Consider the following 72,089-nt stretch of genomic DNA (forward strand, 5'->3'; position numbering starts at 1 on the left):
TAAAAACCAATAATGGGGACAGTTGCGTGCTACTGCTGCTGAAAGAGACCTGAGATAAACGATTGGTTTGGGAGGGGTTATACAACACCTTTACTGCAAGCCTTGGTTATTGTGTAATTACAGGCAAATTATTGACTAATTTATAATTGCACCAGACTGATGGATAAATACACATATACAGAATGTGGTAACACTAATTTCTTAAAAGTTTGGAATTTGCTTCATGAGATAAGAAAATAAAGGGACCTGAACAAAACTTGTTTTCACCTAGTGCAGGATATAAAAACAGCACATCATTTAATGTATAATATAGCCTTTATTTTTTTTTCTAAACTCTTGGAAAGTTACATAACAACCGTGCTTTAATTATGACACCAAGTATAGACATTTAAAATGCATCTTAATTTATAAATATTTTACATTTGGTCCATAGAACAGGTTGCAATTTACTAAATAATACTGTACTCTTTTAAACAGGCTCTGTATATATTTTAGAATATGTATATATTACATATATATTTTTATATAGAGATAGATTTGCTTGGTGTTCAGAGAATTCCTTATTGCAAAAACATATATGATCATACAATAATTTTTCTTCTTTAGGGTAAATACTACAAAAAGATACAGCTATTCACAGTTTACACACAGTAGTTCTACAACACTATTTTTTGTGCTATATGAGATAATAGTTTGTACAGAGCTCTGCTAAAGAGCAGGTCTGCCAAACATCTGTCAAAATTGTTTACAATCAAACATTAAATACTGCATTTTTCTTAGAACAACATGGGACTTGATTACATTAAAGAGAAAGTTGGAATTTTTATCCTTTGTCTAATGAAAATCACAATTATCATGTGTATGTATGATGTATGGGGTTTTTTTCCCCCCTAAACCCTGAAAACTTACAAGACTTTTGCATTTAGGTATGAATTCAGCTATAGACATTTAGAATGTATCTTAGATTTCAGAATATTTTTACAGTTGACCTACTGTATGAAACAGTTTAGAAGTTACTAAACAATACTTTGTGATTTTATGACATAAGTTGAAATATATGTATATATATATTTTCTACAATTATGTGCTTGACATTCTGAGAATAATACCTTATTGCAAGAACATATGTTTGTCACCTTCAGACAAAAACAACAAAAAACCCAACGTTCACAGTTAGTTAATATGTTTTTCACATAGTAGTTCTACATAAATTGTGTGCTATCTAACATTGTACGTTGCACAAAAGTTTGCTGAAAAAGCATGTTTCATTGCACAGTTCTGTCACAGTCATTTACAATCAATCATCAAATACTGCATTTTCCATAACTCTTGCCATCCTACTTTTATAGCTGCCAAATAAGAAACACTGAATAGGGCCTGATCTTGCATTCTCTACACAGGAAGAACTTTTATTAGCTTCAGTGGGAGTTTCAGCTGTGTGGGAAATTCAGAGTAATGGAGCTTTTTGTATTATAGCAATAACCTTGTGCCATCATCATCACCACGAACAATATATATATCAATGAAAAAAATCAAGAAAATAAAAAAATTGTCTTCAAAGTGCTAGAGCGGTCCACAACCTATAATTTACTTGTTAGTTACAAACTGTGTTGAAAGACCTTTAAACAGACTGAATACCACAGTCCATGATCTAAAGCCCTAAATTAGAATTATAGGGAGATGGTTCAATATTTAAACTATTGTTTTGGTTTCTATTTTGGTGGCAATACGATATTCTTGTTAATGGTGTAATATAAACAGAAACACTACCTGGCTTCAACTATGACTAGTCTGTACTGCTTTAACCTGGGAATCTTAGTAAGAGCTCATAATAGTTTCATATTATTATGTATTTTGCTAAAACATTATAATGAAACATTGTGCTTCTACAATGTGTATCTGAAATTTATAAATATAAAAATAAAATGTTTTTAAAAGATACAGTATAGTTCACTATAAGACTATATTATGAGTTTGTGGAAGTAAATGCAGAAAGCTGAAGTGTAGATAATGTATTTAGCTAGTATGTAAGAAATTGTTTATACTGTATTTCTATAAATATTAATCGAACATGTATCAGGAATGGTTTATAACATACCTAAACTTAAGTTGCCTGAAAAATAATTATAAGAACCAAAAAAAGAATAGTGTTTGCTAATACGAATTTCAGGGGCGAACTTTTCATTGGAAATCTATCTGTGTACAAAATTATTTGTCTTTAAAAAACAGCTTTCAAATTTAATTGTACTTCCTGCAAAGTCAGAAATAACAGTCTTGGGATTCAGCTGTAAGAAATATTATCATTAAACTACTAAAAATCATCAGCACAAAACATCAAATTGTTATGCTAAAAGATAGATTAAAAATATCCTGCACCTTAGTTTACAAATTCCAAGATAGTTAACTCTTATTGTGAAAGGATAAAAACATTAACAGTCTGTGGATTGCCAGAAAACATAACACTTCCAACATCTGAGCCCCCCAAATGGTTTGATCGTACCCCCATCAATTCCATTATAGTGGTGATGGTCTTTTTTTTTTCTTTTGGCCACTAGAGGTAGGTAATTATATTCTCAGACATAAATTTGTGGTCATATTCAACCATTTTGTTTTTTGTTTTTCCAGAGTAGCATGTGTACCTTTCCAATACAGAAATTTAGATATATGCCTCTTTGTTTGCGGAGTTGCTTTGCTGGGCCTGGTCCGGACCATTTTCAGGATGAGTAATGTCTTCACTTGGCTGAATCATTACTTGGATGCGCTATTTAAAAAAAAAAAAGTGAGAAGAAGTCACTGAATATTTCTAAACATCTTTCTCTGGCCATTGCTGTTGAGAGAGACAATCCTGTCCATTCTACCTGCTAATGCAAAGGTTTAAATATCTATGCAGTCACATTTGCTAAACATCTTAGTAACGAACACCATTAAAAGTGAGTTTTTGGTCTCCTTAATCATGACAGGAATGGAAATTATTTGTAAATGGAATAAGGTGCATTAACACAAAAACTGAAGCACTCAGTTAAGGATCCTTCACTAAAGTGCTTTAGTGGAATTTGGCTTTATCAAGATGAAAAGGGTTTCTGCTACGCAAATCATACTTTTTTGGAAACAAATCTTGTTCCAATTCTTACATAAGATGCAGCCAGACATCAACGTACTTTGATGGTTTTGATTAGCTTTTGACATTGTGTTAAAGAAAACAATGTTTAATGTAGGTACGTGACAATGAAGATTTTATTCCCCCTGCCACAATGTATGGCTTTAGACCTAACAAAGCTTTAAACAATTTGTAACTTTAAACAATTTGGCTTACATTGTAGATGATTACTATACTTTTTTCCTCCCTTCATGTTTTTATTACTCATGACATATATAAAAAATAAGGTGTCAGATCCTCAGTCACTTCCTGTTGCTCACTTGAAATCATAATCCTGCACTGGTAATGTCAAAGGTCCTGAGTGAGAGTTCTTTAGCAAAAGCCTTGCAGGATTGAATCTGTGATCAGCAAGTAATTTTTAGAGCTGGTCAGAAAATGGAATTTCCATTCTGTGGGAAATCCCAACATTTAGACATTTGTTTTCATTCTGCAAAAAAGTGAAAAATAATCTTGACTAGAAAATGTTGACCCTCTACAGAAGTTCACTTAGAGTTTCGGAGAAAGGTTAACATAGTTATAACTTTATCTGCATTGTTTGCCTATCTATAGTTAGCAGTCACACTCTATATTCAGTTACTACTTATAGTTTATAAAGGGTTAATAAATGTTTTAAAAATAGCTAATCAAATGTTATAGATTGTTTGTTTGAGTCCAATTTATAACTACATACAGTCTACTGCTATTCTTTTAAACATCTATAATGTCATGTCTGTAATCATTTATCAATCCTTTCTAAATAGAATTTTAAGATAAAGGGTAACCAAGTTGGTGAACTTCTGTCATGGTATCATATAGCATGGCCGAAAAGCAGATCTGCTCCTAAGGTTCTATTTCCATGTACATATCCCAGTACTAATACTAATTAGGGAAGAGAGATTCCAAAAATATGACACACCACCATCACGGACTCAAAAAATAGAAAGTTTTTCATAGTCTTCCATGAAACATCAGTGAGGCTTTAAGGCTAAGTAAAGTCAAGTGTTTGGGCAGCAGATTTGAGCAATGTGTGAGTCATCACTAGTCAATTGAGCTTAGGGTCATCTGTCTTCTTGCAAGGATTGCTGTTTATAAACTGATTTAAGGAATATTCTAGAAAATCTGACATGAATCTGGTAAGTTTTGGCCCCTACAGTCATGAGGGGAGGAAACATATATTCCTGCAATTTTGCTGAAGAAATCTTTCTCTGAAACAAGAATCACAATGTGTCTCAGCACAGGAAGATGTAAAGTATGTGCTCAGATAAAATCTATTTGGTGATGACGTTAATAGTTATATAATGAAATATATAACATTTTGCCGTTCTATAGCAGCATCTGTCTAATGATCTCAAACAGCTTTAGAAACATTAATGGCATAAGCCTCTCAACACCTCTGTTAAACTGGAAGTGCAGTGGTTAAGAATACACTTGCAGAATGGAAAAAAAGACCTTTATTCAAGTTGTTTAATTGAAAGACTAAACAGTGGTAAAGCATAATTGTATACAGTGGTCCTGATTTGGGGGGCTATTTCCCTGCTGCCAGAATAACACTGTGGGGCACTGGGCAGACAAGCATAAATTAAAGCAGCCTCCAGGCTGCTCTAACTATGTCAGGGGCCAGAACAGCTCCAAGACTGGGAGAACAAAAAAATGGACTAAGGCTTCCTTTGCTGCCACCCCTGCCCCCGCACCTCCCATCCTACACCACAGCTTAACCACACCACTGGATCTGGGACAGTATGTATGGGGATACTTTTGGGTGGTCTCAAGACAGATTTCTCTCTCTCTCAGGTTCAGAGATTCAGGCCAAAAGGGACCATTATGATCATCTGATTTCCTTCATGGCACAAATGATGAAACCTCACCCAGTGATTTTTGCATCAAGCCCATAACTTCTGATTGAGCTATTGCATATCATTTAGAAAAGTCTCCCATCTTGAGTTAAAAACCTTCAAGTGACTGAGAATCCATCACATCCCTAGGTCTTCACTTTCCTCACTGCTGGAGGATTTTGGCAAGATCTTTCAGGGTGCAAATAATGATATTGCACAAAGCTTCTCTCCCTCCCCTAGGGAGGGGCCCACTTCAAGAGGCAGAGCTGTCACTCAGATCATGGCCTCGTGTGACATCACTATCCCAGGGAAGTTAGGAGCCTATATATCTTTTGAAGATCTAGGCCTTTCTAAATACACATTTATGATGTCACCTTCATACATGCTAAAGGAGCTGGGACGGGCAAAACCAAACACTTTGCATTGGCTTATATGTCGCCGTTCAGTGACTTGCTCAAGACAGCAGGAAGTTTGTGGCAAGCCAGGAACAGATCCCAGACCTCCTGGCGAGGGGTCCTGTGCAGCATGCACTGGCCTATCCTGTAGCCTTTGCTCATGAGAGTAGTCTCACAAAAATAATAGGGCTACAGCATGTGGACTCCAGTTACACCATGCGGGATTTCCAGTCTCATCAAGAGCAGGGATATAGGTAGGAGTGAGCAATTTTTAATTCCTTGTGGGAATCATTATCTGTATCAACTTCTGGGGTTTTTATGTTCTTCAGCAGCAGCCAAGTCCTTCATGCATTACACAGGGAGAATTCTTATTCAACCTCACTGGGAATTTCGCCTGAGGAGGGTCTGCAAGATAAGGCAGCAGAGCCCAGATTTTCCAGTCTGCTAAGGCCACTTTGTGCTATTACATCAGTGGGGCAGGAGGGAAGGAGGTGGTGGGTTGGGGTGGGCTGGGGGCTGAGTGAAGCTGAGCTCCACTGCTGTAAGGGCCGTTATGCCAGCACCACAAGTTAGAGCAGGATCCTGCTCTACATTGTGCTGAGGGCAGGCAGCCACAACCATCTCGCTGTAGCCCAGAGCAGGTTGGATGCAGTGGAGAATTTGGGCCCAGGTCTTCAGTAACGTCACAGCCAGAGCCTCAGATGGTATCCATTTGTCTAAAGCCACTAGAGTCAAGGGAGCTATACTGAATTGCTGCTGTGGATCTGGCCCCCCAGATCCCTAGAACTACGTCAGCCTTATCACTGACGTATTGTGCTGCAGCTGCCTACCGTGTTAGGAGTAAATTGCACTTATTGGGCTAACGCTCAGCCATTTTGTTTGCCATCCTCGTACTTCGTAGCTGGCAGGCTTTCAGAGCCGACATTGTTATGGTAGCAAGCTATGTTAATATCTGATGTTTTCAGAAAGCCTAAACTCTGGACAGGAAGAGTAATCATGGTTTCCACGTTCTTCCATTTGCCGCAAAAGGACTGAGCTAAGACAACTGATGCCAAAGCAACTAAGGTCACCAGTCGCATGTCAAGTATCACGGCATGTATAGCTTATAAAGTATAATTATGCACACATAAATAAAAAAGACTTACCTGTTTTAAGGAGCCTTTTAAGGTAAGAAACATGTATGCCATGTAACCTGGAATCAGCACCATAGACGAGAGAGCCATGAACCAGCCAACCCCTTGGCCCCATTTTGGGAAAACATAATTGCCCATCTTGAGAGGAGTCATTTGCACAGCACTGAAGATAAACACTCCCTGAAAAAAAAAATGGAAAAAAATAGTGAGACGTCTCTGTGACCTACAGTTGTCTCTGTGTTTTCCAAACCACTCTGCTGGACTTACTGGGCTCAATCCTGAGCCTGCCTCCACCCTCATGGAGAGGAGAGGAAAGCAAGGTCGGCAAAAAGTGTCCCCTTACTTCCTGCATGAGCTGCCCGCATCACCAGACCCTGCTTGGGGATGGGGGCCAGAAGCCACTGCTGCAAGGTGGAAGAACCTTGGCTCGGCCTTCTCCACCCCACCCTGTGCCAGCCAGCACTGCTGAGCCACTGCAGAAGGGGCAGTGAACCGAGGCAGGGGAACAGCTGGCATGAGTCACTTCTCCCGTAGAGGTAGGGAGAATTAGGAACTGCATTCTGGCTGAGTCCCATTTTTGGCCCTGCTCTGTGCTTAGTGGGGTTAGATTACAAAACTCCAGTCCACCCCTGTGAGATGCCAAGAAGCATTAGTTTGAGGAATGGGAGGCATTTAACTGCTTTAGACGTTTTACTGTAATACCCTGGAAAATGTTAAACAGTGTAACAGTTACTAAAAGAGATGTGAATCTGCGATGTCCATACTGGCTGCATTGGGCCAAAGTTTTACTTGTGATGACTACTAGCTCATGCCAGAAAACCAACAGCCACCTGTAGCAAGCTGATGCGGAAGTTGTCTGTCTTTGTTTAGTGTCCCTTCAAAAACCTCCCAGGCAGGGTCCAAAGATGCTCCATGACCAGAGACCATGTTCTGGCCTAGGGGTTCAGCTTTGGTCTGCATGTTTCTGTGCGTAAACTCCTTGACCTTTTAGCATCCTCAATGCATATTCCCTAGGCAGGTTCTCTCTACTCTTAGGAATAGATCCTGGAAGGTATGCATGTGTGGAACTTAGCCAGAAGACAAAACAATGCTTTTGCAGTATATATGATGATATAATTTAAGAGCAAGGTGTTCTTTCTCTCAAATTATATTAGGCCTTTTTCAAAGCACCTGTCAGAATTTGGCCTATAGGGTTTTAATTAAACACACTTGTTAAAAGAACAGAGCATCCTACAATTAAACAGCTTTGGCACATATTACAGCTGTCGGCCAGGTCAGCTATAACCATTCACTCAGGTCTAAAGCATGGCAGGTAGCATCTTAGTATACCTTCATTTTGGGGCTATGTTGACAGAAACTAACTGAAAAAGAACCAGAGCTTTGGGCCAGCTACTCGCTAGTATAAAATTTCATTGCTCCATTTAAGTTGATAGAGGTACACTGATTTATACCCACTGAGGATCTGGCCACTTATTGAAGCTATAATTGCACATACAAAGAAAACAGGTTAGATTTTTCACAAGTATGGCCAAATTTTGGTGTTTGTGCCTGCAGGGAACTGCTCATTCCCTCTTTTGAAAATTTGTCCCTAGTTCGTTCTTATTTCAGTTGCTATCTATTGTATGCATTGGATTTAGGGGATAGATATATTGCATGGGATTCTTGTCAAGATCTTACTCCTGTTCAGTTACAAGAACTGAGGCAAGAGAGCGCAGAGAGAAGAGATCGTGAGTGTGTGTGTGGCAGTTTGGGTGAATGTCCCAACTCAGAAATGTTTTGAAAGATACCATTTCAACATTTTGGCAATAGAAAGTTTGGGGTTTTTTGAGTTGCAATAACTTCATCTAACTTTCTTTTAATCCTCTGTTTGTTTAAACAGGTCAAAATCAAAGCAAAAACATGTCAATTGACCTGAATTGAATGCTTTTTTGGTTTAGTGGTTCACAACAGTGACATTTTGACTCTCCATCCTAATTTGGGATGAGAGAATTTTTGAAATCTCCACTTCTCACTGGACGGGAAAACAGTTTTCTGTCCAGTTCTAGCAGGAGCACAATCTACTGCCACTTGAGGCTAAAGTGGAGTTGTTGCAGATTTTTGTCTATATCACAGAGCAAAGCATGGAATGGAAGGCCAGTACCTCCATTCACCAGGTACAATAGAACTGACTTTTGTTGGTAAGCCAGAGAAAATTTTTCAATATACTGTGTGTGGAATACCATTTGCTTTGTACCACCCTAATGCCATCTTGTACTAATTGAACTTGCACTATCAAGTGATGTCCATATAATCCCCCATTCATTTTGTTGAAAAAAATACCTTTTGATATTTAATGTAGTCATTTTTCTATAAATTCACCAAACACAAAGTCCTTTCTTTCCTATCCTGCTGCAAGTGGCTAACACAGCATACCTCAGGGGCAATCTTGTTAACTGAATCAAGAAAGAAAGCAAAGCTCACTTTGCTCACAAGTTCAACCTTTATTTGCAAAGGCCACATGTAGAAAGTTTTACCAAAGAGGGAAATGTAAGCTGGCAGCTTTTAGATCACATTATCATCACCTGTGAACTCAACATGAATAATGGATTCCCAGAAATAAAGATTTTTACAATAAAAAGCAATTATGCTCCCCTCACTCCTTCCATTGCAATTTATACAGTTTCCCAAACAATGTTTCTTTAATAATTATTTTCAGAGAATTGAGAAGTGGGTCACCGCATTTGGGGAATGGGTGAGTGCAAGGAACACTCACAGTACTGTGTCAGTTCTCTTTAGTATTGTTGATTTGTTTGGATGTGGCCTTCAGCTATTACAAATGATTGCTCATTAATCCTTTAATGAGAAAGGCACAAACTTTAACTGTACACATGCCTTTATATATGATTCCAGAATCTGAATGCATGCATCTATATGTGTGCTGTGTCTTGCGCACAACCAAGAGCCAGTTTTGGATTCCCTCACTCACGGTGAGTGGTATCTAAGTAATCCCCCTGGTTTCAAATAGGACCACTGGTGAAGTAAGGTGTTTTTATTTCAATGTAAGGATAGCAGAATCTGCCTCTGAATATGTAATAAAGATCTTCTTTCTAAATAGGTTGTGTCCCTGTAGTGGTGGGGTCACCCGCTCCTGCCTGGAAGGGCTTAAAACAGCCCTGGGAGAGGGCTGGGGCAGGGGCAAAACCGGGCTGATTGGGAGGCAGCCTCAGCTGGGGCCATGTCCCAAACAGACCCAGCTGGCCCTATAAAAGCCAGGGAAGCCAGGAGCAGAAGGACTGTCTCTCCAGTCTGTTGAGAGGGAGGGGCCTGACTGGTGGGAGTATGCCAAGGTACCTGAGGTGGAGCAGGGCTGGGGGAAGGCTAGAGGAGCTGGGGAGCTCCAACCCGGAAACCCCCCAGGCTTCAGGCCTACTGGAAGGCCAAATTGGTACTGGGGTTGCAGAGGGCAGCCCAAGGGGTAGGCAGAGGCAGCAAGTCCAAACCCCCACTTGCCTATGATGAGTGGTGCTTACACTGCAGTCGGCCCCAGGGAACGGGGGCTAGGTGATGACTGGCCGTGGCCATAGACTGAGGCAAGGTGGGGGTAGAGGGTTGGGGGCCCCCAGAGAGGGGAGACCCAGAGCTGTGCAGGGTACTACAGGTGGCATCACCCTGGTGTGAAAGGGGGCACTGGGGACCAGGAGGGACTCGGGGCCCAGCGGCAAGCAGGACACCAGGCTGCAGAGGGCGCTCTGGAGGCTGGAACGCTAATTCCCCAGACAACCAGCAGGAGGTGCTGCAGGGGTGAGTCCCGCCCCGCCACACATGGTGGAGAATGCGGGCATAGTCGATCCGCCCCTGATACAAGGGGAAAGTGCAAGGACGGCAGGACTATTCCCCGGACATTAACAGTTGAAACAGGGGATGATGGATCCCGGATACACCAGGGTGTTCTATGGCGAGACACCGGGTACTATCCCCTGGTGTCAGCCCCCTGGAGGAAGGGGGCTGATGACCTGCGGGGGGCCGGGATACTCAGAACAGACTATGAGAGGTGCAATGGGCTCTCCAGCAACTGATGGCCCAGCTCGCGGAGGAACAGCGGGCCTTGGTAAAGCTCCTCTGGAAGGAGTTCAGGAGGAACTGCTGAGGGAGGAGGCCAGTGCCAGGGTCAGGAGGCCTGGCACGGAACAAAGGGCTTGTTATGGCTGTGCCAGGCATAGACATATAAGACAGGACGGTCCCTACTGGGTTGGGGGCAGGGTGCCTCATCCAGACATGGGACCGCGGCAAGTCCCTCAGGCAGTCCGCTGGGTGAGGGAACCCAGGCGGCTGTGGGCTGAGGGGGCACCTATGGCGGGAGTGCTCTGCCCCAAGGAATACAGCCCAGGGCAACCCAGGGAGGGCTGGCCCAGTGAGGGACAAACCAAAGAAGCCGGGGCCTGGGGCAGGAAAGGGGAGGCAAGCCTGCCGGGAACCGGGCCACACGAAGAAGAACTGCCCCCTTGGAGGAGGGCAAACTCAGCTAGAGGCGGACGAGAGAGTGACTGACCAGCCAGTGGGCCACCCACAAGAAGTAGCAAAGGTCGCAACCTGGATGGAAGGGACCCCACAGGAGGGCGGGACCCAGACCATCACCAGGGAGGTCTTCACTCAGGAAACCCAGACAGACTGGGCCAGGACCCAGGTGGGGGTAGAGTAGGTGGCAGCGGGAACCCAGACCTGAAGGAAGAGGGCCCTAACCTGCGTGCGTGACTGGAGGCTGCGGCGGAGGCCCGAGCCTGGGAGGCCTTGGAGAAAAAGTGTGCGAGCCTGGAGGGGTGACCCTGGAGGGCTAATTTTGGGGAGCCAAGGCCAAGAGGCCCCCCCCTACCCCCAGGTGTGGGGTTTTTTGGGGGGGTGTAGTGGGGTGGTCACCCACTCCTGCCTGGAAGGGCTTAAAACAGCCCTGGGAGGGGGCTGGGGCAGGGGAAAAGCTGGGCTGATTGAGAGGCAGCCGCAGCTGGGGCCATGCCCCAAACAGACCCAGCTGGCCCTATAAAAGGCAGGGAAGCCAGGAGCAGAAGGACTGTCTCTCTAGCGAGGGAGGGACCTGGCTGCTGGGAGCATGCCAAGGTACCTGAGGTGGAGCAGGGCTGGAGGGAGGCTAGAGGAACTGGGGAGCTCCAGCCCGGAAACCCCCAGGCTGGAGGCCTAGTGGAAGGCCAAATAGGTACTGCGGTTGCAGAGGGCAGCCCAGGGGGTAGCCAGAGGCAGCAGGTCCAAACCCCCCTTGCCTATGATGAGTGGTGCTTACACTGCAGTTGGCCCCAGGGGCTAGGTGATGGTGGGGGCTAGGTGATGACTGGCTGTGGCCACAGCCTGAGGCAAGGTGGGGGGTAGAGGATTCCCCGGGGAGGAGAGACCCAGATCTGTGCAGGGTACTGCAAGTGGCAGCACCCCAGTGTGAAAGGGGGCACTGGGATCCAGGGCCCAGCAGCAAGCGGGACACTACCTTGCAGAGGGTGCTCCGGAGGCTTGAACGCTAATTCCCTGGACGACCAGCAGGAGGCACCACAGTCCCATAACCTCCAATTTATACAAGAAAACCAGATAGCAACATGTTTGTACAACAGGCATGGACTCCAATAGCAAACCATTAGCCTCCCAATTTGTAGACTTATTTCTCCATCTAGGCCTTTGATCCAGCTTCTGTGCACATACAGCCAAACACTTTATATTAAAGAATGACGTTAACATGACGCTATGCTGAAGCTTAAACCCCTCAGCCGCCGGGAAATCCCATTTATTTGAAAAGTAACTTTAACTTCATCTTTTGTATTTATGCATTATGCAGTTGTTCACTACATGTTTACATAACATTGACCAATGTGAGCTAGAAGGCTTAAAAGTCTGATTTATATGTTTTTGTAATGAGTATAGTGACTTGTTATGAGCAAGCTAATGAAAAATCTTTTTGTAACTTGTAAAACTTTCAGTTTAATTGTTTTTATAACAATTGAAATTAAATGTAAATACATTTAAAATTAGTTTACTGTTTCTCCCTATTAAATATAATATATGATGCAATACAATTACATTTTTAGCTGTTATTAATAAAGTATTAGATAATTTTGTTAACATATTGGCCATAATCATAAACAAAAGTCATTAATTTGACCTGTAGAAAGGATTTTCTGAACTAAGTGAGACTGTTCCATCAAGTCTGCTTTTATCACTGGCTTCCATGCAGATTCACATTAGTATAACATCTAGCAGAATTTGGACCATTAACTTCAAATGGGACTTCCTGCATGATTCATGTGAAAATGATGTGACATTTGATTAACTATTTTTGCATCTCTACACATTCAACTCAAATTTTTAAATGTTCAGTAAGATACTCAAGCATGTGTCTGATTTTAAGCATGAGAGTAGTTTCAATAAAGTCACAAGCTTAACCTCGGATACATGCTTCCATATCTTGCTGAAATGGCGGTCTAGGCATTTATTAGAGCTGATCAGAAAACATTTCCTTCCCTTACCTATGAGAGACATCGATAGAAACAAAATTATTTAAGTCAAAACTCTCAGAAGAAATTTTAAACTTTTCATTAAAAGAAGAAAACTCCTAATGCTGAAAGCTTTTGTTTTTTAGCTTTTTGGGTTTCTAATGAAAAATTCCTAAGAAAGTGAACACTCTTTGTCTAAAATTTTCATTTTAGTCAAAACCCCAATTTTCCATTGACCAGCCCTACTGATCATGCCAAGAAAGGTGATGATCATACACTCATACACACACAAGTGGGCAATGTTTCAAGGTTTTTCTGCCTTATTTTCATGGGTTCAAATCTCAAATTTAACACTGCATCAACATTATCATTGCGTTGAGTGCCCACAGAGACAATGAGCTTGGAGATGGGAAGGTTGAGCGAGGAACAGAAAAATGGAGGGCTGAGACACTTCTGATGTAAGGAGACACAGCAATGTTCATTACATGTTTTCTCCTCAACGTAGCCCTCTATTTCCTCCAATTCGGTTTACTGAAACTCCTTCTAGTTAAAGAAATGCTGCAGTTTGCCTCTCTCTGTTTATGTATTTCTCTGAGAGAAATAAATATGGTTCATGCAGTTAAAGCTACATCTATAGTACATGATACACAAAAACTTGTCTGGATTTGTCAGCAAAGCAGATACCAGCAGCTGACGACACAATCTGGTGGCACAGTCAACAGAGTTCCATGAAGGAAGTGACTCCGGCTTGCAGCACTTACACATTCTGTTGTCTCTACTTGTAACGCCTGTGAAGGAATATAGTTTACAGGAAGTGGGCACTTTTGGGGCATTCTAGACTTGGAACAGGACAGCTGTATCATGTTTAACTTTACAGAATTTGCCATCTCCACCATCAAGCTACTCACCACTTCTGAAAGCATAAACCCTAGAATTCTGCAAGTCATTCGTTTCTTAGACCGATTCCAAAAGATTGGCATTCCAGGGGCCTGATTCTCCTGTCTGTCTCCTCTCTCTTACATTAGTCTTAACTGTCAGGATTTGCATAAATGTGCTAAGATAGCATGACTATATTCTAGCACATATTGAAGTCATTTATATCCTTCATATCACAGTATAACAATTTTGTTCCTTACTGCCACAATGATAGGAGTAAAGAAAGACCAGCAAAGTTTCCACCAGATGCAGGGTCTGTATCCCACCATCTCCTGGATGTTGTCATAAAATCTGTTAACGCCTAGAACATAGAAATAAAAAGAAGAAAGAAATTTTTGTCTGACAGATGATGAAAGCACAACTGGTCTGAGATAATAAAGACCCTTTTAATGCACATTCAGTAATGTGGTCAAGGAGCATTTCTCTCAAAGTCTATATAGACTATGGCAAAACTTTGCAGTTAACGGAACAGGAGAAAAAATGCATGCAAATGCCATGAAAAACAGGACTTTTATATATCGTTCTCATTGCACCACATTGAGAAAGGAGGCTATGGGTCAAATCAGTGATGTTGTACCCGTTGCTGCCAACAGTCAATTTAGCTCCATGAGTATGTTGAAAAGTTCCTTAACATCATTAGGTTGCAATGACAACACTATCATTCAGGTTAGCAAAAACTCTTCAAGCTTTGTTAGAATATAAGAAATTTAGTCTGAGATTTTCTAAAGAAGCCTTCATAATCCCAGCCTCAACTAGTAGGAGAGGGAATGAGAGGGTTCTTTAATGCCTTATACAGATGTATTAATTGCAAACAGCAGTTTTTGTTTACGTGTATGATCTACCACTATTCTGTCATCCTTCAAAAAGTGCAAACCTGCAGACCTGCACATTGTCCACATCTGGGATACCTAGTGTTACATTTCTTTCTTATTCATATGCTGGATTCATATGGTGCATTGTTCCTTTCCATCCAAACATGGTTTATTCCTATTAAAGACCTCATCCAAAGCTCATTACAAGCAATGGAAAGTCTCCCACTGACTTCTGCAGGTTTTTGATCAAGCCCACAATGCAAATCAAAGTTGCTAAATTGTTCCTGTCTGACACAGAAATGATGACTGTTGCCGTTCTGGCTTGGACATGAGGCATACGGTAGTCAGCAAAGCCCTTACATCAAGATTCATATATGGACATGACCATGCTTGGCATAAGCATGGAACTGGGGCCACAACCCAATATCAAGCTCGCAAACACCCCGGGCAGACTAGGGTGTACATTTTGTTGCCTTGCTTATGCACGGGCAGCAACTTTTTTTCGGCAAGGCTTTTAATCTTCAAAAGAAAAAAAATTGGGCCAATCTGTTCTGCATTCCTGTGTATCACTCCAGCAACGAAGAAGCAATTAGAGCTGGATCGGAAGAAAACTTCTTCATTCTAACACAGGATTACAAATAAATATGAAGACACATATGTAACACTTTCCTTCCCACAACTGCTGATATTATTCTCTGGGGTGTTTTAGAGAGTCATACACCATAGACCAAATTCTACACTAAGATGTGCATAACCTTCCGGGCCGTAAGGAGGTTGTACTCATGCAAATGAAAGCAAAATCTGGCCCCATATTTAGATAAACAGATTACTGAACAAAATGGGTCTTAATAAGTGAAACTGGCCCCTCTTTTTCACAAAATTTATAGTCTCACTACCCCATGCAGCATAAAGAGACGAACATATCACATACCATAGCACCAGGATATAGAGATACACTCAAAGAACACAAGAAACAATAGGCTCATTCCACTTGCAGAGTAGTAATCAAACAGCTTGAACACATAAATTCCACCCTATGAGATACAAGAAACAAATGACTGAAGTGAGCACATTTCACCTGATATTTGTTTTGAAGACAGGTTAAGATTTCTCATTAATATTTTTGTAGCTCTCTATTATTATTGGTTTATTTTTATTATGATTACTTTAAAATTGTAGTTTAATTTTCTGAAAAGCTATATAATGCTTAAGATTGTATTGATTGCCTTTTAAGAGATCAGTAGTTATTGAGAACTAGAATAATGTTAACCAATTAGCTTGCATATGTAAATTACAAACTCCTGATTGGCTATGCATTCAGTAATTTTTCTGAACTAATTTGCAACCAGTCAATTCATGATAATAATAATAATACATTTTTGTTTCATAGTGTTGTCACTTAAGGATTTCAAAGAGCCTTAGGAGCCTTGGGTGAGATTCCCAACTGCGGAAAATCAGCATAGCTCTATTGACTTCAATGTGCTAATCTTTTCACCTTGAGCAAATCTTCAGAGGGTAATGATAGTTTTTGTCCAGCTCCACTTTCTGCCCTCTTTAGTATATTTCCTTATAAATATATTAACCTTATAGCCACAGTGGAGGGCTTTTTCCATTCTTCAGCTTCTTAGTGAACTTGAACAAAATGATAAACATTGTAGGTAAGCTTTCAAAATAAAAATCCCTTTATATAAAACTTACCTGAGTAATATTGGACAGTCCTATCAGATAGGAAACAACGCACACAATAGCAATGAAGATTTCTCTTCGATTGCGTAATAACTTTGGAAATTCATCCACCAAAGCTGTTATGAATCCTTCCACAGTACAGAACTGCAAGTAGAGTTACAGGTTACACACAACACAATGAAGCTGCAGTGTTAGATTTAAAGCAACATTTTCAAAAGCATTCAGTGCTGCCCCATTGATGTCAATGGAAAATTCAGTAGGTGCAACCATAGGCCGATGCTGAACACTTCTGAAAATCCCTTTTACTGGTTATTAAAATCTATGCAAAAAAATTATCCTTTTGGCACAACTCTTACAAATTACCATATGCTCCATTATGATCAAGTGTTGTTTCTTTTGTGATGGAAGAAGAAGTGCATACAGCCTAAGCAAACAATTGTGCATGTGCTTGATTGGCATTTCTTACATGAAGAACATTAAATATATGCATAAAAGCTTGCCAGACTGGGCACCTCAACTGGAAGGTGAAAAACTCAGGGTTGGATCCTTATTTGGTGTATATCACTGTAGCTCCATTCAGTCAATGGAATAATGCCAATCTACACCAACTGAGGATCTGAAACCCCATGGGGAAACTTAAGAAAAATTACCAACAGAAAGTTATTTCCATGATGACAACTGAAATCATGCAAGCCTGCTGTATGTGCAGTTACAGTCATTTTTTGAAGTGAAATCATGACTTAGCCAATATTTGCAGTTCTTCTTATAGTGCATGAAATGTTTCATTAATAACTGATGGAGCAGTTAGACAGAAAAAAGAAGAAAGCCTGACAGCCTGTAGACATATCTTGTTTGTAATAATATTAGAGTATCTTCCTCAGCTGTTACAATAGCCTAGAGACAAGCTCTCTCAAGAATATTTTTGACCCAATTAATTTCACAGTAGTTCCCCAGAGTGAATGTTGTGGTTTATAGTTTTTCAATGAACTCCAGGCTTGACAAAGGAAATAGCGAAAATAAGAATCTTTGGTTTCTTTTCATATCTCTTGGCAAAATGCCTTGCTTTTCTTTTTTGTTTTTTAAACACTTCTTGGCAAGGGCTGCAATCAATCAGTTTGGCTATCAGAAAAACACAGAATTTTGTTCTAATTAATTAAAGACTATTGCAGTACTAGTCATATGTAAGCAGTCCCACAGGTTATGTACTATCAATGCCATATGATTTAGTAATCAAATGGAGAATTGTTGTTTGCAAAGGTCCCTTACGCTGCAACTGTGTGTATGGATCCCTGCATCGATGATGAACTTCAGAATGGCTTTATACAGGGCTCTTCATGCTCATGACCAGTGGCAGAATCATGGTCTACAAAGGTATTTTGTAAATTAATGGAATTTATAGAAAATGAAAATACTATCACTCCTTTGGCAATTAAAATATAAACCACCTAGTCCCTTTCTGTGATGGAAATATGTTCTTGAGGCTGTATGAAGTTTTCCAGTCTTTTTAAGCACTCCAACTCCAGAAAAGATTTTCGCCAAAGTGATTCTTTCGCATCTTGTTTTTCAGTGCGGCAGACTGGCAGAACAGCTAAGCTCTATACTGACTATTCATTCCCAGGTGAAATTCAATATTAAGGTTAACATGTATAAAGTTCTTCCTGGTTTAGGCCCCAGTATCTCAGAGACCTGCTTCCTTTCCACACGCTACCATGACAACTATGCTAGGCTGTCTCTCTTCTGTTTGTCCCTCAGGTGCCAGAAACAAGATTTCTCAGTAGTAGCCATTTGCCTCTTGAATTTGCACCTATGGGTTATACTTCCAATCCTGCAATTTACTACATTTAGAATGAGATGTAAGATGGCCTCTTGGTCCATGCCTTCTGCTAGTTGTAGGTTCTCGAGTCTCCTTGCACTTGGTCTACTAGCTAGACTTTTCCAGTTATCAATTTAGCTGTTAAGTCAGGCGCTGCGGGGAGTCATAGCGTATATGATTCCTTTGTCAGGAAATATTTGTTGTGTCTAAACCTTTAAACTGTGTCCAAATATTGCCACAGTGATGGACACCTCAGAAATGTTTATAATCAACAATATAAAATTGTTATTAATTAAGGGGGAGGCCCTTTTGTTTGCAGAGTACACATCCTGCATACTGTACCTACTTTTGTTGCAGCCGCTGACTCTGAGGTTTGGAACTAGCAGTTCCTGTGGAAAGGAAAGTGGCTCAGTACCAGTTGCTGGCCTTCAGAAAATCCCAAACCCTTAGGTCCCCTCCCACAGCTATCTACCCCATTCCACTAGAAGTGGTCCTGTACTCAATGATAGCTTACAGTGTGAAATGCACAGAAAGAGATACTGTGTGTCATTAGAAAGACAAGGTGAATCACCAATAAAAGATATTTACCTCACTCACCTTGCCTCTCCAATATCCTGGCGCCAACATGGCTACAACAACACTGCATGCTGTGTGTCATGTCATACATACGACAGAAAATAATTAGCCTTCCTTAGTAAGTATTTTAAAAGAATCAACAGTAAGCAACATTACCTGGCTGTCAATTCCAAGCATAAGCAACATGGAGAAGAACAGAATTGCCCACAATGGAGAGATAGGTAACTGTGTCACGGCTTCTGGATAAGCTAAAAATGCCAGTCCAGGACCTGGTAACAGAAACAAGAGATGGGTTATTAATTGTATATCTTTATTTTAGCTTTGATACAATGCAACAGGATGGTCAGGGTATTTGCACTCTATGGTACTTCTGTTTTAGGTTTGTTTGCCAGTCTGAAGACTAATGAGGTGCAACTTGGGGTGGGATAGCGAGATCAGGGAAATAATAGAGAGAAAATAGACTCCTCTATAGAGAAAGAAGTAAGTGGTACCTCAGGTTCAAACGTTTTAAATTAGATGTAATTCAAAATGCTGCTCCTAAAAGGCTGCCTTTATGAGTTTCGATACTGCAAATATGCTTGCCTCTCTGGGATTGAATTTGCATCTTCAGGCTCCTTGGTGAACTCTCTCTGCCTTGAACCTACACTCAAACAGCTGGTGATAGCTGCAACAGCCAGAACAGTCCTTAGGAAATGTGGAGACACTTCCCCTCTGATGTATGCAGAACAATAGATAAAAGAAATATAAAAGATAGCTCTGATGGAGATGCAGATTCACTTTCCAGTATTAAGAATCGGACCATTTGCTATTTCATGGAATGATTTCTATTGCAATATACATTACTCTAACATAAGAAGTGTCTTCTGACAGTCGTCAGGGCCAGATGCTTCAGAGAGAATGAACAGAACAGGGCAATTTTGAATGATCCATCCCGTCGTCCAGCACCAGCTTCTGGCAGTTGGAGGTTTAGGGGCACCCGGAGCACAAGGTTGCATTCCTGGCCATGTGGGTAATAGCCACTGATGGACCTATCCTATATGAATTTATCTAATTATTGTTTGAACTCAGTTCACAACATCCCCTGGCAACGAGTTTCACAGGATGACTTCGCACTATGTGAATAAGTACTTCCTTTTGTTAGTTTTAAACCTTCTGCCTATTAATTTTATCTAGTGATGACTAGTTCTTGTGTTATATGAAGGGGTAAGTAGCATTTTCCTATTCACTTTCTCCAAACCATTCATGATTTTATCAACCTCTACCATATTCCCTCTTAAACATCGCTTTTCTAAGATGAATAGTCTGAGTCTTTTTAACCTTTCCTCATGTGGAAGGTGTTCCATGCCCCTTATCATTTTCTTTGACCTTCTCTGTACCTTTTCCAATTCTAATATATCTTTTTTGAGAGGAAGCAACCAGAACTGCACACTGTATTCAAGGTGTGGGCATACCATGGATTTATATAGTGGCATTAAGATATTTTCTGTTTTATTATCTATTCCTTTCCTAACGGTTCCGAACATTCTGTTCGCTTTTTTGACTGCTGCTGTACATTGAGCAGATGTATTCAGGGAACTATCCACGATCACTCAAAGATCTTCTTGAGTGGTAACAGCTAATTTAGAACCCACAATTTTGTATTTCTAGTTGTGATAATTGTTTCCAATGTGCATTACTTTACATTTTTCAGCATTGAATTTCAGCTGCTCTTTTGTTGCCCAGTCACCTAGTTTAGGTAGATCCTTCTGTAATGTTTCACTTTCAGCTTTGGACTTAACTATCTTGAGTAATTTTGTGTCAACTGCAAATTTTGCCACGTCACTGTTCACTCCTTTGTCCAGATCATTTATGAATACGTAGAACAGCACTGGTCCCAGTATGCTTGGTCTTTTTACTATGAAACACAAGAAGTGGAAGGTGACGGGGGAAATGACCCTTATTAAAAAAGGAAAAAGAGTGTGTTTTTGTTGTCTCAGCACATTGGGAACTAGCTGTTCTTAGGCTGATGGAGAAACTCATAGTAGTCTAAAGTAATCATAGAAATAAAATTGGAGTGCCTCTTCCTCAAGTGGACATCCTAGTTATTAACTGTAAATTCAATATAATCCTTATTCAGTTTTCACAGAAAATAACTACATTTGTGATAACTGGCAGGGACATACTGTAGCTTTTCGAACAGCGAAGCAGCAAACATTAGATATCTGAATGTTATCATCTTCCAAGATGCTTACCTTCCAATGTCCTCATTGCATATACTTCGACCTTTGCTGATCAGCATTATTAAATATGATTGGAATGCCTCCCACATGGCAAAAATCCCAGAAAGAGAAATATGCCCTTGCTTTTGCTGTGTTCATGTGCATCAATCAAACACAAAGCAAAGGTTGTGATGGTAGTGTCTTTAAAACTCTCACTTCATACTACTTTTTACAAAATGAAACTGGAGCATTTAGAGAAAATGATGTCAGGAATAAATATATCAAGACTCAAAGAGCAAATATTTCAGATGGCAATTTGCAACCCTGTCAAAAAAGATGTGATGAATTATCAAGCCTACATGTTTAAAAAGAATATTAGAGGTGGACCCAACCCAATACAGCAGATCTGAATTGCTCCATAATTTTGGGTTGTGGATTCTGAACTAGGATCTGCATCCACATTTGGGGGTTGGTTCCTATCTCTGGACCAGACCAAAAATCCCAGCTTGAACTAATGCGCTTATAATTACTGTGTATGAAATCCACATGTGGACCCAAGCTCCTTTCTAATAATGATGATGCTCTATACCTAACAAAAGGGAGCAAATATTATTCATAGCTTAATCCAAATCACAGTCTGATTATATATATAAAGGAGGATATGAACCACATTTTTTCCAGTGTTGCTTCATGAGTTGAGGAGCAAAACAGAGTCTGCTTCCAAAATCAAATCCCAGCAGGAACATGGAACTGCCAAACCGGATCTGGCTATTGCACAGCATCTGTAGTGTAATTGTCAAATGAAATATACATAATATTCCAAAAGCCAGAGCCATAGCAAATATCATAAGATGCCTTTCCCAATTTATGTAGCCTATCTCCTGTTCGTAAAATCTAAGGAATGCCATCTGGCTGGTATTTTTCATTACTATTTGCATATTCTATTATACCAACAACACTGAGAGAAGTAGCATTACAGCACTATACAAACCAGAGAGTCATGTGCTCTCTGATTCTACAGAAAGGTTCTTTACAAGAGCAGCTGCTGATAATATTGACTAAAATCGAAGTCCAAAGACAGCCATATCATAGTTTCATGATACTGCATATTACTTTTTCAGAATCAAGGAGATGTGAAGCTCTGAATATGTGGAAGAAAAATTTTTTGACAAATAATACATGGTACCTGTTTTGGATTTTAAGGACTATATCAACATTAGAAGAGTTTACTTCAAGATTAGAAACCAACACAGCTCTCTGAACTAGTCCACTTCTGCCTTAACTCTCTCTCCACTGTCCAAACATCACTGGGTAAAGTAGTATTTTGGACAAAAAAAAAAAAAACCCAAACATAATTATGACACAAAACAAACATTACTAGCCCAGTCATAATCTCTTAGCAGATTAACTGTGATTTACTTAACATAGAGTCCTTTCTTTGTAAACTGGGCTGAAAGGAGGGGTGGGAGGGGGCTAAATACAGGAAGGTCATTTAATAATTTCCCTGTAAGTGTACTGCTGTCATAACTACTCTGTAATTGTGGGTCACTCTGGTATTTGTCTGATATTTTAAAAATGTAAGAACCAAACTGTAAAGAGAGAATGACCCACTCTGAAACATTCTTGCTGTTTCTGTTTCCTTTCTGCTCATCTCACATCGTAAGGAAGAGCCCACGAGATTTTGCCAAGAGTTGCTAAGTGCACCTGTAAGAATACATATAGTAGCAGATGCACACTACTATTTTTCAGCATGAAGCAGCTACAGCTGTTAGTTTATCAATCAAAACTTACTTTAATAAGTTAAAGTGACTAATTATCCTATATAATAAAATTGATGTAATATAGATATTGGACATATATGCATATTAGAGTCCACTGAACAAAAAGAATGGGCGAGCAGAAGTCAAAGAACATCATCGCTATTAGAGTTGTGCTCGTCTGGCTGCTTTTGCTTCCTAAAGGTATGAGAGAGCATTTTTGGTTTTAAGTCCTATGGATGTGTAACTTCCAAGTTTTGCTTTGAGATTGTTTGAATTCTTGAACCCATGTCTGTCAAAGCAAAGATCTCAGAAAGTGCACACACACAAAGGTGAATACTGTAGTCAATTTTAACAGCTGCAGCTACTCAATGAACTGCTTCACTATTTTTTTTAAACCTTCAAGAACCTGACAATTTCAAAGCAAAATTCACTTGATTTTGAGTCAAAACTATGGAAAAACTGACTCATGCAGTTTCAGTACAAACCCATGAACTGACCCAGGTTTATTCCATAGAGCATCCAAGTCCACTTGAAACTGACGACTACATTCTTACGATCCTCAAAGAACCTCTGAATTAACAGGGAGCTTGTGTGGCAAATTACTTATTACAAGAAAATTATTATTGAACTGGTGTTACGGCATACGCTCAGTACCACCTCTGAAGATACTACAGTTTGGACTAGGAGTGTGTGAATTGCAGTGTGCACCAAAATGCTGCAGAGTGTGAATGCTGTGAACATGAACTGTTTGAAGAGGAGTATGCTAATGCGAACTAGGAACCTTACAGTCACACCTGCAGTCTCCACATGCGGGAGTTAAAGTGCAGAGCTTTGTTGGACATGGCTTGTCACACCCCCATATTCCAAACTGTGGGGCACAGCAGACAAGCCCGAGGACTGCTCTTATTTTGCACTCGCAGTTTCTCTTTTCTATATCTCTGCATCAGAGATTTTTTCACACACACACACACACACACACTCACTAACCTCAAGCCAACCAAGTTTCATGAGGTTCCAGGTTTCCTTTCAAACATTTCACAGATATCTGAACAGTATGAGACAAAGCTGGTATTTCTGTTTAAAATAATTCAGTGCATATTAATTAGTATCCCCCCAAAAATAAAAAAATAAATAAAAAGCTAGATAGTAAACCATTTAACTTTGTATTAAAGTTTGATTTAGAAATGGTTTATAATGGGTTAATAAATGACTAATAGATTTTCTGAGCATGTTACAGACATGAATACTTTGTGTTACAGATCGCTATAAGCACATCAATAGAAGGTGTTAGTAATAAGCCATCTATTGACCTATTGGACTGTATGATGACTGATTAGCAATGTATTAAAACATCTATTAACCCTTTGTAAACTATTTATAAATGGAAGTTGACTGCACAGCTTAACACATTAAACTCTCTTACATTTCCTTGACTGTAGAAATGGTAGCCATTTGAACAAAGCCTGGAAATTCAGCTGGCTATCGTTTCCAGCTTCAATATTCTATATGTAATATCCATGCCAAATGGATCTGATCAGTGTTTTTCTTATCCCTCGTCTATAAAACCATTCTGTGATATTCCCAGAAGGGACAATTATAGGTGGAATAATCAGAACAGAAACAGTCTTCTCCTGTTATATTGTCTGAACTTCCTGCTGACACACCAACCCAGCCTCCTTTCAGGCTGCACTTAATAGAGTCATTGTTAGCTAGCAGCGGGAGTGCAGGAAAAGGATTATTGTGGACATCTTCGAACTCAGAGTCTGGTCTTCAGGTGCACTGAAAGCTGGTGTCTAACTTCACTCCTAAAACCCAGGTCTCTGGCATGGTAGCACCATGCCCTGCTTCTGGACCACTCTGATAGCTATTACCAGAGTCCCAGAGCACATCTGCATAAATCAAGTCATGCTCTGCCAATTTGTCTTCAGCACATTATTAGCATTTTGATATAAACCATTACCTCAGTGAGCAAATTTTACAGTTTTCTCTACTATTTGTAAATGGTAACTTTAAACTAGGGTGTTTCAAGTAATGGTCCAATAGGCTTAGTGAGAACAAGCAAAAATTCACATGGATTTTAGTGTGCAAAGGAGTTTCTCTTGCTATACCAAGCAGAAGGAAAGATATATTAACACTACGTGTGTGTGTCAGAGCTATGTTCATGTATTTAAAGATGACTTAGAAGATACTTCAAAGGGCTTTTCATAAAATGAGCTCTATGGACCCATGGTGTCAAATACAGTTATGGGGAGAGTTAAGGTCACTGGGCTCTGGATCTTTCTCCCCCTGGAACACCAAGTCCAATATCATGGTAAGTTCCAGTCCAAGACCATTTCTGTTGCCAGAATTACATGAACAGCAGTAAAGTCATTTTTCAGAGTAGCAGCCATGTTAGTCTGTATCCGCAAAAAGAAAAGGAGTACTTGTGGCACCTTAGAGACTAACAAATTTATTTTGAGCATAAGCTTTCGTGAGCTACAGCTCACTTCATCGGATGCAAATCATTGCAATCCTATAATGACAAGGATGTGAAGACCAGATGACCATCTTCAGTTTCTAAGATTCTCTGGAAGGATGCGGAAATAATACTGTGTTTGAAGAATTCTCGAAAAAAGACATTTACAAACTTTAAAATTCCACCAATTGACATAAAGGCCTAAAGGTCAGCAAACCTAAATTACAATGTAAAAGAGATTGCAAGACAATACGTTGTCTTAGGATAGCTAAAAATCTAAGGAAAGTGCATTTTATATAAGTATTTATTTACTAGTTTGCTATGGACAACCTAGGGTAATTACAATTAAGTTATTACAGTAAATCCATATTTAGAGACCTAAATAAAATTGGCCTGTTTTTTAAATGCACTTAGGAACTGCAGCTACCACTGAAATGAATGACAGCAGCCGGTGCTGAGCACCTCTGAATAATCAAGCTATTTATTTAGGCCTGGATTCACAAAGGGACTTTAAGCATTGCAATGCTCAGTGTCACAATTTTTAGGTGTCTAGAAAACACAGGAACAACACTGCAATTCACAAAGCCTGAGTTAGACACCTAGGCTCCCTATACAATACATTGGGGGAGAGACATTTAAGCATGGTAGGCGGGTAACTACCTAAGTTAGCCAGTGGGAGATGCTGATGACAGGGGTACGTCTTAAGCCCTGCCCCCCTCATGGAGATAGGCTGCCAAGAAGCACTTATCTCTGTTTGCAATCCATGAACTCCTCCCCTGTAGTCAGGTGGCTTAGGCCTGTAAGCAGTTTCTTGTGAAAGTGGGTCAGGTCCCTGCCACGCTCCACAGAGAACAGCCAGAGGAGGTGGGGGTGATGCTGCCCATCTTAGAACCTTTAGTATAGTATTAATAGGACTCACCTGAGATGTGGGAGACTAAAGTTGAGTTCCCTCCACTACCTGAGGGGGAGAAAGGATTTGAACAGAGGTCTCCCACACCCCTAACAGAATGTTCTAACCACTGAGCCATGGGGATCTTCTGATGGAAAGTCATTGGAGTTGCGGGGACTGGATCCTGGGTCTTCCAAGGTGGGTGCCCCAACCACCAGGCTTCAGAGTGATGCTCACACTCTCTCTAGCCCAAGGACAATTTAATTATTTATCCACAGTGGAACAGCTTCAACAGGAGAGTTTGAGGGAGCCCCTCCTAGCACAATGGGTAGAGCACTCACCTGAGAAAAAGACCCCTGTTCAAATCCTCTTGCCTCCTCAGACAGAGGGGGGAATTAAACCTGAGTCTCCCACATCCCAAGGCAGTGCTCTAACCACTGGGATAACAGTTATAAGCAGGATATGGCCACCACTACCTCTGGCCTGATTTTGAACAGGACCCGATCCAGTAGGTGGTGACTGAGCGTGAGTATTGGATCAGGCCCTGCACATAAGCGAGGCGGACAGATGCCTGTCTTCCCCTGCTCTGTGGATTGCTCTGGGACTTAGGCATGAGACAGACGACTCGATGCCTAGAGTGAGGCAGCAGTGCAGTTGCCCAAACACAGGAAGGAAGTTTTACTGCAAACACATAGGCACCAAGTGAGTTTAGAGATCTATACTGTTCATGGCAGCCTAGCAGGACTTTTGTGGACCACAGTGGAGCCTAAAATGTGGACTTAAGTGCCTACGGACCTTTGTGCTCTGAGCCTCAGGTGCCTTAGAATGCATTTAGGAGCCTAATGTTTGGCACCCAGGTTTGGAATCGTTGGCAACTGTTCACAGGCGCCACTGGAAAACTTTACTCAGTCACATAGAAATCAAGTGCACAACTCAAGAAGGTTATTTCTCACACCACTGACTTTCACAGCCATCACATGGGAACTTTACATGTCCTTACAGGTTTCTGGCTTATTCCTCTGTACTTATATTCTGCTTAAGACAATTAATGTTCTTGGGATTCAAGTTCTATTCATTAGAAGACCAGAAGGTATTTATAATTGGGTTATTCATAATAACATGGTAAGACATACTACTCTGGTGTCCCTCAACCAGTGACTTATAGTTATCAGCATGTTCCTCCTTGAGGTTACAGTTACTGTTTATCTGTATGGATATCTGGCATGGCAACTGAGTCATGGCAAGCATCAGCTCTAGTAAGCTAAGCTTTTTCACTTGAGGTCAAGTCAGTGAATTTCAAGCAAAATACAACAGATTCCTGCTAACCAGGATTCCCAGCTTATTATCCTAATAAAACAACTGTCCGGATAAGGGGCCCAATCCTGTTCCCGCTGCTAATAGAAGTTTTGCCATTGACTTGGAGAGGCACAGGGTCGTGTCCCTAGAAAATAAGTCAGTAAGGAAAAACTAATGACTGGATTGGAAAGTCTGACAATGAAATAATGAATGAATGAGTAAAAACAGACAAATGGAACTGATTGTCACTGCATTTTCGTCTGTATTTATTCTACTTTGGGAACCACCTCAGCAAAGGGTTGTTGCTCAGATTTTCACACCTGTTTAACACCCAGTTAAGCACCAGACTGCCTGAACGTGTCCCCATTTGTTAATACTGTCTCCTGTAAGTAGCAGTCCCTGTCATCCATTCTCCTTAGCACAAGCTGAATCCCTAGTAGGTGCCCTAAGAGCTGGGTTTGCTAGTAAGCGACTCAGTTAGGCAGTCATCCCATTCAATGTTAACTGCTTTAGGGGCCTATACTGGACTGCCTTGAGAGACTTGAAACAATTCATATTCATCTCTCTCTCTCTGTATAAGGTGCAACTGAGTTAACAAGGAGCTGAAGAGCCTAATGGGGAAATATTAAATATGTTGATAATCATTTGTGATCAAAAATTTGTCAATAATCAGTAACAAATTAATAAATAACCAATAATCAATAGAATTTTTCATTGCAATTACAAGTTCAATGAGTAACATTTCCTCAAGTTCAGATTTGTTCAACAACAACTGACTTGGGATAAGTCAGCTTTCATTGGATGTATTAATCAAACAGTTAGTAAGACAGCACATGCACAGAGAGGCACATAATTAATAAAAGCTATGGAAGAACATCCCTGTAGTTTTTCATACAGAATCATAGAATATTAGGGTTGGAAGAGACCTCAGGAGGTCATCTAGTCCAATCCCCTGCTCAAAGCAGGACCCAACTAAATCATCCCAGCCAGGGCTTTGTCAAGCCAGGCCTTAAAAACCTCAAAGGATGGAGATTCCACCACCTCCCTAGGTAGGCCATTCCAGTGCTTCACCACACCCCTAGTGAAACAGTGTTTCCTAATATCCAACCTAGACCTCCCCCACTGAAGCTTGAGACCATTGCTTCTTGTTCTGTCATTTGCCACCAGTGAGAACAACCTAGCTCCATCCTCTTTGGAACTCCCCTTCAGGTAGTTGAAGGCTGCTGTCAAATCCCCCCTCACTCTTCTCTTCTGCAGACTAAATAACCCCAATTCCCTCAGCCTCCCCTCATAAGTCATGTGCCTCAGCCTCCTAATAATTTTCACTGCCCTCCGTTGACTCTCTCCAATTTGTCCACATCCCTTCTGTAGTGGGAGGCGGGGAGCAAAACTGGATACAATACTCCAGGTGTGGCCTCACCAGTGCCGAATAGAGGGGAATAATCATTTCCCTCGATCCGCTGGCAATGCTCCTACTAATGCAGCCCAATATGCCGTTAGCCTTCCTGGCAACAAGGGGTCACTGCTGACTCATATCCAGCTTCTCATCCACTGTAATCCCCAGGTCCTTTTCTGCAGCATTGCTGCTTAGCCAGTCGGTCCCCAGCCTGTAGCAGTGCATGGGATTCTTCCTTCCTAAGTGCACGACTATGCACTTGTCCTTGTTGAATCTCATCAGATTTCTTTTGGCCCAATCCTCCAATTTGTCTAGGTCACTCTGGACCCTATCTCTACCCTCAAGTTTATCTACCTCTCCCCCCAGTTTAGTGTCATCTGCAAATTTGCTGAGGGTGCAATTAATCCCATCATCCAGATCATTAATAAAGATGAAGAAAACCAACCCCAGGATCAACCCCTGGGACATTCCGCTTGATACTGGTGCCAACTAGACATCGAGCTCTTGATCACTACCTGTTGAGCCTGACAATTGAGCCAGCTTTCTATCCACCTTATAGTCCATTCATCCAATCCATACTTGTTTAACTTGCTGGCAAGAATACTGTGGGACACTATCAAAAACTTTGCTAAAGTCAAGATATATCACATCCACTGCTTTCCCTATATCCACAGAGCCAGTTATCTCATCATAGACGGTAATCAGGTTGGTCAGGCATGACTTGCCCTTGGTGAATCCATGTTGACTGTTCTTGATCACCTTCCTCTCCTCCAAGTGCTTCAAAATGGATTCCCTGAGGACCTGCTCCATGATTTTGCTGAGGACTGAAGTGAGGCTGACCGGTCTTTCTTCCCTTTTTAAAATGTGGGCATTATATTTTCCTTTTTCCAATCATCCGGGACCTCCCCCAATCGCCACAAATTTTTAGAGATAATGGCCAATGGCTCTGCAATCACATCAGCCAACTTCCTCAGCACCCTTGCATGCATTAGCTCTGGACCAGCTTTTCTAAATAGTCCTTAACTGGTTCTTTCACCACTGAGGGCTGCTCACCTCCTCCCCATACCGTGTTGCCCGGTGCAGCAGTCTGGGAGCTGACCTTGTCTGTGAAGACCAAGGCAAAAAAAGCATTGAGTACTTCAGCTTTTTCCACATCATGTGTCACTAGGTTGCCTCCCCCATTCAGTAAGGGTCCCATACTTTCCCTGACCTTCTTCTTGTTGCTAACATACCTGTCAAAACCCTTCTTGTTACCCTTCACATCCCTTGCTAGCTGCAACTCCAATCATTCCTTGGCCTTCCTGCTTACACCACTGCATGCTTGAGCAATATTTTTATACTCCTCCCTAGTCATCTGCCCATATTTCCACGTATTGTAAGCTTCCTTTTTGAGTTTAAGCGCACCGAAGATTTCACTGTTAAGCCAAGTTGGTCGCCTGCCATATTTGCTATTCTTTCTGCACATCAGGATGGTTTGTTCCTGCACCCTCAATAAGGCTTCTTTAAAATACAGCCAGCTCTCCTGGACTCCTTTCCCTCTCATGTTAGCCTCCTACGGGATCCTGCCCATCAGTTCCCTAAGAGAGTCAAAGTCTGCTTTTCTGAAGTTCGGGGTCTGTATTTTGCTACTCTCCTTTCTTCCTTTTGTGAGGAACCTGAACTCAACCATCTCATCGTCACTGCTCCCTAGGTTGCCACCCACTTCTACTTCTCCTACCAATTCTTCCCGGTTGTAAGCAGCAGGTCAAGAGGAGCATGGCCCCTAGTTGGTTCCTCCAGCATTTGTACCAGGAAGTTGTCCCCAGCACTCTCCAAAAACTTCCTGGATTGTCTGTGCATTGCTGTATTGCTCTCCCAGCAGATGTCAGGGTGATTGAAGTCCCCCATTAGAACCAGGGCCTGTGATCTGGAAACTTCAGTTAGTTGTCCAAAGAAAGCCTCATCTACCTCATCCTTCTGAAACGGTGGTCTATAGCACACACCCACCATGACATCACTCTTGTTGTACTCGCCTCTAAACTTAACCCAAAGACTCTCAACAAGCTTTTCTCCAGTTTCATACTGGAGCTCTGAGCAATCATACCGCTCTCTTACATAGAATGCAACTCCTCCACTTTTCCTCCCATATCTGTCCTTCCTGAACAGTTTATATCCACAGCACACGTCCAGTCTGAAGGATGGTCTTTCTTCCGAATAATTTCTTGGGAGTAATTATATCCTTGTTGCCCTTCATTCTTTATTATTCTGGCCAGGGCCGTCGTTAGGCATATGCAGCATACGCCACTGCTAGGGCACCCAAAAATTTAGGGCACCCCTGGGTCTTAGTGTCCACCCACCCACCTGTTCCTATCCCTGTTCTGACCCTTCCTGCAGGCTCCCAACACAGCTGGCTGCTGCAGCCTGTTGAGTCTTCCTCCAGAGGGGATCTAGTACTTAAAAGTGAAAAAGCCTTCCAGCCTGCAAGACCTATTAACACAACATTGAAACTGTTAAAGGGCCATTCAAGTGGTAATGAAGCCCTTTAGCAGGCATTTGCCAACCCCCAGGTAGATACTGTCAGTTTCTTAATTTACTGACAAAAACAGTTGTGCATTACTGCAATATTTACTTTACTCAGAACATGTTAGTCTACAGGACCTTCGTTTAAAATTTGCTTTAAAAATATTTCATTAGTGTGTTGCTGAAGATTATAAAATCACATCTCTAAAAAATCCTTGCATAGATGTTTAGATGCACAATCTAAGTATTCATCTTTAGCCTTAAATGCTTGGACAGTCAGACATAGTTTTTAAAATAAATCCTTTAAAAGACCACCCTTATCTAAAATACACATAGGAGCCTGGGTTGCCGTCGGGCATAGGGGCACCGGTTTAATAATACTGCATAGGGCACCATAAATCCTAAGGATGACCCTGATTCTGGCCCCTGATGATTGCCTCTTTTGGTACACACAGGTTGTGCAAATGTTTGAAACAAAAATGGTGAAACCAGCCTGATTTTGTTGGAAACTCAAAGTAGGATTGTGGAAAACTTTCTCAATATCACAAGTTTTCTGAGTGAACCTGAGATGATTCATGGTTTAGCTCCAAACCAGGTGGAAACATGAATATTTCAACTAATCTTCACTTTTATTTTTAGTTCATTGAAATAAACTAAGCAAAATCTCAAAGGTATTTCCAAAGTTCCCTGTTCCATTGCAACTTTCCAACTGTATCAACACCTGCTAGTTAGTCCTTTCATATGGCCTTTACTGGATAATGTAATCCGTTATAAATCTTGGCGTTAGTACATTGTAAAATTACATTTCAAAATAGGTTAAGGGTTACTACACAATGAAATTCCATTCTTCATTAGACATCTTTATCTTAACTGCAAAGCAGCATGGGAGTCTTGCGCTCCAGCAAGCCCTATAATCTTTCTTGGACTATCTTAAATGTGAACAAATAATTAAATGGAATTATTGGATAAAATATATATTGCTGCAAACAGACTAATGGATGCCACTGAATTGCTTAAAGAAATAGGTTGCCTACCTGATGCTGCAACATCTTCAAGAGGCCTCTTTGTGACATTAGCCATGAATCCAACAATAGAGAAGATGACAAAGCCAGCAAACATACTTGTGCATGAATTTATGCAGCACACTATGATGGAATCCCTGAAACAAAGAAAGAGGTACATTAGACTAATAAACAAAGTAATAGTGATTACCTTCCAGGATTTCTATTATCCTCATTGAGAGATGGTCTTATGATTAAGGCACTTGACTGGGGACTCAGCACTTCTGGATTCAGTTTTTTGACATACTTTCTCTGTGACCTTGGACAAGTCACATAATTTCTCTGGGCCTCAATTCCCTATTAGTAAAATGGGGATATTACTACTTTGGTCTTTTCTATTTAGATTCTTTGATCTTAGGACCCAGAAATGTTTCTTGCTACGTATTTGTACAGCCCCCAGCACAGTGAGGCCCTGATCTCAGTAGGGATGTCTAAGTCCTACTATAATACATATAACAATACATTTACCTGTAAACATTGTTGTGGAAAGGGTTGTAACTTCCAAGAGCAATCAGTGAACCAAGACCCAAACCATAGGAGAAAAAAATCTGAGTGGCAGCATCGAGCCAGACCTAATTGGAGAAAGCAAATTTTTTTTACTATGTGTAGATGTACACTTTGGTGGCTGCTTAGGTACTTTGTTAATGGTGAGCAATTAGCATGGAACTTTGGTTTACAAGGATTAAATGTTTACCTCAGAATCAGAAAGCTTACTGAAGTTAGGAGTGATATAGAATAAAATGCCTTCCTTTGCCCCAGGCAGTGTCACTCCACGGAAGAACAGGATAACCAGCATGATGTATGGATAAGTAGCAGAGAAATATACCACCTAATAGAAAGAAACAAGGAATTGTAAGCATGGAGTTAGAATGGGCTCTTTGCATTAACTTTCAGTAGCTTTAGCTATTTGCTTCACAAAAATACAGTGATAGGAACCCAGATTTGCTTTTCAATCTGCAATACTAGGCAAGGGTCAAATTTGGTGGGGAAGTGACGGTATACTGCTCTTTATTCCCATACACCAGGTCCAGAATCCTCTACTTACCAAATGTAAATAACATCCCCCTCCAACTGCTCTGCCACCTGCTCTTAGGGCCAGAGGCTGGGGAGAGGTCAGGGTTGCCCCTGAGGCACTGGTTCACACTTCTCTTGTCCTCATTGCTGGCAGTGTGAGCACCAGCACTGACATGCAGAGCTCAGCCTGGAGGAGAGCACCATATGCCTCTGTTCTTCCCATCCCGTGAGCTCTATCCCTACATCAGGCAGAGGGGAGAGGTGGAAGACATTTGTTGCTGACAGAATTGCCCTGCAGTGGATCTTGACACCATCTGGCTTCCAAAAGCCCTGGGATAGATTGTTGGGAAGACAGGCCACAAAAATGGATTAGCTGCCTCCTTGGAAAGTATGAAAGGAGGAGGAGAAGGGAAATTCTGGATTGCAGCCATTTTCTTTGAACAAGCTAAATCCAACTATCAGCTTAACCTGAAAGTGGAGCGTGGCTCTTACTGACCAGTAAGAAGGCCTTCAGTTGGCCACATCAAAGTTTATGTGCGAAGTTCACTTAAGTGCAGTATGGTAACATCACTAGAGTGGAGTCTGAATCTGACAACTATACTATGGCTATGTCTTCACTACCGCTGGATCGATGCACCAGGGGTTGATTTAGCAGGTCTAGCGAACACCCGCTAAATTGATGGCAGAGCGCTCTCCAGTCAACCCCGGTACTCCACCTAGAACAAGAAGAGTAAGGTAAGTCAATGGGAGAGTGTCTCCCGTTGACCCAGCGCTGTGTAGACACTGCAGTAAGTCAACCTAAGCTACGTCGACCTAGGTTGACTTACCACAGTAGCGTAGACATAGCCTTAGTTCTCTCTTCAGATAAGTGACAAATCGTCTGCATGTTGTCATCAGTCTATATGAAGGGAGCAGACATACACTTAGCAGTCACTAAATTAGCTCCTTTCAGTTATGTGTATTTTGCTGCCTAATGATAGTGTTCTATATCTTGTTGGTGTGCCAAATCCTGGTCCTCTGCAATGTCCAATGTGGGGACTGATGGTGTAGAATCCTGCACCCCAACCCAGCAGTAGGCTGCAGCTGCTGCTACAGACAATGAGCTGCAGCAGCACATACTTCCATGGCATTTCTTCCCGGGACTTGCTAATTTGGGGAGGTGTTTTTTAGTCACAGAAGAGGTAGTGGGCACAACATAAGAACACGGTGAAGCCCAAGGGTCTATGCTAAATGCTGTTCCCAGTCCCAGGCCATCCCCAGGTAAGTAGGGAGGGAGTAGTCCTTACCTTCCCTGAAGCGCAATGACAGCAATTTTGACTGGCCCCAGCAAGGGCTGTGCAAGGGGGAAAGGCTCTTTGTACCTCTTCCAACCCAGCGTGCAGCTGCATAAAGGCCAGGCCTCAGAATTATACTGTAGCTACATTTCAAATTCATGTAGTTAATGTACAGTGAATGTAGATTTTGGTAAATACACTGAAATTATATTACTATCACCAGCGGATATTCATAGTATAGGTACATAGTAATGAGAATACAGGAGTGTTGGAAAGTGTAAGTCCTTGTGGCAGAGTTAAGGTTTAACATAAGGCCTTAATTGTCTAGTATGGGATTTATAAGTATTAATGGTCACAGAAGACCCTGAATGAGAATTTCAAAACTGTTGGATGTTTCAGGGGTTTTTTTTTGCCTGATTCTCATGTATTCTAAAGCTGTTTTAGCCTGCCCTGGCAGGCTAAAGGGGCCTTAAACTGGATGTTACCAACCTGCTCCCCTTTAAACTGCCATTGTGGTGCAAAGAAGCCTTAGGGTAGCTAAGAATCAAATCCTTAAACTATAACCTCCCCCCCCACACACACACACAGCTGCTTCATTAAGCAGGCACTTACTTGTTGATCCAAAGTATGAAGTTGTGAATTTCTTCTTATGCACAGGATTTTGTGCAAAGTACAGGTGACAGGTACAGGTAGATTACTAAACATATTGGGCCAGATTCACCAACTGTGGTGCAGGGAGGTGTACATCACATCTACATCCATTTTACATGGTTTTAAATTGACGCATTTTTCGTGAAGCTTTCCATTATTTTTGTATGGACATTTTTAGTCATTGTTTGCAGTGTTGTAGCTGTGTTGGTTCCAGGAGATGAGTGGGCAACTGCCCATTTCATTTTAAGTGGAGTTCTACAACGTGTGTGAACTCTTATGCTGAACAATCTGTCCCATTTTGTATTTAGCTGGGACACTCTAATTGCCTTCTCCAGAGCTGAGGAAGAGCTCTGTGAAGCTTGAAAGCTTGCCCCTTTCACAAATAGAGGTTGATGCTACAAAAGATATTCCCTCACTCATCTGGTGTCTCTCTCAAATTGTTAGTAATTATCAAGTAATTTTTGAATAATTATCAAAACCATTCATACACTGTTACAAAGAGATCCAAGGGTGAAAAATAGAAGATTTTATACTTTATAGTAAAGCAGCATTCAATATCTCAGAGGTATTTTCCAGCAAGATGGCTGTCACTAGTACATCTTACCTTATGAATTTTCAGAATACTTGGTTGAGCAAAATAGGCACAGTTTCAGTGTAAGAGCATGTACAACAGTTCTAAATCTTACCTTTCCTGTCCAGCCTACCCCCTTCCAGATGCAAAAATACACTAGAATCCAGGCAATTGCCAGTGTAATCGCTAATGGCCATCGGATTTGCCCTGGCTTTTCCAGTCCATCTGTCATTTGGTGCATGTTGCGTCTAGAATCAGCAAAAAGAATGGTGCATTTAACAACTGCTTATTCCAAAGTGAGTATGTATATGTATTATAACAAGCTGAACTATGCATATGCACACAAATGATGTATAGAGAGATTCTGCTCTGCTTACTCCCAAAATTCGACCACAGCACTTGTCATGTTGGTGGTATTTGCTATACTGTAATTGGAGAAACAGTACTCTGTGTTCCATGAGTTTCCACAGTGTCTCCAAGGAAGAGTCTATTTAAAAAGAAAAAATATGAGTCAAACTACTGACAATGTTTTACAAGTAAGAATTACCTCAGTGATATCCTCTGACTAGGAATGACAGCTGACTCGAAAACTAATGTAGGTTGAGTTCTGCACTGCACGTATGTCCCTGGGGGAATGCCTGCCATAAAAGTTATTTTTCTTCTCTATTATATGAATCAAATGTAAAAATGTTTCCTCCTTTCTTCACCATATCAGCCAAAAATGTTTCAGAATCAGCTATGCCTCTCACAATGTGAGAGTGTATTGACAGTTCTTTAAGCTATGGCTGCTCTGGAGAGGACCTCAAGAGTCATTTGTTACTCTGAAACCTGTTACATTAAAGGTAATGAAATGTGACCATTGTTGAGCACACCATTTCCAAAGGTTTCAGTTTTCCTCTCAGACTGAGGAGGAGAGATGTTTACAGGAACTTGAACTACAGCTGATATTTTCCAGTGGTATTTTATACAACAGTGTTCATTACTTTAAGAATTGATGTTTTGATAAAAACCAGAATCCAGTGACTGAATATCTATGCAAGTAATTTTGGACAATGTTGATCTCAATAAAATATATACCCTGTTGATAGTCATACTTTTGGAAGCCAATGATTTTATATATTATTGCAGACTACTGCACATATTACAGCATACAGAGTGACAGGTTTCAGAGTAACAGCCGTGTTAGTCTGTATTCGCTAAAAGAAAAGGAGTACTTGTGGCACCTTAGAGACTAACCAATTTATTTGAGCATGAGCTTTCGTGAGCTACAGCTCACTTCATCGGATGCATACCGTGGAAACTGCATACAGAGTGAGTTTTTCAGAGACTTCACGAGAATTGAAAATCAAAATACTCCAATTTAGACCCCAATCCTACACTCCCAGCATATACCAGACTACCAACAACTTTGTCTTATGAAGAACATGTTATGTAAAATCCAGAAAATGTTATGTGCAAATAGAATATAGTCACAAACAAATAAACTTGGTTCTTTAGGAGGGCCAATTGCCCAGAGCTGAAAGCAATCTTGAGCAGAATTGAGTGGGAGGAAAAAATAAAAGTGTGAATGATACTTGGGAATTGTTTAAGAAAGCTGAAAGGTATCAATGACAAAAAAAATCTATGGCCAGTAAGGTTAAGGAAAATAGGAAGAAATTCTTTAAATGCATCATCAACAAACAAAATCCTAACATTGGTATTGAATCATAGTCTCACAGAACCATAGGGTTAAAAGTGACCGCAAGGGTCATCTAGTCTAACCCCCTGCCAAGACATAGGATTTGTTGTGTCTAAACCATCCAAGACAGATGGCTATCCAGCCTCCTTTTGAAAACCTCCAGTGAAGGAACTTCCATGACTTCCCTAGACAGTCTGTTCCATTGTCCTATTGGTTTTACAGTTAGGAAGTTTTTCCTGAGATTTAATCTAAATCTACAATGCTATAATTTGAACCCATTGCCTCTTGTCCTGCCCTCTGTAGTAAAAGAGAACAATTTTTCTCCATCTTTCTAATGGCAGCCTTTCAAGTATATTAAGATTGCTATCATGTCCCCTCTTAATCTCTTTTCCAAACTAACCATACCCAGTTCCTCCAGCCTTTGCTCATATGGCTTGCATTCCATCATTTTGATCATACTTGTCACTCACCTCTGGATCCTTTCCAGTTTCTCTAAGTCTTTTTTATACAGCGGTGGCCAAAACTGGACACACTACTCCAGCTGAGGCCTAACCAGCGCCAAGTAGAGTGGTACTATCACCTCTGGTGACTTGAATGTTATGCGTCTGTCACTGCAACCCAAAATTGCATTTGATTTTTTTTGCCACAGCAGTGCACTGATGACTCATGTTGAGGTTGTGACCCAGCACAACTTCCAGTTATCCCACATTCTGTATTTGTGTATTTGGTTTATCTTCCCTAAGTGTAGCACCTGACATTTGTCTTCGTTGAATTTCATTTTGTTGTTTATAGCCCAGTTCTCCAATTTATCAAGATCCCTTTCAATTTTATTTCTATCCTCCAAAATGTTTGCAACCTCCCCTAGCTTTGTGCCATTTGCAAATTTGATCAGTATACTCTCTATTCCTACATCCAGGTCATTAATAAAGATGTTAAATAATACTGGACCCAGAACAGATCTCTGCGGAACCCCACTTGAGACCTCCCTCCTATCTGACATCATTCCATTAATAGTTACTCTTTGTTTGTAGCTGTATAACCAATTATGTATCCACTTAATGGTAGTTCCGCTGAGCCCCCATTTCTTCAGCTTACTTATGAGAATGTCACGTGGGACTGTGGCAAAAGTCTTGCTAAAGTACAGGTATATTATGTCCACTGCATTCCCCCTATCACCAAACCAGTTACCTTGTCAAAGAAGGCAATCAAGCTGATTTGGCATGATTTGTTCTTGTTAAATCTATGCTGGCTGCTAGTGATCACCCCTTCATCCTCCAAGTGTTTGCAAATGGAATCTTTTATACATTGCTCTAGTAGGTTCCCAGGTATCAAGGTCAATATTATATTTGTTCAATATTAGATAATGATGGTACAATTGTCAATCATGAGTGAAAAAAGCAGAAGTTTTCAATAAATATTTATGTTCTGTATTTGTAAAGAAGCAGGATGATGTATTCATATCTTACAGCGATAAGGAAATACTTTCTATTCCATTAATAACTGGGAAGGACGTTAAACAGAAACTGTTAAAGTCAAACCTTTTAAAATCAACAGGACACCCACGAGTATTAAAAGAATTGGCTGAGGGGCTCTCTGAATCACTAAAATTGATTGTTAATAAATCTTGGAACACTGGGAAAGTTCCAGAGGACTGGAAAAAAACTTCATGTTACACAAATATTTTAAAAGAGTTAATGGGATGACCTAGGACATTATAGGCTGGTTGGCCTGATATAAATGCTGGGCAAGATCATGAAAAGACTGATATGGGATGCAAGCAGTAAAGAAATAAAGGATGGTGAAGAAACAAATTTGATGCCTTTTTGAGATTACAGTTTTGATTGATAAAGGCTGCTGTATTGACTTAACAGACTTAGACTTTTGTGAAGCATTTGACTTAGTCCCATAAAAAATCAGCACTACACAAAATCAGTATAGTGCAAATTAAATGGCTCAACAACTGGTTAGCTAATAAAAAGAACAGGAGCATGAGCTTTCTTGGGCTACAGCCCACTTCATCGGATTCATAGAATGGAACATATACTAAGATATACATATTCCATTCTATGCATCCAATGAAGTGGGCTGTAGCCCACGAAAGCTTGTGCTCTAATAAATTTGTTAGTCTCTGAGGTGCCACAAGTACTCCTGTTCTTTTTGCGGATACAGACTAACACGGCTGCTACTCTGAAACCTGGTTAGCTGATATATCTCAAAGTAATTACTGTATAAATAAATGGGGAATTATCCTATGGAGTGTTTCTAGTGGGATTCTACAGGAACCTGTTCTTGACTCAATGCTATTCAATATCTTTATCAATAATCTGGAAGAAAATATAAAATCATTTCTAGTAAAATTTGCAGATCACACAAAAAATGGTGGAGAGGTAAATAATGATGAGGACAGGTCAGTTACACATGCTGATCTGGACTGTTTGGTCAAGTACACCTTTGTCTGAAAAATGTGCACTTTAATACAGCTAAATGCCAGTCTTATATCTAGCAACAAAGAACTTGCATCACACTTACAGGATGGGAGACAATATTCTGAAATGGAGTGACACTGAAAAGAACTTAGGGATAATGGTAGATAGCCAACTGGACAAGTAGGTAAGAGAACACACACAATCTCTGGATGCATAAGAGGAGGAATTTCAAGTAGGAGTAGAGAGGTCGTATTATCTCTGTATACAGCATTACCAAGGCCATTACTGAAATATCGTGTCCAGTTCTTAAGTCCCTATTTCAAAAATAATGTTGAAAAACTGGAAAGGGTTCAACAAAAGAGCTGCAAGAATTATTCAAGGTCTGGAAAATATGCCTCATAGTGAGACACTCAAAAACCTCATTTTATTTAGTTTATCCAAGAGAAGGTTAAGAGGTAATTTGATTATGGTCTACACGTACCTACTTGGGGAAGACATTTCTGATATTAGATACAACAGAAAAAGCCTAACAAGATCCAGTGGTTGGAAGCTGAAGCTAGACCAATTCAGACTAATAATAAGGCCCAATTTTTTTTTTAGTGGTGAGGGTAACTGACCATTGGAACAATTCACTTAGGAATGCTCAAATAAATTGGTCAGTCTCTAAGGTGCCACAAGGACTCCTTTTCTTTTTGGTGGATTCTCTGTCACTTGCAGTCTTTAAATCAAGACAAAAAGATATGTTATAGCTGAAACAGACATTATGAGTTTGATGCAGAAATTACTGAGTGACGTTCTATGGCCTGTGTTATACGGGAGCTCAGATTAGATGACCATAATTGTCCCATCTGGCCTTAAATCTATGAATCATGAAAACACCTTAAGTCCCTAACTAACGAGGTTGTCCAGAAACAAGATGCAAGTTCTGATGGAGTCTGTATTCATTTCAATTTAGTGTGTTTGGAAAGTGGCTTTACCAAATTGTTTTTTCTACCCATTTTTTAAAATTTATAGAAAACAAAAGTTTCTTAAATATGAACTATAGAAAATAATGAGAAGCAAAGTAAAGCTTCCTTAGAAAAGCCAAGTCAAAAGAGACTAATGAAAGCTGCATTCAGAATTTCCATTGTGGCATACACAATACTGAACAACAAAACATCAACAAACTGAGCCAGATTCTTGGCTCTGCCATGGCCCCTTTCAGACACTTCAGTGGCACAAATTAGTCATACAGCTGGTCTAACTGATCTCCTTAAGTTTTCCCCTATATAGATGATTCCTGGGTAGTACAGAACCATGCTTCCTGGGCCTCTGCATTGGTGGGGGGCATGGTTGGAGTACCACTGCACTTTGGCAATCCGTGGCTTCCAAAAGACCTCTCTGGAGTTACAAACTGCCTTGAGGCTGCTCTAAAGTGCACTGAGGGGAACTGAACCAGTCTCAGGATTGGGGAACCACAAAGGTGCAGAGAAGCTATCTTTGTCCTCCCCCACCCAGTTTTCTGCTGAACAGAGCTTGGCCAGCCCAGAGAATCTGGGCCTCTATCTTATAATAACATGGCAGCATAGAGAAAAATATTTCTAAAGAGGAGTTGTTGTTCTGTGCTGACCAAGTGCTACATTGTTGTTTGTTTCTTTCTTTCTGTTTGGGGGAGGAGGGTGGAGCATCTTTGTAAATAAGGAACACAAGATCAGACCTGTTTTACCCATACTTGCTCTCATGAGAACTAAATGGAAGGCATCTCATACAATCTATAGATCACACATATGGGTGAAATACCACTTAAATTTCTATGAAATTCCATTCAGCATATAGTGGAAGAGAATGAAGATTGATTTAGACTGCGCTCTACAAGAAGTATGTTGTCCTCAGGCAAAACTCTCATTCATTTTAATAGGAGTTTTTATTGGGTAATAACTTCATAAAAACTGCCTGATTGGGTCCAGTTGTACAGCAATGGTGCTTAATACATTATTAATAATAAATATGAAATTAATAAGTCCAAAATTTCAACATGCCAACTGTAATTCCAGTTATAATAGACTTTTATTTTAGTGATATTGTTTGTTGACAAAAACAATACTCAACTTTAGAGCTCATTTAAATTTTTCAACTGCAATATTTTTCTGATGAAAAATAGGGTTTCATTGAACACAATATTTTGACAACATTTTTGGTCTCTAGACAGCATTTTGACAACACTTTTGAAATTTTGAAATGAAACAAAAACTTATGTCAAACTGAAATTTGTTTTGTTTCAGTTTTTGAAAACCAAAAACATTTTGAATTTCCTTTTCCCCGATTTTTCTGCCTTCTTTTTCCCCACTAAGTGCAACAAAATGAATAATGTCTAAAGTTTTTTTCTCCATCACTTTTTCCACTGTATCTTTTCAAAACTTTGTTAACATTGGAAAAGTTACAGAGTGGCAAAAGGAAAAATGAAACAATGCAACATTGTCACTTTAACTTTTCCAAAATGTGAGAAGTTTTGAGAAATTACAGAATAAAAAAGGAGAAAAGGGAAGAGAAAAAAAGAGGTGGGTGTCTAAGGGACCCTAGACCTCATTCATTCCATACAATCATGATTGCAAATAGAGAGAAAAAATCTAAAATTCCCATATTTTGGAAATTTTTGGCTTTTATTAAAACTGAATCCAAATGAAATTTTCACCGAGTTTCATTTTGTAATTTTTTTGAATGAAAAACTGTGAATAAATTTTTTTCATTCTAAATTTTTTTGGGGAAAAAGGGAGTTTTTGTGTAATTTGTTTATGTTTTTTAAACTTTCTCTACTTAAATAAAAGAGGTTCCATTCAATTTAGTTCTCAAAAAGGTTATTTTTTAAATCCACAATGATGTTTACAAGGAGGTGGATTGGATTAAGCAGCTATCAGCTATCAGCAACAAGTTTTTGCTTCTTCTATTAAAACAAAAGTAAACACACACTTACAGTAGTAAATGAATTATATAGGTAATATATGGCCCAAGAAATAATCACAATGTAGTAAATATTTAGCCAAAAGGACAGGACAGCAGCTGCTAACCCCACACCTGCAGGAAAACAAAACAAAACACAGTAAATATTAAAGATTTTTCTACTATTCTTGGCAATGTTTTTAACAACATCAGCACTAATACAAATGGTGGCATACAAAGGGGAAACATCATACTCAGAACAATTACATTGTATTGATTTATTGATCATGCACCCAGTTGAAACTCTAGAATTAACATTATAACAAGTGGACACTCATTTTGGGTGATTCATGTTTTGGGTGCCCAAACTGAGACACCTGATTCCTGATTTTGTGACATGATAAACACTTGCAGCTTCTATTGACTTCCACTGGAGTTGTGGTGCTTAGCACTTCTGAAAATAACGAAAACAAACATCTCCTAGGTGCCTCTAATTGGCACCCAAAACTAGTGGGTAATTTTGAAAAAAATGAGGCCTAGTTGTATGTGCAGTACTATGTTTCAATACATATGAAAAGACTTCCAACCCACAACCCCACACACTCTATCACACTGCTTCCTCAAGTAAGTCACCACACCTCAACCCTGGTACCTCAGAAAATGCCTGTGGACATAGAATGAGTATCCCGCAGAAGCCAGCAAACTCAGGCTGTGTCGGACCAAAGGCAGGGAGCAGAGTTGTGGGCTATCCACTGAGAATGCCCCACCCTCAGCTCCCCACGGGAACCCCTTGAGGGACTGTATGACATTCAAGCTGATCTCAGAGGTACATGGGACCCAAAGCATAAAAGACAGTTGACCAAAGTCAGTACTTTGAATTGTGCCTGGAGAAGATCTGGTGTACACTGTAGAGCACAGATGTAATGTGTTATCTGGGAAAGACCATTATGTAAGCTGTAACCTGCATCACCTGAATTTTCCAAGATGCTCTCCGGCTGTAGTCCTATTGCAGTAATCCAGACAAGAGGGGGACAAGGTGGGAGTAAGTACGGGGAAAGTCACACACACAGATGGCAATGCAGGAAAGCTAAAACGTATACTGTAGTGTGGAGCAGAACTAACTTTTGAATACATATTTGAAACTTGTTTCATTTCAGGTTTCACTACTAACCCAAAGCCTTCGCTCTGGGTGCTGTGGTTTCATTTACAACCAAGACAAAACTCACAGTTTCTCATTGTTGGCATCTCAAACCAGGAAAAACTAAGAAGTTTGGACTAAGTTTTGCTCTGAGGTTCAAACTTAAAGTTATTCTATTGGGGCCTCTAGGCATTATTGTAATGCAAGTAATAATATTAATAAATAATAGGGGCTGAAAACCCATATGAACCAGGATAAAAGGAGGTTGTCTGACACGGCTATGAACTGAAACCATTATGTTTTATACCTCCTCCACACAGTACTATTCAAAACAATCTTTACTATTCTATATTTTGTCAGAAATATAAAATTTATAAGACTAAGTAAAACATTTATTCTGAGATTTTCAGAACTACTCAAGAAATTTCGATGCCCAACTTCTATTAATTTTACTCGAATCAGTGTCTAAATCCTTTAGATGACTTTGAAAGTTTCAGCCCCACTTCAGAAAATCAGATGTTTCTTTAAAAAAATGAGCAAAGTAAAAATGAAGGAACATTGTATCTGCTCTGTAAGTGCTTTGAACAGCTTTTGTGACCTAGAAGTATCAGAACGGTAGATATTAATACAAATCTCATATTGTACCTTTAAACATTGGAGCAAGCTTCCAGACTCCAAGGCCTCCTACAGATGTGAACTGACCAAGGGAACATTCCAAAAGGAATAGTGGAACTCCAGCAAAAATTAAAGTAAGGAAATATGGAATCAGGAATGCTCCTAAAAGGAATACAGTAAGTGGTCCATTACAGTGAAAAGTCATCTTAAATCTACATTTTTATGAAGAGTCCAATACTTCCATAGCTATTATACAGCAGATTTTTTTCATTTTTATTTTGATTATTCAAAATTGCTAACATGCATGAATGCCTTTCTGAACAACTAGTAGCCCAAAGAGGTAGAAAGCCAAGGAGAAAAGGACTTCACCTAATATAATTTGGATTGCTTGCTTTTAAAATAGTTCAGGTGGCACAAAGGGGAAGGAAAGTAGCTGGATCTGGCTGGATGAGAGTTACCCTGCCATGGGGAAGCTCACAGTTGGTGTAGCCAGCCCTCGCACCATCTCCCCACAAATTCAGCCCAGGTGTAGTGGCTGAGGAGGCGGCACAGCAATGTGCTCCAGCTATGATTAATTAAAGTTGCTAGGCCCCAGGCTGCTCTGACCTCCACAGGCCCCACAGCAGTGAAATCCACCCTGAGAATCAAGGAGCTATAACCAGTTCCTTGATGGCACCCTTCCTGCAACACCAAGCAAACAATTAATTTTCTTATTTTTATTGATGGAAAAAAGATTAGCAGCAACTTATACTTTAATGTTAAAATGAACATTTTGTGGGGCATTTTAGTCTAAATAGATACTGCAGGCTACAAGCATAAAATAAAATGTGTACCTCCACCATTCTTGCCACAAAGGTATGGAAATCGCCACACATTCCCCAAGCCAATGGCATAACCCACACAGGACATAAGAAAGTCAAATCTTCCTTTCCAGGTGTCTCGGTCTGGAATATCTGTTTTCTTCTTCTGTACTTTCACTACCAAGGTTTTAGGCTTGTCATTGGTGATGGAAGCATCACTAAGTTCAGTGGAGATTTGTCCATCTGCAACTTTCGTTCCATTCGTTGCCATGTCTCTGGGTTTAGCTGGAGAGGCTCTGGCAGGCAGACGAGAAATTTCAGCACCAGTCCACGTGGACAGCAGCTTTGCGGCTTTTGATTACCCAACTAGGGGGGTAAGAGTTTGGCAAAATAAAAAAATGCTGGAATGGTTTGTGATCCAATCAAAAATCCCAGAATCAGCTTCTTTATTAATCTGTAAGACATAAGATCAAAACAGAATTCAGAGGTGCTTCTACTGTAACCTCTTGTTTGAAGCCTGATCCAAAGCTGATGAGACGATGTCCATTGATTTAATAGCCTTTAAATTGAGGCCTTTCCTTATGAAAGCTACTTTTGCTGTATGTTTTATCTAAGGGCTTGATCCTGCCTTATGGGAGGTTTGGTGTTGACTCAATGGTAGCAGGATCAAAGGTAAAATAGTGAGAGAGAAAACGTGAAACTACATAGTCAGCTTCAGATCTCATGCTTCTCTAAACATGCACTAAACAATTCCAATAGCACAGCATAACATTTTTTCAGAAAGTGGTGGTACACACTGACTTTATCTTATGCTCCAAGAAAAGCAGCAGAGTGGTGGCAACAGTCATGAAAATTAAACAAAGGCTCTTCACACATCCCAAGTAATGCCCATGCTTTAATAAAGATTAGGAATATTTTTGTCAGCTAGAATTTGGAGCAGTTTCACCTGCAGAAAATAGGAGTTTAACATCAATTTACAGGTTGGTCAGGGACCCAGCATTTCCATATTCCAGTGCATAATTTTGCTCATAGGCATGATGTGTCAATAATGAAATTGCTCCTTTAAGAGTTTAAAAGAGGAATGTTTTCATTGTTCAAATTTTAACAAATCAGTGACTTTGTACATTTACATGTTAAAGATTTATTCCCATGATAATTGCAGGTTCTCTTTATTTGCAGGGAGCCATCATGACTATCCCAGTGTTATTTTCTACAGATAATTGCGGCCCTCTTATTATTAAGACGATGCATTTATAACAGCACCTTTGATCCAGGAGACTCCCAAAGGAATTTGCAAATAGTAGGCTACATTGAACCACAAGGCTCAACCCTTAAAGGCTGAAGTAAAGTAAGGCACACACTTACATATTCTTACAATTAACGGCTAGCATACAGAGCGCAGATGATTCACTCCACCTTGTAATTTAAGGTAACTGGCTATAATGATCACACTATCCTTGCCCTGTATTTTCTGGTATGGGTTACACCCTTGGGCCTTTTAAACAGCATTTGCTAGTACTGAATTAATCATTTTGCACAGCTTTACCATGTCCATGTTACTCTTTTGTGGCCTCGGTACACACAAGACAAGCAGCAGAAAATAGGCATGACTGTACTATAAATAACTTGTGACATCTTCTGCAAAGTGCTAAGCATCTGCAATTCCTATTGACTTCAATGCACCAGTCTCCCTTCATTTTCCATCCAGGTTCCCCCCAGCCAACCCATGGCTTGGACCTTACCACCCACCCCCCCTCGTAAGAGGGTTAAGGTGAGCTATAAGAATGAAGTGGGATTGGCTCTCTGCCATACCAATCATAGGTGTCCCCAACCCAGCTCCTCTGTTCCATTCCTTTATCCAGCACCTCCTTTTAAGTCCTTTACCAGGCTATTTATCTGGTCACTGGATGCCTTCCCTATGAAGTACCTGCACTGGACTTCCGCCCCACATTTACAAAATAAGTTGTGACATATAGCCTACCACCTTTTCTTTTTACCAGAAAAGGTCCTTCCTGACACCAGCTGTGGGGAAGGTGAAAAAACCTCACTCCACCGCAGCCAATCTGGTGGTGTGAGAAAAATTCCTTCCCAGCCCCACCTAAAAAGGAGCGACTAGTACAATGCCCACAGGAGGTCCTAACCCAACCTGATATTCACCACCTCTAGGGGAGGGAGGGTGGGTGCTGCCTTGCCTGCGTGCGGAAAAAGGGGCTTCCAACACCCAGGGCTTGCACCTTTATAGCCTTCTGACCTCACATTCCTGGGGGGTGGGGGGGAGGGGAAGTCAGCGCTGCAAAGCTGACCACCATTCACCTTTTGCAGCAGTTTCTGATCTCATTTCTCTCCTCTCCCCCCACACACACCATAAAGCAATGCTGCCTTCCCTTGACAAGCCCAGATAACGTCCCCCCCTCTTTAAGTGTCGTGTGGCCATTTCTTCCATCACAAATTCACACAACTTTATCATTGCAGAATGACTGCTTGGGAGTGCGTGGCTTCTCAGATTCATTCTTTATGGTTTCCATGCACATGGCTTTTTTGGGTTTTATTATCCACATATAGAAAGAAGAAAACTGCCTGTGCCAGTCAATAGAAAAAAATCAGAAGAGACATTTTGGGCTTATCAACCTGAACATTTGTTTTAAAACTTTCACTTTAAAATAGCAATATCTGTGCTGTGGATACAATGGTCCAAATTCCCCCTTCGACAGCTCAAGTGAAGTCAGGGGAGTGATTCATTTGGCCCAGTATTCCCTGATTCTGGCAAAAAAGAATTGTTGGGGGCTAGTTAAATACACACAAATGGTAAAATATTCACCCTACTCCATTATTTTGTAGGATTAAGGTTGAGATTTTCCCAGGAGCCTTTATGGAGACAGGTGTCCAAATCTGTGCCCATCTCCCTTAGGCTGAAATTTTCAAAGGAACTCAAGTGAGTTGGAAAGTCTGTCTCAGGACAATGGGATGGTTTTCTGAATATGGGTGTGATTCTTATGACAATAAGGAATCAAAGCTCCAACTACAGTCAACCACAGTGTGGGAAGATGCTAAGCAACCTTAAGCTGAGCAAGCTTGGGAACCCAGTTCAACCAATGCACTTCAGTCCTGACCTATAACAACTTGTGTCATTGTTCCAGTCTGCGACCATGATGGCTGAGATGGGTGTGATTTGCCTTTTGTGCCCCCTCAAACAGTTCTTTGGATGCCATTTGAACAACCTGCATTGTGACCACATTCCTGAAGCATGGCTATTAGAGAGTTTAGCACAAACTGCAGCCAAGGTAATGTAAATAAATCGGGGAGGGGAGGGACAGGAAAGAGGGAGTGCACTATTTTGCCACTTAATTAACAAAGGCATTAAATCCCCTTCTCCAAAGCTGCAAAGAGCTGTATTTCAAGGGTGCAAGAACTGGCCTCATACAACTCAAGCACACAGTGATATCAGCAACATCTGTTACAAATAGTACCCAAAATCTAGATGGTAGGATACGGAACCAATATGCTCTAGGAATTATTTTGAGGAAGATCTGTAGCCAGTGTTATACAAGAATCAGATCAGATTATCACAATGGTTCCTTTTGACCTTGGAATCTATGAAACTGAAACACATACACTAGCATATAAAAAACCAAAACTTCCTTTTAATGAACGAGCCCTCTATGTCAAGGATTCCATTAGCTTCACCCCATACTGTCCACTGTGTCCCTCCCTGGAGTGTAACAGCTCCTAGGTCCCGGCTCAAGGCCATGTTCTAGCAGCTTAGCTCTATGAAATTCTAAAGAAACATTGCCTTACACACACGCATGCACACAGTTGGTCTGATCTAACTTTCATTGCCTCTTTCCATTGACTTGAGTGGTAGCCGAATTAAGTCTATTGTGAAAGCTTTTGCTAGAATTCTATTTCTACTGGTGAACTATGGTCAAAGGATAGGTTTCAGAGTAGCAGCACACCATGTGTAAGCAACATACCAAAGTAGACTTGGTGCATGAAACTGGGATTGCTGAATCTATTCAAATTGGTCACCTCCCATACCGTGATATCCACAAGCAAGCTCCTCTTAGGGCCAAAATATCATAGCATCATTTACTGCCTGCATAAGTGACCTCTTTACTATGCAATACACATATGCAAAATATGATGCTATACTGCATGTACTATTTTACCACACACATTCATTTGGGCCAGATTTCGAAAGGTCCTTAGGTGCCTAAAGATGAAGATAGGGACCTAGTGGGATTTTCAGGAGTCCTCGACTCCTATCAATAGCACGTCTGAAAATCCTCCTAGGTTCCTATCTGCATGTTAAGCACCTAGATAACTTTGAACATCTGGCCCTTTGTGGAACTCCTGGTAACGGATGTGATAATATTCATTTTTAAACATTAGGTAGAATAATAGGTAGCACTTTGGACCAAATTTTCAAGTGTAATTGCATTGGATGACCCTGAAAGAACAACAAGAATACACTTGTATGCTATATGCTCACCTGTAATTGTGAATGCTTTGTAAGTACACTGTAACTACATCTTCTTACAGATTACTGGGTAACTGCATATTGGAGTAAATGTCCATGTTGTCTGTGTATGAGCAATATTTAATCACCCAAAATAAAATAAAATAAAATAAAATCCACTGTTGTGTACCATATGGTTTTCAATCTATATTGTGACAAAGTTCTTGCTCTACTTTGGTGGGTCTTGCGCTTATTGATGGATTTGCTCGCCTTGGAGCTTCACGGCAGCCCTCAACTTGGCAGTTTTTCTGAACCCACAGTCCAGGTCGACTCCTCCTGTGTCTGACCAGGAGTTGGGAGGATTTGGGGGGGAACCCGGGCCCGCCCTCTACTCCGGGTTCCAGCCCAGGGCCCTGTGGAATGCAGCTGTCTAGAGTGCCTCCTGGAACACCTGTGCGACAGCTACAACTCCCTGGGCTACTTCCCCATGGCCTCCTCCCAACACCTTCTTTATCCTCACTATAGGACCTTTCTCCTGGTGTCCGATCATGCTTGTACACCTCAGTACTCCAACAGTCAACGTTCTCACTCTCAGCTCCTAGTGCCTCTTGCTCCCAGCTCGTCACACAGACACCACAAACTGAAGTGAGCTCCTTTTTAAAACCCCAGGTGCCCTGATTAGCCTGCCTTAATTGATTCTAGCAGCTTCTTGATTGGCTGCAGGTGTTCTAATCAGCCTGTCTTAATTGTCTCCAGAAGGTTCCTGATTGTTCTGGAACCTTCTCTGTTATCTTACCCAGGGAAAAGGGACCTACTTAGCCTGGGGCTAATGTATCTGCCTTCTATTACTCGCCTATACCATCTGGCCCGACCCTGTCACAATATCTATGATTTCTGTAGGAGTTATGTAAAGACAAGCAAACAATCATGAAACATCTTTGGAATATCTCTAAACATTTCCATGCATAATAGTCCAGACCCTTTGCTAGTATAAATAGGTGTCACTTTTTTGGGTAGAGCTGTGCCTATATACACAAACAGCATTCTGTATTGTTTGATGGACTACATGATTTACATTTCCTACTACAAATCTTGGAACTTCTCACAGCCACCAGTAGTGAAGGAAATGCAGTTGAATGTGCAAGTCTCAGTAGGCAGGTACTTTGATTTGTAATGCTCTATTCCTGAATGCCCATTCTTTTGAATTCATTTGGGGGGCAAAATTCAAACAGTAGACTGGTCTTGCTAAATGGACATTTTTAAAAAAATTAGCCTATTGTGTACTAAAGTTATTTGCCTTGCAACCTGCCATCCAGTTTAGAGGAGAGGCATAAATGTGCATTCTAGGTATCATATCTGACACTAACCACCTAAGTAATCACTAGGGCTATTTCAAATCTAAGGCTCCAACACTGTAAGGAACTCCCCGACACATGGACCCCTGCAGCTATGCAGAGTCCCACTGAATTCAATGGGGGTTCAGCAGTGTGGAACTCCTTTGGGCCAAAACCAAAACCAAAAATGGATGTTGGTGATGAGGTTTTGCAGGTCTTGTGGTTAATTAAAACTCCCTGCAGGTTATTCTGTGGGACAGCCACACTTCTTACCCACAATTGGCCTGCCTCTGACCTTTCAAGCCAGCTCTAATATGGAATAAGTTTTGGAATAAGTTAGCTTCAATTTCCTTGCATTTACTTGATTGGGTTTGCCACAGCTCTTGTGAGCTCTCAGCTGGGGATCTGATGCTGGCACAGATGTAGCATTAAGGGTTGGTTTTGTCACGGCAATGCTGGGTTCCACAAAGCCATTTTATGAAATAAACAAAATAGGGGGAAAAAACAGTAAGCAGCAGTACTGAAAACTGTGATTTCTGTGTGCTGACACCAGAGAGAAAATCAGGGGCTGCGTTCTGCTTTGAGCAGCAAAATGATGAACCAAAAAAAGGAAGGAATATTTCTTTTTCCTGTTTTTGGTTCAGATTTTTCAACCATCTTCTTTCAAGCAGCAGTACAATAATTACACACATGGAAAACCTCCCTTTCCATTAGAAAAATCTAAGCTGGGACTATGCAAGACTTCCTGATATTTGTTTTGGCCAGCAAGTAAAACATAAAGTTGATGCACTGAAAGTGAAACCTGTAGCCAAATCAATGTTGAGACCCTGTGGGTGGCCAAGTGACTGGGGTAGTGAAGAGGTGGCTTAGATCAAACTGATTTAAAATGTATACAAGAAAATGTTAAAAGAAAGGTATATGCAGTTTGGAGCTTCACAATATCCCCAAATCTTTCCCTCTATCTCCCCAAGCTGCAGGAGAGCCTTATCTCAGACTATTCCACCTCTCTAGTGCTCCCAGCAGAAGGGAACGGGAGGCTACCACCTCATGTTTGAGCATATACTTACAAGATTCTTATTTGTACTTCCCCTCTTATCACCCCGTAACGGATGTTGCCCCAAACCTACCCTGCTTAGCATCTATAAAATGAGCACATAGTCATGGCTGACCTCATGGCTGACCATTGGAGGAGATCTAAACTAGCTGGAACTTTTTTCCAAGTGTGTGTGTTGGGGGGGTGTGTGGTATTGTCCCAAAATTTAGATGTTTGCTGAGTAAATCTCTTAAGAACCAGACTCTGTTACTCTTACTCATGCTGAGTGGTGGCTTACTTCATAAACAGCCCTATCAATTCTGAAAGGACTATTTGCAGAGTAAGGTGCTACTCAACATGAAATACAGTATCAGAATCAGTCCCTAAATTCTCTAGTAACATTATCTGAAAACACTTTGTGTTGGATTTTTAAAAAGGATTTGGAACTCCAGCGATGCAGGTAGGTGCCAGGTGGGATTTACAAAAGTACCTAAGTGAATTGGGTGCTTAACTCTTTCATTGGGAGTTGGGCACATAACACCCATATGTACCTATCTGGCAGCTAAATATCTTTGTAAATCTGACCCGCAGCCCTTTCTTCCCTGTTTCCCCTTTTGGTGCTTAATGTTCAGATTGAGATAAAGTAATTGCCACAATTCAGGAAGATTTTGCTTTGGAGAAAAGGACTAGCTATGGAAGACACTCATCTGGATTGTCATTTATTAATTACACTCCAACTGAACTGATGTTTAATACACCTGATTATTTGGATAAGTTACCATTGTATTACAAATGGTTGAATCCATATTATCAGTATAGTATTAGTTGTGTGTATTACACTAGCACCTACAGGTCTCAACCAAGATCAGGGACCCACTGTGCCAGGCACCATGTAGACAGAGAGGATTCCTGCTCCAGACAGGTTACAGTCTAAGCAGACAAGATAGACAAAGGGAAGGAGGGTCTTTCCACATCCACTAAGGGCTTGTCTACACTGGCACTTTACAGTGCTGCAATTTTCTCGCTCAGAGGTGTGAAAAAACACTCCCCTGAGTGCAGCAAGTTTCAGCATGGTAAAGAGCCAGTGTAGACAGTGCACTAGTGCTGGTAGCCGCGCTCCCAGCACCGGTAGCTCTTCCTCCCCTTGAAGGTGGGTTTTTTAGAGCGCTGGGAGAGTGTTCTCCCAGAGGTCTCTCCCAGCGCTATGCCGCAATGACACAAACCATGTTGCTAGTGAAGATGTGCCCTTAGTAGGTTAGTGAGAGGGCTGGAATTACAACACAGGTTCTTTGAGTCCCAGTCCAGTGCTCTATCCACTTGACTACACTCCCTTGCTACAGTCCTTCTAGGACTTCATGGTATTTCTGATGTGCATGATGCAGTAGGTATAAAAGATTCTTTATTATTTGCATTGTGGAAATACATAGAGGCCGCAATCAAACACCAGGGTGGTCTTAGGCACTGTACAGACACAAGGAAAAGATGATCCCTGCCCCATAGGGTGTACCATCTAGGTAAGCTTAGAAATAATAGTTTTTTCTGCATTATTTACTTTTCAGCCAGATAAATCACGTGATGCTCTTTCTGTTCCTTGAAAAGATAGGTGCTAAAGTACTTCTAGAGCAAATACTCATTCATACAAGTGCGAGGGTAGGTTTTAGCAAGTGCAGCTTTGAAATTTATTTTCCATGAGCGTTCATGGAAGAACTTCAGCCACTCGAATGGAAAGCACATGTAAAAAGGGTGTGAGCAAATTCATTTCAAAATTTGAAAAAATATTTACAGAAAATGTGTTGGTTTATTTACCCATGACGCCTTTGAGTTTGTAAAGCAGAACAAAGCACTTAAACAAACCTCTTACCAAAATCACAGGGCTATTAGTTTTGGATTAAAACTTGGCCATAAGATTCTGGAGAACATGTTTGCAAAACTTTTCTCATAGTTCACCCCGTTCTGCTGCACAGTAAGGGTAGGGAAAGCCTCAGGGAGACAGTGAGACTCCACACCCATTGTGCTCTGCAGTAGCTCTCCCCTACTTTGTGCTGTGGAGGGAAGATTTGGGGCAAGAGACAGAGTGTTTGTGTGTGTGGCGAATGGGTTTATGATTACATGCATTCACTTGCCAAAAGCCATAGCACAGCAGGACCAAAGAGATTGCTGCAGGTGCCATCTGTTGGAATAATAAGAAGTAAAACTAAGGTCCTGGGTGCTTATTGCATTATAAATCCCATGGAATTTTTCTGGTAGGGGTGATAACTTGGTACCCTAGCTCCACTTCAGTTGCCTAATTACTTTGTGCTTACCTAAAATTCCCCCTGCAGTTTCAGTTGGAGAACAGTCATGTGTTTAGTGTTTTGGATATCCTGATACTGAAACAAGCTTACATATAGGTCAGTCATTTTTATTTCTCTGATGATGCCAATGGCCATAGCTGCCTTATACATTTCTTTTTAGAATATGGCTTTTGCAAGCTCGTTGCCTGGTTCAGGAAGGCCCCTGCTTTAGTCATTGCAACCAGTGAGTGCTGGAGGATAGAAGTGCTCTGTCCCAGGGGCAGTTCCTGGAAGGATTCTGGCTGACCCCACAGAGGCATATGCACTCATCCACCCACACAGCAGCAGACAGTACCCAAAAGCACAGCAAGCCCACTCTGCTAGGCAGACAGAAAGGGAGAGATGGCCCGAAGGCTCCAGCAGCAGCACCTCCAGTGGATGGAGGGAGAGGGAGCCCAGAGGACATCAGAGCAGCTGCTGTGCTGATCAGGGAGAGGCTGAGGAGAGAGAACCCCTAAGGCTTGGAAAGGAGAAGCTTCAAGCAAAGACTCCTTGCAGAATCAGAGTAGTTAGGGCAATTCCTGCAAGCCACTAGAGAGGGATTTGCTATACGGAGCTAGACTGCTGCATGCCAGCACTCCCTTTTGTTGAGTCCTTTTTTGAGTCTGCAGGGAGCCTGCAGTCTTCACAGCCTAGCAGATACAAGATGGGAAAGAACTGACCCATCCTGCAGCCTCTGTGGGAAACCAGCCCACCAGGCCATTGCCCTGTAGCTCAGTCTGGTACTGTAACAGTGATCACATTACAGCAATGAATGAGCTTAGAGTCACAATGCTAATAAAAACTGTGCACCATCTACTGCTGTGTGTGAATCTCCTAAATCCCGGATATAAAATACTGCCTTAAATTAAACTGAGATATAAAACACTCTGCCTCCTTTTCTCACAACACACTGATCAGACCTCCAGGTTTTTGGTTTGTTTGAGATCTAGGAGCATTCCTCATTTGCCAAAGTGTAAAATTATTCTTTTTGCATCAGTTTATTGCTTTAGACAATAACCAGAATAATTAAAAAGACTGACTATTGTGTATCACTTATTTCTTTGATATAGTGCACTGTGTACAGTATATCACTGATGGATATGTTTTACATTGGAAAATGAACTGCTAGCAATTATCAATATTTTATGGAATGTAAGTTATTTTAGTGAAGATGATAAATTACTTGTATAAACAAGAATTCCTTTACCATTAATTACTACTTTTAATTACAAAAGAGTTGAAATTCTGAACATGCATATTATTTATAGGCAGGTTCGTAGGACCACCTATTAAGGTTTCCTGACAATTCCCATTATAAGACACTGTTTTCATTTGCTTATAATTTTGTTGATTTTATCCACTTAAGATGACTTTTTCTCCATACTAGGTGTCTGCTTGACTCCCTGTTCTCAGTGACAGTGCCTGGCTTAGAGCAGCTGAGATCAGCCATTATAAGGAAAGTCCTTCTGACTCTTTGTAGCCCCGAGCAGTTGCTCTGTGGGGATGGTGCATGTGTTTGTCTGGACTCACAAAGGAGCTGTGAGGGGATGGAGCATGCTCAATTGCTCTATGGGGATGGCTTATGTGTCATCCCACCACACATAGTAGCTATGAGAGGATGGTCAGGTCAGCACTAGGGGCCGTGAGAGCCACAAGCATGCTCAGCGAGGACAGAATCTTCTGAGATTTTAGTTGCTAAGCTCCAACACATCTCTACTGAATTGCAACTTTTAAAAGGCTTCTGACTTGGCCAAATGTGGGCAGATTTTCATGGGCATGGCAAAAGGCACATCCCTGATACAAAGGCCACCTTCCTGCCAAATTTCAGCTCCCTTCTCCTGAGCACAGGGGTGACAAAAGTCACCAGAATTTTTTATCATAGGCAAAATAATGTAATTTTTATTAGCCTCCTTCTTAGAAACATTTTAACTTAAATTTTCCAAACAAATTTCATCTGCGCTCTCACTGACTCCTTTGCTAGCACCTCAGGGAGGAAGAGGAGGAAGCTGCCTGATTTGACTGCAGAGGGGACAGAAGCCAGACATGGGGAGGAGGAAAAGGAGTAGATTGGGACAAGAAGTCTGGTAAGATTGGAACTGGGATTGGGAGAGCAAGGGGAGATTGGGAGTCAGTTGGCTGAGAAGAGGGAAACACTGAAATCTAATGAGGAGGTGGAGGGGGGAGACTGGAACTGGCCGGACAAGGAGACTGGGACTAGGAACCAGTGGGAAGGGAACAGGGGTAGTGGGAGAAGGATTTGACAAGGAGTTTGGGTGCAGGGAGACAACAGTGGGTGGCTTGGCAAAGAGAATGGGACAAGGAGACAGCAAGGCGGGAGACTGGGACATGGTGCTAGGAAGGGAGTGAAGGGGGCAGGAGACTGAGATTAGATAAGAGCCCAGGGAGGGAGACTATGACTGGAAGCCAGTGTAGGGGAATAGAGAGACATTTTGCATGATGATCCCGGGGCGGGGAAACTGGGGCTAATTAGGTGAGGATACTGGCGGTAGGTATGGAGAGGGAGAGATTGGGACTCTGGCAACAAGCCCAGAATGGAAAACTAGGACTGGAACTGGGGTGAGAAGCCTGAAGAAGTGGAGACTGGGACTAGGTAGGCAAGGAGCATGGGATTGAGACAGGGAGCCTGGGGTGGCGAAGAGACAGGACTGACTCAGGAACAGGTTGGAGGGGATGGGACAGAGGGGTCAAGCTTGTGAGGAACAGGCAGAAGAATGTATGCTCACTAGAGCACACTCCCCTCTAGAACCTGGAATGGAACCATTCCTCTGTGCCAACCAAGTTGTGACACTGCCTGTCAAAGTGTCTCTCTCATCCCCCTCTGATGCTGGTCTACATAGAGGATGACAACCTACTACTGCTGTCAGTTACTCCGTTAGCTCAAGTGGCAGAATTCGGTGCAGTGGATCTAAAGAGTCCAGCTAGAGCTGATTGGAAAAATTCCAACTAAAGATTTTTACATCAAACTTTGGTGATTTGTTAAAAATCAAAAGTGTTTCATGGAGATGGTTGGATTTTGACAAAGTTCTCACAGAAACCAGACATTTTTCAAAACATGCCTATCAGGTAGAAGACTGCCTAGTTACCTACCAGCTCACCCACCTGGATCCTTGGCATTATGTGTCTGCCTCTGAGTCAGGGACTGTAGGGCTTAAATGGTTTGTGGCAGCCTGCAAGGTGGACTGTCCCAGAGCCATGGCTCCATTCCCTTTCACAAAGAATTTTGAAATTTGTAGTTTTTATTCCAAATCAGAATGAAACCACATCCCAAAATATTGAAATTCTCCACCAAACCAAATTACCATTCTCCACCCAGCTCTAGTTCCAACCCTGCCGATGAGTGTCATTATGATGAAATTTGTCTTTTTTCTGTTTGCTTTTTTAGAAACCAAGGAAATCACACACACACAAAACTTACATTAAAAGAACATTGTTAAGGTTGCAAAGGCAAGCACAAAAAATTAGGAAATGCCAGAATTAAGGTTGCCTGTGCAATCTTAATTCAGCCCTCTTGCTCTTATGCACTGTGACAGAGTCTTTAATTGCATTGTCACATACTATTTTTTCCACTGGGCCCCTGCCACATTCAGTGCATGGAATGGAACTGCTATGGGGAATCAATCCAGGCTGCGTAGTAAAGGAAGTTGTTGCCCTGTAGTATCCCTGCCTCATTTGGTGCAAAAGTTGGAAGGTGTATGGTGAATGAGGCAGGGGACTGCAAGAAGCAAAAGGACAGTCTGATGGTTAAGGCATGTGAATGCTGCCCTGGAGAACTGGATTCTACCCCTGCCTCTAGCACAGAGTTCCTATGTGATGCTAGGCGAGTCACTTAAGCGTAGGTGCTGGAACTAGGGGTGCTGCCGCACCCGCAGTCTTGAAGCGGTTTCCATCATATACAGGGTTTACAGTTTGGTTCAATGGCTCTCAGCACGCCTGCACTTAAGCCAACATTTTCACAGCTGGTCACTGACTGCATGTTCCTCATTGCCTGGGTGATCAGTCTGATACCCTGAAGTGTGATGAGCTCAGTATTCTCGACTGTACCTGAAGACAGTGGGAGCTGGGCTCTGAACATGTGAAGTGCTATATAATGGTAAGTTCTCTGAAAAATCAGTCATAAGCATCTCAAGTTGGGCACCCAAAATTAGTGTGAACTTTTTACTGACGTGAGTTCTGCACCTGTAAAATGGGAATAATACCACCCTTCCCCTCATAGAGGTGTTGTGAAGATAAGGTAATTAACATTTGTGAAGCACTTGGAGACTGAGTGATGAGCACCATAGAAAAGCCCATGAGATAATGAATTCTGTCTTCATAGTAGAGTGTGAATGGTGTGCAGTAAATAAGGTCTAGGGCCACACATCGAACAATGAGGATAGTACAAAATATTGAATAGCTGTTCATTTAGTGAGCACCATGCACCCTGTGTACTGAATGAAGCAGGGTGTTTGTGAAAAAATAGTATGTGATCACATAATTAAAGACTAATGCATACACAGGGCTGTGGGGGTATATTAAGGTTGCACATGCAACCTTAATTCTGGAACTTCCAGATCATGGCCTGGCCTGCATTTTGGCATAAGGGAGCGAAGGTGGTATAAGGTGAATGTGCAGAGAAACAGGCTCTGCAGAGCCACGATATTGTTGCATCATGGAAGTGAGTGAAAGGGGGCAGGAAGGGGTGGAGCCCTGCCTCCATCCCACCCCACCCAATGCATCTACTAACAAAGTTATGCCATTGCATCAGCATCACATTGTATCAGCGTATGCAGAGACGGATATAGACCTGGTCACACTTTGCTCCCTCCCCAGAGCAGCTGAGAGACGAGGAGATTCTGACTTCCCGAGCAGCAGAACAACGCTAATTGGTGACCCAACCCTTCATTTTTATCTAGTCAATGTATTTCTTTTTAATGTACTGTAGCAGGGTAGACACCCGCTCCTGCCCTGAGGGGCTTAGAACAGCCCAGGAGAGGGCTGTGGCTGGGGCAAGCAGCCCAGGCTGAGTAGGGAAGTAGGCCCTCCTTACCAGTGATGAGTGGCTTTTACACTGTAGTCTGCCCCAGTGAGTGGGGGCTAGTTGGTGACTGGCAGTAGCCTTACACTGAGGCAAGGTGGGGATAGTGGGTGTGGGGGGGACCCGGAGAGACAGTGGATGTACTGCCAGGGGGCAGTCACCCAGGAGACAAGGGGCACTGGGTCTGGGAGGGACGCGGGGCCAGCGGTAAGGCAGACCGCCGGCCTGCAGAGGGTGCTCCGGAGCCTTGTAAGCTAATTCCCAACGCAGACCAGCAGGAGGCGCCGCAGGGGTGAGTCCACTCCCTTACATGTAGCTATCAGACTACTTTGCAGAGCTGTATTCTGGATCTGATTAGCAGGTCTTTAAGCATGAGCAGAGCTATAAAGCTGACAAGTTTTCACAGAGTAGTGCCAAAATGAAAATATATAGCACCATACCAATTCAATAACCTCCATCCATCTAAATGCAATTCTGTTGTGTCAGAAGCACTTTGCAGAAACTGTCACTTTTCAGTGACTTACAGCTCTATGAATAAAATGTATTTTGTGTTGAAACTTGATGTTGTGCATCATTGCAAGGAGCAGCACATCCCGCTAATGGTGTAGCAGCAGTGGCTGCTATACATGCTCCTATAGCACTCAAAGCCACAATCTAGCCCTAGGGTTGCCAAGCATCCAGTTTTCAACTGGAATGGCAGGTCAAAAAGGGACCCTGGTGGCTCCGATTGGCACTGCCGACTGGGCCGTTAAAAGTGTGGTTGGTGGCACAGCAAGGGCACGGGGCTAAGGCAGGCTCCCTGACTGCCCTAGCTCCGCGCGGCTCCTGGAAGCGGCCACCTGATCCCTGTGGCCCTTAGGTGCATGGGCAGCTCTGCACACTGCCCATGCCCCAAGTGCCGGCTCCGCAGCTCCCATTGGCCAGGAACCGCAACCTGTGTCTGCTTGCAGACACGATGGCAGCTACAGCGTGCAGAGCCTCAGTGATGCCCTCCACATCCCAACCCTCTGCCACATCTCAACCCCTTGCCCCAGCCCAGAGCCCCCTCCTGTACCCCAAACCCTCCATCCCTGGCCCTACCCCAGAGCCCACAGCCCCAGCTGGAACCCTCATCCCCCCGCACACTAACTCCCTGTCCGGAGCCCTCTCCTGTACCCTGAACCCTTCATTTGTGGTCCCACACGGAGCCTGCACTCCCAGCCCAGAGCCCATAGCCCCCTGAACCCCAGCCTCATGCCTCAACCTCAGAGAAAGGGTGGGGCCTCATGGAAGGGGCGGGGCAGGTGTGTTCATTTTTGTGTGATTAGGAAGTTGTCAATCCTATCTAGCCCATAGGATCTCATTCAAACTATTGTGCCCAACGGAAAATTCACAAGGTTCTCCCTGTGTGTCATCCTGTAAAAACTATGAATTACATTGAAATTACATGGGCCGAATTCAGACAGGTACAAGTGGACATAATGCAAATTTGGTGCTATATTTTCAGTATTGCCAATCCAGAGTTTAAAAATGAGTCAGGATTCAAAAATATCACGAGACTGACCTAAAAATTATGAGATTTTTTTAAAACGGTATTTTGGGTTTTTACTTGCCTTCTCATTGTTGAGCCTTTAGGACCCACTTGGGTACGTTTTCAAGATTCTCTGTAACTAGGAGGGCTAGAAACATACTTTTTCTAAAAACCTAAAGCTGAGCTTTTCCCTAATCACAGCACAGGAGTTCAGGCTTCAAGGAAAATACCAAATATCATGAGAACTGGCAATACTGCCCTTCTGAGCCAAATGATGGGAGTAGCCATCTTGCTGAATGGTGTTATTATTTACAAGTTGAGATTCTGGCTGCACATTCATGCCTCCCTGGCCATTTCCAACTTTTAAACGTGGAGATATTTGGTTTTATAATTTTAATCTAAGAGAGTGGCCTCAGATCACTTAAGGGAGAATGTTACCTTCATCATCGATTCTTTATTCATAAATATGCAGGTTTTCAGCCTCATAATAACAGGGGTGGTATCAAATAGAACCTAACAACCTACTGCTGTCATCTGCTCAAAAGCCCTGGAAACACTATGGGCCCAAATCTTGCTACCATGCAGTTGAGTAACTTTTACTCTCCCATGAGCACTGATAGGGGAAGGATAGGCTAGTGGTTAGGGACCTAGCGTGGGAGAGCAGCTTTCAATTCCCTGTTCTGCCACAGACTTCCCATGTGACTTTGGGCAAGCCATTTAGTCTCACTGTGCCTCAGTTCCCATGTGCTAAATGGGAATAACAGCACTGCCCTACCTCATGGAGGTGTTAGGATAAATATATTAAAGTCTCCTGTGCTCAGATACCGTGGTAATGGAGTCTATACAATACAATAGATAGATTGCAGGAAATCCATACTTAGCAGTGTATGGAATAAGGTCATTTTCCTTACAGAAAATATTTTGCCAGTAACACACTGCTAACTGTTACTGAACATGCACTTGTTCAAAATAAAACTGCCTTCAAGTAAATTCACTGTCTCTTAGTTGACAGGATCTAAAATTGTTTACAATGTGGTTGTAGCCATGCTGGTCCCAGATATTAGAGAGACAAAGGGGGGGTGAGGTAATATCTTTTCTTGTACCAATGTCTGTCGGTCAGAGAGACAAGCTTTCGAGCTTCACAGAGATCACCTGGTCTCTCTCAGAATCTAACATTAGAATTTACATAATTACTTACCCTGATAAACATATCCGTGCACATTTTCTTGGCTAACATTTGAACTCTCAAGCACAGATGACCAGAGTTTCCCCACACCAGAGGCCCCATACTGAACGTGACTGGTTTGTGGAAGAAATTAACACAAACATATCTAACTTTTACCCCACAATACACATGTAAAGGAACATGAAAATGAACGCATTGCTTAGTCAGCGAGCAACCAGCTATGCACATCTATTTTAGGTTATTTGATATAGGCCCTGATCCAGCAAAGTATGTAAGTATAGGAGTAGTGACACTAAGTCAAAAGTTAAGCATGTGCTTGAGTGTTTTGCTGGACCAGTGCTGTAAAGGCTAGAGGGTCGTATGCTCAGCAGGTAAAACTGGAGTAGCTCCGTGAATTTCAACTGAGCTACATCTAATTACACCAACTGAAGATTTGGGCCATGAGTGATTTTATAATATAAAAAAGAGACAGCATGTGAAGAATGAAGACAAAAATCAAAGGGACTGGACAGGAGCAGAAAGTTCAAGGTTTACAGCTATCAAACTGTGCATTTGGTACAATGGTTTTGTACTTGCATTTTGGTTTGATTTTGTTCTTTGCATGTTTTTATTAAAAAGGGCTTTCCTGATTCAGTGGGGTGCAAATTGTGCATTCAGTACCCAGAAACATAATTTTGTTCCTTAATATTAAGTGATATAGCTGGTAGGATTGAATGTGGTTTTTCAAGTTTGTGGCCCTGGTCCTGCAATGAGTTGTGTGGGGCTCCATCTGGGTGCAGGAGTCTGCTCATGCAGGGCTCCTTGCAAGAACAGGGTCCATCTCATTAGGTGCCGCCCACTGCTGGGTGAAAAGAATGGCAACCCTAGGAACAGACAAGTGGAAGAACCTTGTGGCCTATTGGGATCCATTTGGGCACAGTAATAATTCAAACCAGTCTATTTCTATGTGGTTTTCACATCTGCCAGCAGACGGCAGACAACAAAAGTGGCAATGAAATGGAGATTATGTACCATGAAAATGGGTACAGGTGAGTCACATCATATACGCATTTAACTTACGTGAATTCAACTACACGCGCTTGGCACAAAAAAAAAAAGAAAAATAACAAGATACCCGTAAATAGTGTGGGCTATTCCATCCACCATTCCACTCAATGAGCGTATGCCCCAGAGTGAGCGCGAGATAGGAAACATGAATCTGCTGTTCCCTCAGTCAGTCTCAGTTCCTGCGTGCCTCTCATAGTGTGAGCATCTCACCGCGCTGAGTGTGATTCTAGTGTTTAAAGAGACGTATTTTGTGTTCAACATGGCCTCTAAACGCAAGCCAACTACTTCATCTGGTGCTCAACCAAAGAAACAGCAATCTGTTCCAACGCTGGAGGAAAAAGTGGCTGTGTTGGACTTACTGAGAGATGGTATGTCGGTCTCCAACGTGGCACGTAAATATGGCCGCAACGAATCTAGCATCTGTGCCATCAAGATTCGAGAGAGAGAAATTCATCAAGCCGTGGCATCAAGTGCTCCAATAACTGCGAAGGTGATGAGGCAAGTGCGTGATAAGACTTTAGTGAAGACTGAAAAGGCATTAAACTTATGGCTGGAAGACATGAACCGTAAACGTGTGCCTATCGATGGCAACACGTTGTGGGAAAAGGCTCTTAGCCTCTACGCGCTGTTCAAACCTCCCACTGAAGAGGGACAGCCTTCTGATGAGAAGGAATTCAAAGCCAGCCAAGGTTGGCTTAACAGTGTTAGGAACCGCTTCAACCTCAAAAATGTGCAGACTACTGGTGAAGCTGCATCTGCCAATGAAGAATGATTTAATTTCTGAATACGATCCCCCTATGGAACGAAGCCTCAAAATCACACGTAGTATTACGGACGATTTGAGACCATATCAAGAAATGTTTGAGCAGCTCAGGAGCCAACAGCAACAGTTGCCGATCACCATGTTTTTCAAGGAAAAACAACCAGTAGCAGATGAGCCTACGCAATCAACTTCTCAAGCTGAACCAGAAACAACCACTTCGTCTACGACTCGCTCTCCATCACTCAAGCTCTCCGTCACCTCCGTCTCCTTGATTGACATCAAGCCCTGACGACACCCTGTAATTACCCCCCTGTAATTAAAAATACAGTACTGTAAAATTATATTTTGCATATGTACTCTTTATTATATACTGTATATTATTGTATACATTATACATTTATATGTTTATACATTTTACTGTACAGGGTTGTATACACAAAACCATGTACAGTATACTGTACTTTATGGGCGATTTAAGGGATTTTCAAGGGTAATTTTGACTATACATGATTTTAGCATTACGCGATGACTTTAGAACCTAGCCCCTGCGTAAGATGAGACTTTTTAAAGACTGCCCACATTCCACCATGAACTCAATGGAGAGATCAAAGTGCAAATGCATCTCATACATCTTTATCATCCTACAGGGTGTTCTGCCCCTTCCACTTCTTACTCAAACTTCTCCCTTGTACCTTTTTAGGCTCTAAGCTTGTGGGCACAAAGGCAATGTCCTCCTCTCTACTTATACAGTGCCTAGCACACAGGAACCCCCCCCCCCATTCTTGACTGGAGACTTTGGGTGCTACCAATATAAATAAGAAACAGTCTATATAAATGTTGAAACATTAATGTGTTTTAGCTGCCTGTAATTTATCTTTCATGCAATTGTGAGAGTCTGTTTCTGACCTTCCACCCATTCTTTACTGAGATGTGATTATCTGACGTTTTCCCCTTTCATTTAAACCACCACTTAGAAGAAATCCAGAACAGCTGAAATAATGATAGCATACTGTCAAGTCATTTTGGTTTCCATTAGACTCACTTCTACAGCTACTACTAACTATAACGTAAAAATCAATTGCAATGATTCATAAACAGGGATGCACTGGAATGGAGGCTTACAGGCCCAGTTCTGCAAAAATCTGTGTTCCCTCAACTTCCACTGAATTCAGTGTGCACTGGGTCAGCACCTATGGGAGGAATGAATTTTCCTGGACAGGAAGTGGTAGTTCTCAACAGTTTTGGGGCTTGGTCCTACAATCCTTTTTTCAAACCAGGCTTCCATTGGCTTTAGTGGGAGTTGAGGTAAGGGCTGGGCTTTGAGTTTGAGAAATGACATAGATTAAAAAGACTCCTTTTCTAATTTTATATGTCATATGGATGCAGATCGAAACTTCCTTGAAGATGACAGATCGAAACTTCCCTGAAGCTGACAGCATTTAGAAAGGAGGGGGTGGGATAGGCTTGGTTGATGATAATCTCTATTTCCTAGTCTATCAACTGACACCAGCTGCTGTTAAAGTAGTTTGTTCCAAATGCTTCTAATGTGTTATTTGGCATGTATAAATTTTAGATCCCAGCTTATCATTTTAAATAGCCCTATTTGCTGAACATTACGAAGACCAAGCCTTTGCATTATGCTCTCATGCTTCATCCGCGTCATTATGTTTTATATTCCATATAAAAAGCAGGTTATAGGCACATATTACCACATATGGCTTCTTTTGGAGAAACCAGAAGGGATATGCCCTCAAACAAAATAAATTTTGATGGTTACCTTTTCAGCTACTACTTCAAGTTAAAGTCAAATTTCTTTCTATTTTATTTTCTTTGATCCTCAGGCTTCAATCCAGACCTCCAGCTTTAAATGGGATTTCGTTTTGAAATGAAAGCAGTTTAACTGGGAGCAAGAAATTCCCCATCCCCTGTCAAATCATGAATTTAAAACTACGTGCTACTGAAGTGTCTAGAAATCTATAAAACTTTCTGGCTTGAAGTGATAAGGACAAACAATCAGTAAGCTTGTTCTGGAAGTAAGAGATAAACTGAACAATTTACTTTCTTCTTGCTTCAGAAAGTAGAAGCTCAAGATAAGTTTACAAATTTTGGAAGTGGTCAATAGGTGAAAAGTGGTCATCTTTTTCTTTGAGTGGTGCCTGAATTTCATTACTCTACTGACAAAGCAAGGTATGTGTTTCTCCTCTTCTCAGTTATTAAAAGCCGGCAGCATACTTCTTGTGAAAGAAATTATGGGCCAAATTCTACTCTCAGTTACACCACTGTCACTCCAAAGTGACATTACATTACTGAGTATTTTATTGGGTGGCAGTACAGTCTGTATTATATCTCTTAAAGGAGATTATCTATCTCAGGTCAATTCCTCGAGGTGTTGCTCAGTTATTATTTGGGCAAACCTGCCATCGATATCAGTTTCATAGCTGTACAGTAACCTCAGCAAAGTTTTTGTTAGTTGGGACATCAAATACTCCCCACCCCCAAAGTAATTTGTCATTTTCATTAAGCAAAGAGTGTGGTGACTCCTTTAGTAAAAAGAACAAAGAATTGCTGACATACTACTTAGAATAAAAAGCAGTAATCTACAATATTTGCAAAATAAAATAAAACCACTTCATTTACTGTTCTGTAGCTAGCGGGTAAAAGTTTTCCATCGTATGAGGGTATGAATGAAAAGTTATTTTATATATTTAATTTTATTTATTTTATACATTCCTTTATAAAATACCTCTGTGCAAATACAAGAATTAATATCATCACACATGGCAAACAGATATGGCCATAAAGTCCAATAACTCCAACTCCCACTTTTCATTCTAAACCATCAATGAAACTGGTAGCAACAAAGAAACAAAGATAAGGACTTTATCCAGTGAGCACTGACACATCCATGAGAACACAACAGTTCTGAGCTGATGGCTTGAATGCGGCAACTCAATCGGCCACATTTTGTCAATTTAACTTGAATAAGCAACACTTGTTTGCATGCTGGTAGCCTCTGCAGCAGCCATACAAGTGCAGCTAGAGGCTGCATCCCCAAAACTAATCCCACACTTGCTGAGCACAGTCCCCAAACCCCAAGCTGGTGATGCTGCTCAGTACCATGTAGACCCAATGCCCACTTTGGGGGAAGATAATTTAGGCCCACAAACGGTCTATGGGGGTCAAAGTCAAAGGCTCATAACCCTAGGAAAACTAGATGTACTATCTGGGCAAGTGAAGTGTCAGGTTTCCTGTTCACCAGACCAGGCCAACAGGGTTAACTGAATGACAATCATAGCAGCTTGAGTGGTCTCAGTGGTAAGTGGAGAAGGCCTGAGCACAGCACTGGAATGGAAATGCGATTCAGATGGGAAGGGGCAGGACAAGGGGAAGGGCCTAGGTCTGACTGAGGTCAGCTACATAAACAATGGCTTGGAGAAGATGGTGGGACTGGGGAGAAGTGCACTACAAAGCTTCAGTTTCAATGCACTATCCATCTGTGCTCTGATCTCAGGTCTGTCCGTTCAAAGGCAGTATTTTTTGCCAGTAAGGTAAGCAGATGCTCCAAGAAACATTTTGATTTTTAAGAGGCAGAATAATATTTGCAATTTACAGACCAAAGTAGATGGTTTGAAGCAAGAGGGAGAAGGCTTTGTTTGGCCTTTTCTACATGGAAAAGGTTTTTTTGTATAATCCAGGGTATTAAGTTGAACCAACATAGTTATATTGGTATAATCCCTTTTGGCGCATTTTGATTCTAGTATAAGGCCAAGCCTACATGAAAAACTTTTGCTGGTATATCAACATTCGTTAGGGGTGTAATTTTTGTCACTTCTATACTGGAAAAAGCTCTAGTGTAGACACATAGCATAAAGTGCTTTTGATGGTATAGTTTACTGTATAAACTATGCTGGCAAAAATCACATTTTTGGCAGTACAAGCGTCATTGACACAAAGAGTGTGTCAGCATAGCCATGCCAGCAAACCTTTTCTAGCATAGACCTGGCCTAAGAGTGCCTTATAGTTTAGCTAATGTTGGTTGCTTTAAGCTAACCCACAAAATAACCTCTCATGTCCATGCATCCCCACTGACTTTAGCCTGTAATTTGCAAAGAGTTATCTCGGTAGTACTATATTGGTATAACTGGTAAAACTTTGCTGTGTAGACAAATCCTCACTTGCAGTTGTTGCATAACACAGTTTGATTTCATTTTGGGAAAGAGATGGCCTCTTCTCTGCTACTTTTTAACAACCTTGTAGTTGCAAGGTTAGCTGTGTTTGCCAAGGGCCAGGAAGTTTAATTTGCTAATTTGTCCTTGATTGGCAAGCTAATCATTTTAAATCCAGGTGTATGAAAACTACTCAAAAATATTTGAAAAATATCTGGAACACAGGGCACCCAGTTGGGTTTTCTGGATTAAAAATAAATAAATATATCCATCATCCTGAATCAAATAAAGTCTGATGAAATCAAATGATGGGGAAGTCTGCACATGTGTAGAGTCAAAAGCTGATCCCCTTCCGAGAGCGTGACTTTAATAACAATTAAATTAACAATAATAATAACAAAATACATCTCCTATCATCTCCCCAAGCAGAGGGTTCTTGACAACCACTCAGCCCACACCCTAGATGCTCTTTCTTTAGATAGCTGCTCCAATTTCCCTTACATCTAGGTGGGGCTATAAACCACCCGCCTCTGAATCAGCAGAACCTACTTAGCCCTTTTCCAGAAGGATCAATACCTGTCAGTGGTTACCTCTAAAATTACTCTTAAGTACCATGAAATCCACAACAAATGAGACTACAAATGTGGGTGGAATTTTCAGGAGAGCTTAGGTGACTTTCAGTGGGACTTGTGCTCCCAAATCACATAGGCACTTTTGAAAATCCCACCCTTAACCACCAGTGCATCTGCCTTTCAGGGTATGTTGCTCATGGTGGAAATACTATTCTCGTTATCCTTAGCACTGCAGTGGTACCAAGTGGATCTTAATCAAAACAAGCCCATGCCAATTTATATAGCAAAGCACACTCCAGGAGCTGGTGAAGAGGTATATGAGTGGTCCAAATGCAGATGCTTTCCATCCTTAATTAGCGCCTTGAAATGTGACCAAGGACATGTTTGGGAACACAGTCCCTTAGGAACCAGCAGCAACAGCAGGCAGCACTTAATTGACGATTGCGCTAGTGCTGCTTTGTAGGATTAGACTGAGGCTTCAGACCAGACGGCCATTATCCATAATGTTGCTCAGGTATTAGAATTTTCGCTTACATCTGAAATAAGTTATGACAGTCTCGATTCTGACTCACCCTCTCCGACTGGTGGCATTAGTGGCATTGTCATTTATATTAAACTAAATGGGCGATGGACGTACTGAAAAGAAGAGAATACAACTGAGAAACACTGGCACAATAATCTGTAACAGAACAAATGGAATGCCGAGAAATAAACGTCCTCAGGCAACCATGAAAGCAACAATATTCCATTTTAATTTACTTGAGAAAATGAGATCACAGTCTGGAAAGTGGGACAACCACATTTTCTTGCCAGGCAACCACATTTGTATTCTTAGCTGCCTGTGGATATTAGATGAGAAATATTATTCCTCAGCCTCCCTCCAGCACCTCAAAGTTATTTAACCTGTGGTTGCAGCTATTTCTCCTGCCCTCCTCCTGGCCAATCACAGCTTGATTTGGAGACATTCAAACACATTGTTAATTGAATCCTTCTGCAAGAATGACTCATGACAAAATGCTACTAGTAATAGTTCACCCAGCAGGCTAGTGGCAAAACCAAGAACGGAACCCAGTTCTTTTGAGTCTCAGGCCAGCACTCTATTCACTAGGCAATGTGGGTCTGCCTACCTTCAAGTAAAACTTCTTGATTGATTCTATTGGGAGTTTTGCCTAAGGACTACAGAACTGGGCCCTTTGCTTGCATCTGATGAGCTAGTGTATAATTGTGTTCAAGTACCTTACCTCTTCCTATTGCTTTATCAAATTACACGTGTTGTGTTGCTGGAAGATTAAACAATAATTCTGTTAAAGGGCTGGTTTTCTATCTGTGTACAAGTTGCATGTGTATTTATTATGTGCTATTAAGTCTGATGTTATTAAAAAGGTATAAAAATGTCATTTATGATGTACACTCTACAACCTTTGAGATTATTCATCTTTTCCTGCCAAATTAATATGTTTTGTCAATGGCTCATTTCATTTTTAGGGAACTAGCTCAGGGATCTGATCTTTAGACTTGGGATAATTCTGAAGAATTCAAGATCTCTGTGAAAACCAAACAACTTGAACATCCCTCTTTTTATGAGCTTTCAGTTTTTGCCCAATGAAGGGCTACATAATTGCCTGCAATTGCAGTTCCAACTACAGCGAACCATATGCAGCAGCTCTCCCATGGAAACATTTAGAGCTAAAACTTAATTAGCCTCCCTGATTAAATGGCAGTTCATAACCATTACTTCTTTCAACTATGGAGTGCAGTTTCCCTTGAATACTCTTCTTTCCAGGATGAATGAAGACCATTCATCACGAAGAAGTTAGAAGAACAGATTCCCAGCCTCATTTAAAATCTTCTGCATAGAACTTCCATTCCTGAGCTTTGTCTCACTGACTCTCTGCAAGACAGTATACTACAGATCACAAACATCACTGTTATACCTTAATAGGGAACTTCAGTACTTGAAAAGGTCTCCCACAGACAACGCAATTTCAAATGGCTACTATGTAAAAAAATGAGTAACTAAACCCCAAAGTATCTATGTTCCTGAAACCCAATGTACTCCCACTGTTTCCTATGCTTGCTTAGTACTGCTAAAATAATCATGACAAAGAAGATTATCTCTTTATTGGAACAACTGGGATTATGGCAGCCCTCAGGAACTCTGAATTGGAAGGATGAAGTTAAGCAAAAGTAGCAGTAACCTTAAGGGGTAAGACCAGATTTTTAAAAGTTTTTAGGCACTTAAAGATGCAAATAGGTGCCTTGTGCAATTTTTCAAAAGCATGTAAGCAGCTACCTCCCACCAGTGGGACCTCTCTGGAATACTTAACTCATAATGAGTTGGTGCTTTTGAAAATCCCACTAGGCATTTATCTGCATCTTTAGCACTTAAATACCTTTAAAGTCGGACCCAAAATCACCACTGCAAGGTTTTTGTTTGTGCCTTTATGACTCTTAAAGGGTATACAGATTAATTCTAATTTAGTATTAAGTGGATCATTCCAATAGCTAAACCTCATGGATATGGTGATAGCACTTTTCTAGATAATGCCTCTTCATGCGGTTTAACTGTTCTTATTTTATAATTTAGCATTAAAATGTGAATTTTAATTTAAAATAAAAATATAGAAGGATTAATCTATGTTCGCATGAGTGAATACTGTAAATGTGAACAAAATTTAAACTAAAAATCACTAACAGTAAAGCAATGGATAGGACATCACAACCTATTCAGTTCCATGATGCCATATTCCAGCTGGTGACACAAGAACATAAGAACGGCCATACTGTGTCAGACCAAAGGTCCATCTAGCCCAGTATCCTGTCTTCCAACAGTGGCCAATGCCAGGTGTCCCAGAGGCAATGAACGGAACAGTAATCATCAAGTGATCCATTCTCTGTCGCCCATTCCCAGCTTCTGGCAAACAGAGGATAGGGACACCACCCCGTCTATCCTGGCTAACAGCCTATCGTCCATGAATTTATCTAGTTCTTTTTTGAACCCTGTTATAGTCTTGGCCTTCACATCATCCTGTGGCAAACAGTTCCACAGGTTGACTGTGCATTGTGTGAAGAAATACTTCCTTTTGTTTGTTTTAAACCTGATGCCTATTAATTTCATTTGGTGACCTCTAGTTCTTATGTTATGAGAAGGAGTAAAAACACTTCCTTATTTACTTTCTCCACATCAGTCAAGATTTTATAGACCTCAATCATATCTCCCCTTAGTGGTCTCTTTACCAAGCTAAAAAT

General features: G+C 41.4%; 1 protein-coding gene across 1 annotated transcript; it reads right to left on the reverse strand.

Annotated features, from left to right (window-relative positions):
- Positions 1-2,656: 2,656 nt before the first annotated feature.
- Positions 2,657-45,694, reverse strand: SLC6A1 (solute carrier family 6 member 1). Its single transcript, XM_077821330.1, has 14 exons — positions 45,457-45,694; positions 44,654-44,785; positions 42,905-43,005; positions 36,228-36,337; positions 35,966-36,098; positions 33,035-33,169; positions 32,809-32,912; positions 32,314-32,438; positions 18,943-19,055; positions 16,410-16,541; positions 15,643-15,745; positions 14,100-14,200; positions 6,509-6,676; positions 2,657-2,761 (listed from the first exon to the last, which is right to left on the reverse strand). The coding sequence occupies exons 1-14, from the start codon at positions 45,692-45,694 to the stop codon at positions 2,657-2,659; spliced, it is 1,800 nt and encodes a 599-aa protein (XP_077677456.1).
- Between the last annotated feature and the right edge of the window lie 26,395 nt (positions 45,695-72,089).

Source organism: Eretmochelys imbricata, chromosome 7, assembly GCF_965152235.1.
Source record: "Eretmochelys imbricata isolate rEreImb1 chromosome 7, rEreImb1.hap1, whole genome shotgun sequence".
Taxonomy (NCBI): Eukaryota; Metazoa; Chordata; order Testudines; family Cheloniidae; genus Eretmochelys; species Eretmochelys imbricata.

Bases quoted from the DNA above. Each gene is read 5' to 3' on its own strand.
- SLC6A1 (XM_077821330.1), bottom strand. From the start codon at position 45,694: ATGGCAACGAATGGAACGAAAGTTGCAGATGGACAAATCTCCACTGAA. The intron at 36,099-36,227 runs GTAAGCAGAGCA...TGCTGATTCTAG, and splicing joins GCTGTGGTCGAATTTTGGGA to ACGCAACATGCACCAAATGA. The intron at 32,439-32,808 runs GTAAATGTATTG...TCTTTGTTTCAG, and splicing joins TTCCACAACAATGTTTACAG to GGATTCCATCATAGTGTGCT.